Below are 63,444 nucleotides of genomic sequence, written 5' to 3'. Positions count from 1 at the left end.
ATCGATTGGTAAGAAAACAGTTTGTATAAACTGTATATCTCGATTTCTTATCTGTGACCTAAGGTCAGGTCAATTTTGCGATCTCTCCATTATAAGTCAATGGGAGAAAATTGAAATGCGCCTCTTTTGGACAAATGTCGTTCTAAGCCCTAAGCCCCCCTTTCATGTTTACCTATGAACCGATGTTTGAGAGGGCTTAGAACGACATTTGCCTCTTTTGGACAAATGTCGTTCTAAGCCCTCTCAAGCATCGGTTCATAGGTAAACATGACTCAGTGAATCGGTAAATTGCACCTGTGACCCCTGTGTGTGCCCCTGAGGTCATCTCAGGTCATGAAAGGTCTTCAGCAGTTTTTTTAACTATACCTTTTGACAGAGAGGTGCTAGAGGGGTGAAAACACGTCAGATGTGCTCGGCTCGACAACACGGGTCGACTGATTGATATGCAACATGACCCTTTCCGGCTAGGCAATGACCTTGACCTGAGGTCAAATTTTTTAATGACCTTTCAAGATCAAATTATAGTTCATTTGACGCGTCTTGACGAGGTAAACACGATGCTGGCAAAAGAAATGTCGTGGCTCTGCTGAGTCAAGTTATTACTCAACAACATTTTTCGTGAGAAAGAGCTATTTTAGGGTTTCTGCCCTCTGGAGGCTACTCGTTGATCTGAGGTCAAATCTGAGGACACGTTGGCGAAAGAGCGTTCGATAGCTCTATCGAATGCGGTTTTCGGCGGCGCTGTAGCTCTATTGGTTCCCGATTTAGCCATCAGGTGTTTCAAAATTGTTGAAATCGACAAAATTTGACCTTCGATGACCTCTGGTGACCTGACCTTTGACCTGACCTTAAAAATGACCGAGGTGTTTTCTTCCTAATTTCTGACGCTCTTTCGATTACCGCGTGTCGCTATGTAGCACAAGAGCCGAGTTAGACGGGGGGTGGTGGCGTGAAAATGCCCCCCCCCCCCCCCAGGCACTCGGCGGAAAGTTCAGACCACCAGCACGGCGCGGGTTAAGATTTAGAACATCTTAATTGCTGCTGAGGACGCTTCGTCGTAAGCCCGAGTCATTCTAAGAGTAGAAACGGTGGTTTTGCTTATTTCAAACTACGTGATATGGATTGCGTGATAAGCGATTCAGGACGCACCTGTGACCTGACGAATGACGGTTACCGTCAAACTGCTGGGTTGGTCCCGCGGTGACGGAAGACACCAATGTAAGCCGATCACTAACGCATATCAACATAAGGCACTGACACTACCGCTACCACATCCACTCGGCCCGCCAACTTCTGCACCACTGTCGCCGCCTCAGCACTGCCCGACGACCGTCCCTATTCTGCCGCTCCACCACGACTGTTCGACCCGCCGACCGCCGCCGAACTAACTGTCCGAGCGCCCGGCTGGGATAGAATTGGTCTCCCACCCGGCACTGACGCTGCAACTCGAGGGTCGGTCGGAACAGCCTGTTCCATGACTGGTAGTTTTACTTTTGTCGAGCGAGGCGAGGAGAATTTATTTTTGATTTGGATTGAATATATCCTTCTGCTGATGTGTACGTTTCAGAAATGCCTACATATTTGATAAGATGCACGCAGTATCACATGGAGAGAAGAATAAAGTCATCAAAGTAGCACTTGTGGTAGGCTAAAACAATTATTCTGACGATTTTAGTCTTTTCTGCCTCATTCCGCGAATGTCCTTTCACGAATACCTACCAGATGGAATTAAAATTGATGCTTTGAATGTGAAGGGTATGTGCCGAGGTGGCTTATCGATTGTTGTGAACAGTGACAATTGAACTATAACGTGCATAAACAACGAATTTACTACAGCATTCATTAGGCACTGTTCGGTAAGTGGCCAACTTTCAACGAGACGATAAAGCAAGGGATATAAAAAGTGTGTGATAAGAAATCAACGGTGTGCCTATTAGGTACGTTTTAACCCTCGCCCGCACATGCCATTTTCCCATCCTAGAATGCACATGGGGGGGGGGGGTTGCCACCCCCCGCGCCATTTCGTTCCTGTTGGAGATAGAGCTTAGCGGTAAAGACCAAAAAGATTCTTTGGGAAGAGACGAATCCAATGATACCCAGTTTTACCTTCTCAGGTCAGTCATTGACCTTCCAGGTCAGGTCAAACTAAAAAATGTTGCTGTTTTGGGTCACCGTTGGACATCAAGTGCGCTGCTTATCAAATACCGATGACGATGCTGTTTTCTGGTGCCAAGCCAGCTAGAACCTCTTTTTCACACTACCCGACCAGAATTTTGCTGCTGAGGTCATTTCAGGTCAAGTTAGGTCAAGGTCAATTATATGTGTTTGTATGTCTGTGTGTGTCTGTGTGTATACTGATGTGTGCACCGATTGTTTTTGGGTCCATATTACATGAAATCATGATCTGAGAAGCTTTTACCAAAAATGCAGTCAAAAAACTTCACAAAAAGTAAATTCAGCTTGCCTAAAACGCAATTATCTTAGATGACCTAGGTTGACCTTGACCCTGACCTTGACCCCTGTACATCGTCGAACAACATGTTCCATGATAGGTGGGAGGTAAGACTGGCAAAAAAGGCCGAAATCAGGGTGTCAAAAGCTCACAAGGCCCATGGCAGGCGCAAGATGTTGAGAATTGGCCATTTGGGTCATGACATGACCTGAAAAACAAGGTCATATCTCCGAAACCAAAATCACAGAAACTTGAAATTTTCAGTGGACCTCAAGAAAGGATAGAGGAGCAGCTATTCGAAAAATCAGCCTTCTAGCTCTAAAAATGTTGAGTGCAGAGCAGAAAGACTACCTGGGGGGGGGGGGGGGTGGCAACCACCCCCCCCCCATGTGCGGGCGAGGGTTAATGAAAGGTGCACGATGTGCAGTTTTAAGTTTTTCTTGTTTGTAGCAAGCTCCAAAGTTTAGCATGCATGTAACTATTAAAAAGCTTTTATAAATATGTTGCCATTATGAGCTTCCAAAAATATTGCAGCGATGGCTTGAAAGAAGGCATTCGTGTCGTGACAGAATAAATCCTAATCAACATTAAGATGCACGTAAATAAGAGCTTCTGATTACTTTCGCACTAGGTATGCAGCATATGTTCCATGGGCTAGCAAACATTATTTCACATCGGGACAATCATGTATGGTCGATAAATTCGACGGGACCGGTAAGCAGTAGACAGCTGCGGTAGTCGTATCGTTTCGCCGGTCGCCGGTCAGGTCGCACAGCTCCCCAGACCGTCCCGCCCCCGTCCACTGCACCGGCCGGAGCAGAGCAGCCACCGCTCACACCCAGCTCATTATGCGGCCAGAATTCCGCTCATGCACGGTGGCCCGTCTCTGACAAAGCCGCCCCGCCGCGGCTGCCTCCACCGCCGGGGAGGGCTGCAGCCGGCGTCCGGGCCGCCGAATCACCGCCGTCATTAGTCAATGCATTATGATAATTTTCCATTCCCCTCCCATCGTGCGCCCCTCCATCTTATCAATTGCATGCCATCTCATTACTGGCGCGGACCGCCAATAATCGCAGGCGGGTGGATGCGAAATGCGCCTCTATGCGCTCCGCCGACTCACTGCGTCTGGGAGAAACTCGCCTGCTTTAGGGCGTTATGCTTAACAATGCGATCTCATTACGTATGCAAATGAAGTATGAATCAACAATGCAGAATTAAGCGCTGAGTCACAAAGAATTTAATTAAGGGGGACGGGTGGGTGCAGAGTGTACGGGGAGAGGAGCGGTCCGAACGGCCGACACGGGCCCTCTCGCCTGATTATGGACAGCTCACGCCGCCGTCTATCCCCCTCGCTCATCGCTAGACCGTCGGCCCAGCGCGCTGCATCCCCGCAGATATTGAACGGTTCGTCCCCTGCTGCGGCAGCCTCCCTCCCTGTTCGGCCCCTCTCGGCGGAGCGGCTGGACGGACCGGTTCTTTGTGCTGTCGATCGGCCAATGCAGCGGTCAGTTCGACGTGCTCCCCGTATTTTTCCGACCATCCGTTCGGCTCGGTATCATCCATCCGTTTGCAAGTGTTAGACAAAACTGGATACATCGGGCGAAATTCGTCTCCCAGTCAATGCCGGAAACCTGGCCGGTTGCACCGGGCGATACCGGGATTTACTTGTAACGGTTATATACAACCAAGGTCTTATGTTCTTATCTACTTAACTAGCCAAGTTTTCATCCGAAGGAGCACCGAGGCATATTTTTACTCCATAATTTCCATCTGTACCCCCCCACCCTGCCAGTCCACTGGATAGCTACTTCGGCCACTCTGTCCTCATCCAAGCACACGATTTTGTCCGTGCTGGCGGTCACCGTATACCATACCTTTACCTACCAGCAATCGGTGGAGAACAAGCCCGAAAGAGGTAGGTAGGTACGCTCCTCCAGAAATAGACTATTTTAGCCCACGACGGACCGGAGTATTTGAACACCCGCCTGCGGTTTTTCGCAAATATCTTCAAAACGGCGGCGCGGAGCGCCGCCGTTTTTGCACACCTGCAGTGCTCAGGCATCTTTTGTGCACATGTTGTGAAAATTTCAGACCCAGGGCTCTCAAGGTCGGGTCACCAGGTCGCCTCAAGTGACCTCACCTCCGAAAAAGTTTCAATCCTCGTCAATCGTCATAGCTACAACGACTGAATGATCGCCTTGAACCTTTCAGCGATTAATAAGGGTTACATTATGTACAAAATGTTTATCGCGGAATTTCTATATCAGTGACATAAGGTCAGGTCAATTTTGCGACCTCTCCATTAGGTTATATATAAGTCAATGGGAGAAAATTGAAATGCGCCTCTTTTGGATGGTGGTGTTCAAAACCCTCTCAAACATCGGTTCATGGGTAAGCACCACACCCTGAATCGGAAAAATGTATCTGTGAACCCTCTGTGTGCCCCTGAGGTCATGTCAGGTCATGAACGGTCGGCAACAGCTTTTAGGCAATAACTTTTGATAGAGACGTGCTAGAGCGATGAAAACACGTCAGATGTATTCAGCTCGACGATACGGATCGATTGATATGCAACATGGCCCTTTCCGGTCAGGTCATGACCTTGGCCTGAGGTCAAAATTTTAAAATGACCTTTCAATGTCAACGAATAGCTTATTCGACGCGTCTCGATGAGAGGAACACGATGCTGGCAAAAGTAATGTCGTGGTTTGCTTAGATCAATAATTATTACCGAAAAAAACATTTTTTTCGTGAAAACGGCTATTTTTATAGATTTTGCCCTCTGGAGGCTAAACCGTTGACCTCAGCCCTCAGGTCAAATCTGAGAACGTTATTCAGAAAGGTCTGTAAACGGGCTTTCAAATGCGCTTTTCTGTGGCGCTGCAGCTCTATTGGTTCCCGAGTTAGCCGTTGGCAGTTTCCAAAACTATTGAAATGGACCACCTTTGACCTCCTATGACCTCTGGCGACCTGACCTTTGACCTGACCCAAAAAATGACTGAAGTGCTTCCGACCTTAATTTTGACGCTCTTTCGAATGCCGCTGACTGCGTGTCGCTACGTGGTCCAGGAGCCGAGTTAGTCGAAGGGGGGGGGGGGCGTTCAGACACCCCCGGCCCGGCGGGGAAGTCGCGGCGCGGGTTAGTTTTTCACCTAGCAATTTTTGTAAGGACTGACGGAATCTCAACGTTTTGATTTTTGACCGTACCTACTTGATGTCATCAATACGTCACTATGGTCATCAGGATTTTCGTCAATAATTAGGTATCGATTAGATTGAGCTTGGTAAGCGACCTGGAATCAAAAAGATCCTGAATCGAATGCCATCCTTTGAACAGCCGGTCCCGTAGCTCAGTTGGCAGAGCGTTGGCCTCCGCGTGGTGAGAGCACCTGTTCCCGGTTATAACAGTCAAATAACAGTCTGGGTTCGAAGCGCGACGGGCGCTTGCCATTTATGGCCTCCTGACAGGTATGGTGCGGTTGGTGGCAAGCCGTCCCCAGGCGAAGTCAGTGAGGGGACCGGCCGTGCGCGGCTATGTGTGCAGTGCGCACGTTAAACTTTGGACTCTAAATTCTGCCATAGAACTGGTTTGCGCGATCGGAGGGTTGAGGGCAGGGTTACCGCAACAAGCTTCGCTTAGCGTTGGCCCTGTCTTTGTGAATCCTTCCTATCATAATTATGATAGGTTCTCATGATAGGTTATCATAATTATGATTCCTATCATAATTATGATGATTATGATAGATTCCTATCATAATTAAGGTTCGGATTAAATTTATAAAAAAATAGTTCGTGACCTGAGAGGCCGTGAGCTGACCTTGACCTGAAGGCAACAACTTTAGTTAACCTTTTCCAGATAAAAATAGGTACATCATCGACGTGACTAATCATGACTCACACGATGCTGCCGACATCACGGATCTGCGACTATAGTTGGCGGAACTGTTCAGTGCATGGGCGTAACCACCGCGCTGGAACGCTGGAAATTCCAGCCCATTTTTGGGATGCTGAAATGCCGCCCCTGGTAGAGGAAGTCTGCAATTGGGGGGTTTAGTTTAGGGACTTCAAGACGAAACAAAAGAAACGGCACTGCTCGGTCCACTATACGCCTGACCTCAACGTGCCGTTCCTCACTAAAATACCTAACCTCTATACATGCCGCCCCTCCCAGATGCCCTGCCGCCCCTTCGCACCGACTCTCCTTCAATTTCCTCGGAGATCTCTGTGACGCCCCTTACAGAACCCCACCGTCCTCAATGTGCCGCCCTTCCGCATAATGCTCTATCGCCGTCTGTGCCACCCTCCCCAGATGACTTGCCGCCCCTTCCCAGAGTACCTCGGCGCTCTCTATGTGCTGCCCTCGCCACAACTTCCCGCCGCCCTCAATAAGCCGCCCCTCCCCACAATGCTCTATCTAGCAGTCGGCGCCGCCCTCCCAAGGCACCTTGCTGCACCGCTTCGTGGCGCCCCTCCCCAGACACCTTTCTGCTCTTACACGCCTCCCTTTCCCAGAACGTTTTATGATCCGTCCCTCCCTATATAACGCTGTATTATTTCGCGTACGTACCTATCTATTATCCAGGGGCGTAGACAGGGGGGGGGGGGGGCACTGGACCATGCCCAGCACCATTTGCGATTGAAGGCGCCGAAGGCGCCCTCCAATCGCGAATATGTTTACAGGGAAAATGCGGTTGGAGGGCGCCCTCCGGCGCCCTCAACCGCTTTGTAGGCTGTAGCGCTCTAGTCGTAGTGGTAGTCGCCAATTTAAGCCTGTTGATCGCAGCCGTCCTACCTACTGGCGCCCTCATTTTGATCGGAATACCCCTACCTATTGGCCTACCTGACCTTCCGGTGACCTTGACACCCACTCTTATGCATGGAAGCACCATCATATCCCATGTCTGAACGCATGAAACCACGAAAGACCGCAAACGCGCGGCTTATGCGAGCCGACATACGCCGAATCGCAATTCCTGCCAAACATGGTGTCGAAAAGTGGGTCAAAGGTCATTAGGGTCAGGGTCATGAAATTTTCAGGGCAGGTGTAAACTTCATTAACGCGAGGGTACTGAAAGTTTCGTCGCGATCGGCCGCTTTTTACGCGAGTTATCCGCGAAAAACCGAGGGGTGGTCCGTTCGACCCCCCCCCCCCGATGCGGGCGAGGTTAATACACAAACACAACGGCCCTCAAACACTCACCTCTGGCTCCCAAAATATGAGTGCCGCCCTTCCCTTCGCATTTGATGCCGCCCCCGGAGGGAGTTATTTCCAGCCCATTTTTTAAGGAGTGATTACGCCCCTGGTTCAGTGCATAGGTATAGTTGGCGGAACTGTTCAGTGCATAGGTATACCTATGCCCTAAATACCTACCTATAGGTAGGTATTTAGGGCCTTGGGTAGCCCCAGGGTAGGTATACCTAAGTTTTAGGTTATAGTGAACCGTACATTTAGGACTGCGGAGTCGGAGTCAGAGTCGGTCGGAGTCGACAGTTCTGACAGGATTCAGAGTCTAACTTGGAGTCGATCTTGAAAGCCGGAGTCGAAGTCGGAATCGGGAGTAGAAGTCATCAAAAATACCTCGACTCCGCAGACCTGCCGGGGCTGCGAAGCTGGACTCGGAGTCGGTCGGAGTCGACAGCTTTGTCCAGGGTCGGAGTCGGATACCTGCGGAGCTGATTTTTGGAGCCCGATGCTGGATTACAATTTACAAGTTGGAGACGGATTCATCGAAAATCCATCGACTCCGCAGCTATGCATAAATAGACTGCGTACATAAATGCTGTTCGTTTTTCATTGTTTGTATTTTCACTCGGGTATTAAAATTACTAATTGAAACTGAGACAAATACTGCGCAATTGTTTCATTTTTAATATTTTATGTCCTATGCACTGAACTTGAACTCTATAATGGTCCTATGTAAACAAAACTAGCACGTGTGTGTTTTTTGTATGTATTGATATGAGAATTTCAAGATAATTGTGTTTGGAAAGGCAAACCTGTAAAGATGATTTATTCAAACATTGGTGCTCCCAGGGTGCTCCCTTATCAAATATAAAATGGCAGCTCTAAGGTGTGCAATGTGTTGAACTTTTTTAATTATTATTTTATTATTAAATTATTGCATGTCTTATCCTGATATCGGTGCCTAGTCGTAAAGCATTCAATAATGGGGCCCTGACCTTCCAACACATCATCCCTCCGACCATCTATACCATCACAGAAAAGTGGAGCTATTACAATTAATGAAAGACACTAATTATACCTTCATTAATCATTTATGCCACCATCTTGCATCAAAGAAGCGTCAAACCAAGCATGCAATTGCTAGGTATCATTAAACCATTTAGCCTTAGCCCTTATGTCATTTGTCTTCCTTGTTTTGTAGTGGATAAAAGCGGATCTCGTAAGTCAGCACCAGCGTGTTTTCGTCCGCTGCGCGAGAGGTGGCGAGAGGTCACGCTAGACCCGGAAGGACCATATTGGCCAAAGTTTTGCCATCACCGTGTTCCTGCGATGCATCAAAACTTCCAATCAAAATTATCACTGGTTAAAGGGAATAGTTCACTTAAATGAAATTAATTTTTTGGTTGTATGATTTTTTATGCTCAAAATGATCAGCAAAGAAAATAAAACCTTTTTATAAAAAAATCAGTTTTTTAGATAGGAAGAACAATTCAGTTTTAAAAGAGGCAAATGACCCCTGCAAGGCACACATTCCTCAGCAAGGCACCTTTTTCGGGACGAGAAATGGAGTATCTTTGCCTAGGCTGATCGTTTGGCTGTAAAAGCTCCTGATTTGTGCTTGTCTCAGCTCAAGGTACGGAACTGCTATTCCAGTTCAAAACCCCATGTTAAAAGTGAACTAATTCATTTAAGTGAATTGGGCGCGTGCAAGACCGGGCGGTGTGTCCATGGTGACCTTTGGGCTCTCAGAACTGTCGTTTCCGATGAACTTTGACCCCACAGACTTGATTCAAAGTCATCGAAACATACATACGCACTTTACTCAGCTTATGGACCTGCTTGGAAGACTAATTAACATGCGAAAATCTTGCTCCGAAGTCGGAAGACAAAGCCCGTCCTCTGAAATGTGCATCACCACGGGCAGACCTTTGTTTATTATTTCAGTGACAACCGCCTGACGCAGCCACGTGCCTGGGTCGTTTTTCATGCACAATGTCTCCCTCGGAACTCGACCAATGAGTGGGGTCCGTCGGTCTGAAAAAAATGCCAGCCACACTGTGTCAGCTCTGACACTGATGTATCCCAGAGGTCGGACGGACCATCAAGGCCGCGCCTCTGTGTATACACGGCGCGGTCTCGTCTGGGTCAGTCCGGCGCGACCGGCGGTCTCCGACCTCACGAGCCGCTCCCTCCGTCGTCCGGCAGCGGGACGGTAGAGGAGGACGGTGGTGAGGAGGGGAGCGGCACCGATAGCCAGCCCTGATGCTGGTGGTGCGGGTGGTACCGGTCGGACGGTCCCGGCTGGTCAGTGCCGCGGTCCGGCGGCGGCCGATGTCGGCGCTGACCGGGTTCGCTCCCACCGCCTCCATCCTGACTACACCGGCACGCTGCAACAGCCAGCTCGCCGCCGACGCACACAGAAGACGGCACAAAAATGTAATCACCGGTGAGTGTGTGCGGAAAACGTCATGCCGTTTTTGGGTCGGGTGTTGTGCAATTCACCGCTTTACCGTGCTATATTTTGGTAAACTTATCTTTGCACATCATTACTCATGCGTCACATTTTTTTCAAATAATTTGTGCTTACGATCGTACGTTTGGAAAGGGCAACTGATATGATCCGTCACATCAGGACAAGTTTGGACGCGGACGTTGCAATTATTAACTCATTACGATCGTTCTAACTGTTATGACGGCCGTCTGTGCGCTGGCCAGGCCCGGACGCCGTCGCGCTGCGTCTCCACAGAGGGCACCTGGTGGTTCAGCACCCCCGCTGGCCGGTGGACGACGCCTTCTTCTCGCTGGCCTGGCTGCGGGACCACTGTCGATGTCGACACTGCTACGACGACTCCACATTCCAGAGAAAGGTCAGAGAAACGTAGGCCTACCTAATAATAGGTACGAAACCTGTCCTAACTCTTATTTGAGATTATTCAATGTATGTATGTATGGTGTATAAAAGGAACAATTTAAATGACAAGTTCGTGCGTAAAGGATAAGTGCATAAACGACGATGCGTGTGTTTGCTGACATTCCGGATTTTTGTGCTTTCGGTGGCATTTTTGCGAACGGTATTGTCCTGCTATGCTGTAAATGGAGAGCGCTTTTGCGTTTATGAAGACTAAATTACGAGTATCATTGCGGAAAACGAGATTTTAATGAAGAACCAGTCACATTGATAGGTATAAAAAAGTAATTCGTAGCATTGTGATAAAAAGAAGCGTGTTTGTTTCATGACATAAATGCGCAATTCACACAGTTGTGGTAAATTTGTTGAATGTGGATCGTGCCATGCTTTTTACCTTCGTTTTGCGTTTGTTTTACCAATTAAATGTTTCCAGACTGATGTGCGTCAGCTCTCATCCGTGGGCAATCCTCTGCAGTTCAACGTGAACTCGACGGGAACCGTGCTGGAGATCATATGTGAGTGATTTTTCTCAAACTGCCCTTACATGCTACTGTTTTCTTACGTCATCGGACGATGCAGCTTCAATTTACCCCTGCAATCCACATGCTGTTGTACATTTTTTTTTTTTGCGATTCCTTGGTTCTAGCATTTTTTATATGCTTCGTATTCGTCACTTCTCTGGTACTCAAAGCTTAATCAGGATGCCTCAAAAATTGAAAAGTAACGTAGCCTGAACAACTCTTATATGCTTGGATGTTTTTATGCAATTACACCACAATGACTTCAATCGTGTCGGAAAAATTTGTCTTGCGGTAACGCTTTTTAATGTGGACGATGCGTTTTGTGATCGGCTTAGCGGCTTTTTTTACTTTATCTGACCAGTGAGGCCTGTTCACAGGGCACGACGGCCACCAGTCCGAGTACAGTATGCGGTGGCTCTGGGAGAACAGCTATGTGGGCGCCAGGCACAGAGAGCAGCGCCAGAGCCGGCTCTGGCAGAGGTCAGTTGCGGTACGGGGCGGGGGCACCCAAGACACAAACATTTTCATGAATTTCGCCAGTCAACGTGCCAGAACGGGCTGTAGGAGACTGTGTCAAAATGGCTGTGCCATTTTAAGTTGGTCAGCACTTGGAATGAGCCAATACAGTTTCCCGGTAATATTTAGACGTCAACGAGAACTGAAAAGCCTAGTTTAAGGGCCGTAACTATCCCTGGTGACTGAGATCACTGGGGCAGTTTGTATCCAGTGACGTTGAGGTCACTGCGAGGTACGATCCATCCCTTACGTGTAAAATAAACTAAAAGTCATGTCAATTATGCCTTTCGAGTTGATTGTGATATGTCAGACTAATTTTGTTTGCCTGGCTGTGTGAGCTGACATGACCTGACCTCTATTTCCCGATGCCAGGTGCCTCTGGGACGGCCGACGGACCTCGGCGGAGGACCTGACCTCCGTGGTGTACGACTCCTTTATGAGCACCGAGGAGGGCGTCCGTAGGCTGATGAAGGGTTTCCTGACGCACGGCGCTGCTGTCGTCACTGGGGTGAGTTGAGTCTGCCGCCGCCGTCCACGGCTGCTCGAACGATGGTGATGTTTGTTTGTCGTTACACTGCCAGGTGACGGAAGCTAACCAGTTTCTGAGTGGCTTGATGGACAAGACGTCCGGGGAATCACTATTGTTATGTGGGCTTAATACAGGGCCTCGTCTAAGGAATTTTCACTGGGGGGGGGGGGGGGGGGGGCCAGAGCCTGAAGGAGCCAAACCTAGGGTACCCCTAAATCCTGTTTTCTCACCGGATTTAGACCACTTGTTTTTCATCACAGCCCTCAGGGCATATTTTAACAAATTTGTACTGCGTCCCAAAGTTGAGCAGAGGGCACGTGCTACGACTAAGGGCACAGGGCAAGGAACAGAGTAGGGCACTGAGGAGGGCAGAAAGTTGGGCACGGCAATTTGCAGGGCATGGCGATGGCACAGGATATTTTAGAGGGAAGGCCGGGTACAGATCAGGGCAGACAGCAGGGCACAGGTCAGGGAACCGGACAGGGCAGGGACGCAGTGGGTCAAATCAGCAGGGACTACGTCCCAAGGCGAGGGGGCTGCGTCCCAAAATGGGACGCAGTAAGTGACTTAGAATATGCCCTGCAGCCCTGACACCATGATTTTTTTTTTAACTAAAGGAAAAAATAATAGGGCATCCGACCCATGGTGTTGAGCGTTTTTGAGTGGCAGTGCCTTGTCTAAGGAATTTACATGCCGAGCCTTATGTCGGGGGCCCACACGCATAGACTGAGCGCTTGACTCTGCCGAGTTCTGAGGGCTAATACCAGCTTCTGGACCCACGCCGGCCTCTATGATAGCCCACACTGACTTTATATAATCCATACCAGGCTTTAAGGATCAAGCTGAGTGGAGACAGTATTTTCCCACTAGGGCCCCCTCAGACGAGTGTAATGCGTACGTATCAACTTGGAGACTGATGGCTTCTCAGTTGGATTCTCCGTAAGTCGTAATCGCCGTGGATCTCCGACACAACCTTAACCCGCGCCCCAGTGGCGGTCTCAGCCAACTTCGCCCTAGTGAGGGGGGGGGGGCATATGTTACCACCCACCTCTAACTCAAAAACTAAGAGGACTAGAAAGACGCGGTAAAAAGCAGTCGATAGCTCTCAATGCGTACGTTTGAAAGTATTTCAGTCATTTTTCATCTTGGAGCAATATTGGGGTCACTGGAGGTCATCAAAGGTCAAAATTTGCCAAATGTCATTATATTTTTCAGAAAACATGCTTATATCTCAGGAACTATGATAGCTAGAAAAACGCATGGAAAGCAATCGATAGCTTTTGAACTCTTTTTTCGATAAGGTCATTATCAAAATTGACCTCAGGTCAACGGTTTAGCCTCCAGAGGGCAAAAACTCCAAAAATAGCTGTTTTTTTCGCAAAGTGTTTTTCGACAATAACTTTTGAGTAGAAAAAGCCACGACATTTCTATTGCCAGAATCGTGTTCCTCTTGACGAGACGCGTCGAGTGAACTATAATTTGACCTTGAAAGATCAACTTGAAAATTTGACCTCAGGTCAAGGTCATGACCTGACCGGAAAAGGTCGTGTTGCATATCATTCGATGCGTCTCAACAAGACAAACACAATGAAGCCATCCCCAGCGTTCTATCTCTTTCCAATCGCGAGTTATTGGCAAAAATCTGTTTGTAGCCTCAAATGACCTCGGATGACCTTTGTAGAGGCTATCAGCAAAAATGACACCTTGGTCATCACGGGTGGTCCAAATCATTGTGATTCTGAAATATTTGGACTGTTCCCATGCGTACACACGTATCTGGAGGCATTTTCATTTTTCTCCATTGACTTATAATGGTAAGGTCACGCCACTGACCTGACCTTAGGTCACGGATATAAAAAATCCGAGATATACAAATTGTAGGCGCCCATAACATCATGCAATCCACCAAGTTTAAAACCTTTCTGACAAACACTGCAGGCTGGACATGATTGCAAACTTTTTTTTAGGCCTGGTCAGTTAACTTGACCTGGTGACCTGACCTGACATGACCTGGAGTCAAAAATTTCACACATTGTCCAAAATTGATGTACGAAAAGCTATTCCAAGCGGCGCGGCGCTACGCGCCGCGGTTTTTCATTTATACGCAAAAAACGCGACAGGGTGGTAACATATGCCCCCCCCCCCCACTGGGGCGAAGGTTAAGGTTGTCAGAGGCTATAAACTAAACAAAAAATGAAGATTTCCCCGCCGTGTAGTAGTGCAATTTGAGGCCCTTTGGGACCCTACAGGCTGGCATTTGGCTGGCATTTGCCCACCGGGACTCCACGCCGACTTCTATAGATAATCCAGCTTTCAGTTCCCGTCCCCACAGACAGACCACCAATCTGCGCCTACGTACGACCACCACGGGATCCTGCTTCATTACGACTAGGAGCTACTCTAGCCGCACACCGGTGACCGTCCAGCCAGAAGCTGGACGCCGCATAGTGAGGACGACGATAGGCAAAAACAAGAGATTGACGCCCCGAGGACAGAAACAACAGATTGATACGTAAAGGAGAAATTTTTGAATTTTTGTCGGTCGAGCGTTGGACTCCGCGTGGTGAGGGCACGCGTCCCGGTTATAACAGTCCGGGTTCGAAGCGCGACAGAGTCGCTTGATGTTTATGAGCCTCCTGGCGAGTATGGTTGCGGTTGGTGGCAGGCCGTAACCAGTCGAAGTCAGTGAGGGGACCGGCCGTGCGCGGCTATGTACATACGTAAAACTTTGGGCTCTAAATTCTGCCATAGATCAGGAATTGCGCGATCGGAGGGTAGAGGGCAGGGCCAACGCAACAAGATCTGCTTACCGGGGGCTCTGTACTTGTGAATCCTTCCATTCAAGAGGTTCGGACTAAATTTATAAAAAAGAATATCCGAGACACGGAGTTGGGCGCCTGAAAAGACGAAATGTAACGTATTGCTGAGCGAAAAAAAAATGGTTAAGGTCAGGAAAACAAAATAAACACTTGATAACAGGCCTAAGTAATCGGCTAGGTATCAATGTGCTCACATTGCATCCATGTTTCGTTTACACATTTGCTTTTATGTGCACTGACGCCTCGACCTAAAAATTTGTTTGCCTTTTGGCTATTGCCGGCCCCCCAGTAGTGACTTTTTGCCCTGACTGGGGGGGGGGGGGGCAGGCCGATGACTGCAGGGGTTTAGCCCCCCAGTTAACATGTTAGACGAGGCCTTGGCTTAATATGACTAAAAGGCGTCGGCGCGCTTCGAAGTCACAGCAAACCATCAAAAATGGCTAGTTCGAGGCAGGAAATGAGTACACGATCTGTCCCACGTTGTAGGCTGATAGTAGATTTGCCTAAGGAATCCGTTCCGATCCGACTATTCGAACTGATTGAATATTTTGCGATGTTTTATCTAATAGCTCGAATGGAATGGGGAGCTCCCTGCCCTCGGTTCGGGTCTTCCCCGGATCTGTAACCGGTGCTGCCCTCTGACGCGTCCGTCTCTCTCCTCCCCTGCCGCAGGTGGCGCCCACACCCGCAGCGACCCAGGCCGTGGTGGAGCGGGTGGGCGTCGTACAGCACACCATGTTCGGCGGTGTGTGGGAGTTTACAGCCAACGGACGACACGCGGATACTGCCTACGGCCGGGACGAGCTGCTGCCGCACACGGACGGCACCTACTACAGCGAGCCGCCCGGGTAGGCACGGTAGGCACACCTCACACGGACGGCACCTACTGCAGCGAGCCGCAAGGGTAGGCACGGTAGGCACACCTCACACGGACGGCACCTACTGCAGCGAGCCGCAAGGGTAGGCACGGTAGGCACACCTCGCACGGACGGCACCTACTACAGCGAGCCGCCTGGGTAGGCATGGTAGGCAGGGTACACAATGTTTCGAGGCATACTTACGCAAATTAGTGGACTTAATTACGTACGAGTATGATGCTCTGAAAACGATCCGTTAAACTGAAGGTCATGTTCTTGAAGTGGCAACGAAAAAGGAGGACATTCGCCGTTCTCTTCCCCTAGTTGGCTTTAAGCGAGCTGCAGCGAAGGAAGAATGCATTAATAAAAAGTACCGTGGACCTTCCTTAACTTATTTAAGTTTTTCAACAGCCTATATCGGTCCTCTATGTAGGCTGCTTCCAATGTTATTAGCTATAGCCCTATCATGACTGCCGTTTCTTGCCTCTCATTCCCACCGTCTGTCCGCACCGGCAGTGTGCAGGTGTTCCACTGCCTGGCGCATGACGGTCACGGCGGCGAGACCACGCTGGTGGACGGGTTCGCGGCGCTGCACGCCCTCCACCAGGCCGACCCGGCCGCCTACGAGCTGCTGTCGCGCGTGCCGTGTGCCGGTGAGTACCGCGACCCTTCCCGGCGGCTGCACATGGTCGGCGACGGGCCCGTGATCGCCCACCGCGCCGGCGCGGAGCCTACGCCCGAGAGCCTGCTGCGGCTGCGCTTCAACCCGTACGACCGAGCGGCGGCGCGGCGCGGCGAGCCCGCGGAGGTGGAGGCCTTCTACGGTGCGTACGGCCGGCTTACGGAGCTGCTCTGGGACGCGCGGCGCCGACTGCGACTCAAACTGAGACCTGGCACCGTCATTCTGATCGACAACTGGCGCGTGCTGCATGGCCGCGCCGCGTTCACCGGGCGGCGGCATATGTGTGGTGCCTACATGGCACGCAGCGATGTCCTCAGTCGCGCCAGGTCTGTGGGGCTACTAATCTAGATGCCACGCCTTGTCTATCGAACAGCAAAACCGCCAGTCTTCCGTACAAGGACTACGTATCTACTGTTAACGCCAGACCCCTTGAGACCCTAATTTTTCGCGATTACTTTTAAATGCGTGAAGGAATTTCAACCAAGCTCAGGACATGGCCGTTTCAAGACAGGCCGAAACTTTTACAATTTAGATATTTTATCGCCATTTCAATATTTCAGGCACTTGTCATTGACTCGTAATGTTAAATTTCGAGCAAGATTTTCATCCGGTGTGTAGAGGCTATCACCAGTCAGTCTGTGATACGTTATGACGTCACAGCTAAGCCCCGCCTCTGTGGTCTTGGCCTGCGGCGGTTTCGGGCCGGCGCGCGGTCACTCTCGCTGTGGCGGGGAGCGGGGACGGGCGACGGGCGAGCGGTGCCGAAAGCCGGCGGAGTTGTGCGTAGCGTCTTGGCTGACAGTGCCCAGAGAGCGACATGATGACTAAGGAGTCATAAATGCTCAATGCGCATTGCTTCTACAATGCGCATTGAGCATCCACCACTCAGTGCGCATCCACCACTCATGTTCGCTGATATATATATTTTTTATAAGCTGCAAATGACGGGCAGATGGCATATAACTGACATAAGGTTAGGAAATATTCATCTGTATTTAAAGCCTATGGCGTTGCAGATAATGCGATAATGGGATGGTGGATGTCACCAAGTATTTGTACATCGCTATGCAACCATCGAACAACGCAATAATAAGTTAATTGCCTGAGCTTCACATCATACGGCTCGCTCGTATTTCAAACAGATACCCTACATCGAAAATCGTATTTGTTAGGAATCGTTAACGTTTGTTCGAAGCACGACTGAGTAGTAGGTTGAGGAGTGATGGTCCTCTTGGTCCTATATACAAGAGTCAACAAGAGCCTAACATTTACTTGACCGTCTGCTGCAATTGACTCATAGCACGTGAAGCGTCAGCGAAATTCATAGTCCTTCACAGATGGCAGGGGTGTCGTTTGTACAGAGGTCGCTGATGGGCACGGGTCAATGCCGCAGTCGTGGGCGGAGCCTAATGTCATATGACGTAGAAAGCCTCTATCCAGGATGGAAAAACAGTTAACATTACGAGTCAATTACAAGTGCCTGAAATATTGAAATGGCGATAAAATATCTAAATTGTAAAAGTTTCGGCCTGTCTTGAAACGGCCATGTCCTGAGCTTGGTTGAAATTCCTCCACGCATTTAAAAATAATCGCGAAAAATTAGGGTCTCAAGGGGTCTGGCGTTAACAGTAGACGCCATTAGTCTCCCGAACAGCAAAACTGCCAGTCTTCCGTACAAGGACTACTTATCTAGACGCCATTAGTCTCCCGAACAGTTAAACGGCCAGTCTTCCGTACAAGGACGACTTATCTAGACTCCATGACTAGTCTCTCGTGAAGCTTCAAAGCGCCAGTATTCGCACAACTGCAAAACGACAATCCCTCTCGCTGTCAAAGAACCAGCTTCCAGCTTCAGACCACGAGGTTTTTATAACTATGTAGTTTACGGATGATTTGTACGTTTTATGTGAGCATATTAATGATTCCATCTCTTAACTTATGGACAAGTCAATATGACTGTTGATGGTGACTTATATGTTTTGTTGTTGTTGTTGCTAATCCAATCTAGATGAAATGAGCACTGATCATATACTATTTATATTAAGGTGCTCTGACGGTGGTTAACTAATGAGGCCTTTTCAGGGACTTTCTGAGTTGGTTACGCTGTATGTTTGTTGTTAATGTGGATGGAATATCACATCACAGTACGTGTTTTATGCCTTGTGTGTGATATGTATGCACAATGTGCCATGTTCAATGTATACTGTACAGGGCTCATCTCACCACGTGAGGGGTATTCTTTTTTTCGACAAAATCGAGTATCAGTTGAAAGCTACGTCATCAGTCACTAGCAAATCATAACGCCTTAGTCTCCATACTAAAGATTGGAATCGTTATTATCCAGGTTTTTCATCCGGCGTGGCGGCAATTGACAAAAGTTTGTATTTCACCCAAAATAGATATTCGCTTTTGGTTGCCAGTTGCCGCACTGGGCAAATAATGTGGTTCATGATAAGCCAATCGGAGGTGTATCTTCTACATAGATCGTTTTGGTTTCCGATCGACTGGTAACGAAGCCTTTGAGCTACTGTCGGTTTTGTCGATAAAATAATACCTACCGCGCAGGGAGACGAGGGCTGTATAATGTACAGATCTCGCGGGTTTTAGCGGTAGGTTTTGCACCTATAAAATTTAGTGTATTTCAGGCTATATCTTCGTCGTCTTAAGCTTTAAGTGTTGAAGATGCGATCGACTTGTTGGTTCACAAGCCGGCCCCATGATCGTGTAAAATGGCTTCATCGTAGATCGATTAGTTTCTGAGATATAACCGGAATTGTAAAAGTGCAAAACCTTCCGCTTAATCTCGCGAGAGCTGTACATACCACCCCACCTGGTTTTCTAATGGAGCGCGCATATCGTTTATCCATGTCCTGTTACTATCATTGTGGGTTGGACCAGCGGGATTATTCTGAATTGAGTGGAAAGTCACCGCCAACTCTTGTTGCAAATGGGTTATCATGCATTGCCACATCTTACGATTGTCACTAATACATTAAAGGAACCAATTCCGTCTATCATTCTGGCCCCTCCCCATCTCCACCCCCCCCCCCCCCCCGCCCATACGCCGTAGGCTCAGCTGCGTTCGCGCACATATAGGTCAAATGGATTTAGCTAGACGCTGACGTTCATACAGCATCCAGGTCCCATTATGGATCGGCGCGTTTGTACGGCTTCAGTCATCACAGCAGAGTCCAATGCGCACATGTGGCGCACACACGAAAAAAAAAACGTCTGTTTCACCGCTGCTAGGGGAACTTTGCGGCCGAAGTTTGTCAAATAGTTTGACAGACTCGCCATCAATGCTACGATTCCTGGCATCAGAGGCATCAGAGGTGTGCTTGAAAGATAGTGAGGCTCGGATCTTGCAAGCTCATGTCCCCAACGGGCAACGACCCTTGAGAGAGCTTTGCATTGCCAGGTGCCGTAATAACTGATCGGCCCCGCTACCCTGTCATCATCTGTTCTAGTTTCCTTCGTGGAGACTAATACAAATACAGGTTGATTGAGGATGCATTTGATCAGGTGGTCTCGTGCTCGTCGGGCGGACGGCTTACGACGGACGCGATGTAAGTAGTTACCGAGCGACCTGAACCGGGCCTGAACGTGACCGACACTGGCTCCGTGGGCCCTCGCAGCACCCGCGTGGGCTGCTCGAATTCAAATGAGGCATGCCAGCAAATTGAACTCATTTTGTAGCTATCGAGAAGATGAAAATTCGGGCCGTGGACCCAGGCCTGGCTCGGTTTAGGTCTAACGGCTTTTTGTCGGTCACCAGTTGAAACCGGGTGTGGCAAGCCGACGGAACAACAAAAGTCATCTAAGGCGGCGCAACAAGACACCACTTGGCTCACCACATGATTAAAGCAGTCGTTCTGTTGAACGATATTCAGACCGACGGTACAGTAGGCTTCGACACATCTCATGGTCTGCAGCAACTAGATATAAAAGGATTCACACTGTAGCCCTCCCTCGGTCCCAGCCCGACCTCTCCAGCCGCGCGCGAACGCTCGTTCAAAAAGGCAGCTTTAGACAACCCACACTAGTCTCCCGATTATTGCGGTCCGGCTCCCTACAACCTCACTTCATACACGAGAGGTTTGCTGGACGGTTAGCCCGCTGAGGACCACCAGCCCGCCGTTCTAGGTCCTCAGAACTGCGTGCCGTGTCGCGCCGACTGCCGCTCCTCGGGTCTGACACGGGCGGCGCCGGCCGGGTCCGGCGACTCGGCCTGACCGGGCACAAACCGTTCCAGCGAGTCGGTGCCGGGCGGCGGCGGGTGCACCGGGTAGCCGTGAGGACAGGTGACGTCCCGCGCCGCGTACAGGCCCTCCGGCCGTGAACAGGTACGCGGCGGCGGCGGCGGCTTCTGGCGGGTCCTCCGGTCGGTGCGCTGCAGCGACATGCTGCGCGCCGCCTCGACCGGCTGTCCGCCGCCGGTGCCCGGCACGCCGGCGATGCTGCGCCGGTAGCCTGCCGTCTCGGGCCGCCGCGTCGACCGCAGCGCCGTCGGCACGTCGTCGCGGTCTTCCACCGGGTCCGTCTCGAAGCGCACCGTGGGGAACTCTGCCGGCTCGACGCGCGGCTCCGGAGCCAGCGCGGCCGGCCGGGGGACAAAGTGGAGACTGGACGAGCTGCGGCCGCCGACGGAGGAGCTGCAGCTCAGTTGCAGGGAGCGCGCGCTGCCCACGGACGCCGAGTCGGGCTCGCGGCCGGCGGCCGAGCGGTCCGCCTCCTCCGGGTCGTCCGGCAGGTCCACCTGGCACGTGGAATCGGTCCTGTACACGACGCGACACCCGCTGCCCGTCGACAGGCCGGACACCGAGCCGCGCAGCGCCGGCACCGTCTCGCTGTAGATGCCGCTCGAGTCGCTGGCCGGACCGGCGGCGGGACGCGTCTTGAGAATGCCGCGCGGAGGTCGGTCGGACGGTGTGGTCGGGCCAGACGCCTCAGTCGGTGTCCTCGGCATCACGCGCTGCAGCAGCCCCTGGGCCAACGACTTCTCCGGCAAGGTGATGCCCTTTTTCTTGGTTTGAACTTTGTTGGCGGATTTGCTATTCTGCTTCGCAGATGAGGGTCGCAGTTGATGCGATGAACCGTGGAGACTTCCGGACCCTGAGCGCGGCAGGCTGGCTGAAGCGACACTGTTCCTCGAGCGCACACTGCCGCTCCTGGAGCCGGCTGACGCGGCGGGCCGCTCCCTGCCGAGCGTGCTGCTTCTGCTGCTGTTGCGGCTGACGGCGGCCTTGGAGGGCTGCTCCCTATCGCGCACTGTCCCGCGGTCCAGGGAGCGCTCCTTGGCCAGCGGCGCGGGGGCCCGATCGGCGCGCTCACCGTTCCTCCAGCCGGCCTCGGGCGGCTCCCTGGCACCACCCTCCGCCGCCCGGCGCGTGGACACACTCCCCTCGCTGGCCCGACGCGCGCTGGGAACACCCCCGTTACCCTCTACGGGCATCTCGAGCAGGTCGTCCCCACTGGCCGAGCGCGCCAGCAGTCTCGGTCGGAGCACACTCTCCCGGCTGCCGCGCACACTGACCGACCGTGAGCCGGCCTCCGAGAGACTGCTCTGACGCTGCAGGCGCCGTTCGCGCACTTTGAGACGCTGCTTCTGATAATACACACCACCCAAGATCAACAAGTTCAACAGTACAAAACACACCCCTACGACGATCACTATGCTGAGCATGCCGGTGGCGGCGGTCGGCGCCGTCTCCTGCACGTCGCCGCCGGAGCCGCCGTGTCGGCTGTCGCCCGGAGCGGCCGCCGGCGGAGGTGACAGCGTGTGCGGGTACTGGCGCGGCGGCGGTGTGCTCGGTGCCAGCGGCGGCGGTGGCAGCAGAGGCCCGCCCGGCGCCGGCGGAGGCACCATCGGCATCAGGTTGTCATAGTCCTCCGGCATCGGGCCCTCGAACGCGCCCGGTGAGGAGGCTAGGTGGCCCAGCACGACCCGGTTCCAAAAGTCCAGTTCGACGTGCCGGTACTGGGAGCTCTCTCGCGGCCGTGTCCCTGGAAACCGTATATAGTTCAGTAAAATTTCGAGCAATATGTGCACCGTCAACTCGGATAATGTGGTTAACTGTGCTGGGTTCATAGTGTTTCACAAATATCCGGGCTCATCAGCTTCTCACTCGTACTGAATGGACATTGGACAGCCCACAGTATATATATGGACAGCCTGTCTTAATAAAATACTAATAGCCTCGTTAAATGAGGGCCGTTTTTCTGCGTATACGGCTAGCCCCGGAAGTTGAGCCGCTCCTGTACTTACCCAGCTCCAGATAGCGCTGGTTGAGTTTGTCGTATTGCCGCCAGATCAGATCGTAGAACGGCGAGTCGCCGCTCGGCTCCGAAATGAAGCCCTCCTGCTTCCTGGCTCCATTGGGGTCCCTGGCAACAGTCGGCTACAAGTCAGACATCTAAATGCACACAGCCAGTCAACAGCATGGAAACAAGACACATGTACCTAACTCTTCTCCCTACGCCGCTGGCCTAGTGAAATACCATCCGCCGGCAATAACAGCGTGCTTATTGGCGAGAAAAGTCATAGCGACATCGACCTCACACGTCACTGACCTCCCAACGGGCTAATGAAAAATGAGAAGCTTGTTCCGAGCTCAGGGCTCCGGGTCTCCTAGCCCAATTTAAGACTTATCACTACACGCGCTAACTTTCCTTCAAAGCTTCATTAACGTGTCAACTGATACGATCACCTGCGTGCCTCGACGAAGCCCCGTTACGGGAGCAGGCCGTGCCGTACCCCGTTTTGACGAAGCTGCTCCAGGCGGTCATCATGTACTCGGAGAGCGCCTTCTCGGCCCGGGTGAAGAACAAGTTGGACTGCGGCGCCAGCGGGACACCGAACACGTAGGGTAGTTCATCGCCGGGCACGCTGCCAAACTGTGGGCAGGAGTGGAGGGGAGGGGGCCGTCTCAGCGCTCTGTCCCGCACAGCACTGTCAACTGGGTCATACTCATGACTCAGGTACTGTGTTGCCTCAACCGCTCAACAGAAGGAATACAATTTGAACATGACAAAACTGCCTAATGTCCATGTAATTCGACACAAAATAATGACATTTTGCTGCCGCATTTTATCACCACCGTCGCATATATCATAGGTCAAAAGCCTAAAATCTAAAAGCAAAAGCCTGAAAGTAAAATAAGAGACAAACATGTTTGATCCGAGACGTACTTTACCTGAAGTTGACCTCTACTGTTAACGCCAGACCCCTTGAGACCCTAATTTTTCGCGATTACTTTTAAATCGCTCTGCTGTGCGGTGAACTGGATGCGACGGGGGCACTGGTGGATGAATAATGGCCTTGACTCCGCGCTGAGTTGCTAAAAGGGGGAGGAGTGTTGCTGCCGTTGCGGCATTGGGTAATGCATTGTCCGATATTGTCATTGCTTCGACACTCGGCACCAGTATTACTGCTGGCGCCACCTATCACGTTATGGACAGTGCCACTTACCTACCGTATGTTACAATGATTGACGACTGGTTATTTTCACCTCGTATGGCTTAGGATCTGCGTGTATGATAAAACGGTGGGTCTTTAAACAATGACACTACCGATTCCTTCCATATCATTAACGAATAACATGGACTCGCTACTAACACGACTAACTGTTCTATATCCTTTTACCCTAACCTATCGGTAGTGTCACATTGTTCGTTATCAATACGGGCGAATTATGTTTATTTTGACCTATTTGCGAGTTAGCTCATTTATTGTTATCTGCACTAAATGCATCGAAAGGAATGGATTGATAATAATAAACTACCGGTTGAACCCGGACAAGGGAAATGCGTGAAGGAATTTCAACCAAGCTCAGGACATGGCCGTTTCAAGACAGGCCGAAACTTTTACAATTTAGATATTTTATCGCCATTTCAATATTTCAGGCACTTGCCATTGACTCGTAATGTTAACTGTTTTTCCATCCTGGATAGAGGCTTTCTACGTCATATGACATTAGGCTCCGCCCACGACTGCGGCATTGACCCGTGCCCATCAGCGACCTCTGTACAAACGACACCCCTGCCATCTGTGAAGGACTATGAATTTCGCTGACGCTTCACGTGCTATGAGTCAATTGCAGCAGACGGTCAAGTAAATGTTAGGCTCTTGTTGACTCTTGTATATAGGACCAAGAGGACCATCACTCCTCAACCTACTACTCAGTCGTGCTTCGAACAAACGTTAACGATTCCTAACAAATACGATTTTCGATGTAGGGTATCTGTTTGAAATACGAGCGAGCCGTATGATGTGAAGCTCAGGCAGTTAACTTATTATTGCGTTGTTCGATGGTTGCATAGCGATGTACAAATCGGCAGCTACTTGGTGACATCCGACATCCCATTATCGCATTATCTGCAACGCCATAGGCTTTAAATACAGGTGAATATTTCCTAACCTTATGTCAGTTATATGCCATCTGCCCGTCATATGCAGATTATCTATATATAAAAAAATATCAGCGAACATATCAGCATTGTAGAAGCAATGCGCATTGAGCATTTATGACTCCTTAGTCATCATGTCGCTCTCTGGGCACTGTCAGCCAAGACGCTACGCACAACTCCGCCGGCTTTCGGCACCGCTCGACCGTCGCCCGTCCCCGCTCCCCGCCACAGCGAGAGTGACCGCGCGCCGGCCCGAAACCGCCGCAGGCCAAGACCACAGAGGCGGGGCTTAGCTGTGACGTCATAACGTATCACAGACTGACTGGTGATAGCCTCTACACACCGGATGAAAATCTTGCTCGAAATTTAACATTACGAGTCAATGTCAAGTGCCTGAAATATTGAAATGGCGATAAAATATCTAAATTGTAAAAGTTTCGGCCTGTCTTAAAACGGCTATGTCCTGAGCTTGGTTGAAATTCTTTCACGCATTTAAAAGTAATCGCGAAAAATTAGGGTCTCAAGGGGTCTGGCGTTAACAGTAGTCATCCCTCACCTGACGGTCGCCTCCGGCGTCTGTCACGTGGCTGAAGACATACATGTAGGACCGGCTGGTGGACTGGGCGTGCAGGTCGGCCAGCCGAACCAGCGGCGCCACCACCATGGCATCGCTGAGCAGCTGCAGCGTCTGTCCGATACCAGAGCCCGTTAGCAAGACATTCGCGAAATTCGCTCCTCTCGTGATGTCTGTAGCAGTTCAGAGTGGCTGAGCTGTGCCTATGACATGAAATGTATCGATTCAATTGAGCAGACAGTACCATTCCATGTACTGAACTCTGACACACAATCCACACTGATTCCATGCTCGAGTTACATTCCCCGCACTCATTTCATACGCGAGTTACAGTCCCCCGGCGCTCATCCCATACGCGAGTGACGCGAGTCCCGAGTGCAACCGCTGTTTACCTTGTCGCGGTAGCGGATGACGTTCATCTGGGCGTCCATGTAGCGATTGGTAGCCATATCCAGTAGCTGCCGCGTGTAGCGCCGGTAGCCAGCTCTGCAGCGCACAGACGCGTTGGGATCGTCAGAGGACACGGTTTTTAATTAGTTTCATGGCACATGGCCGCGTCGTATAAAGGCATTGCGCGCTGCTTGGCGAAAATACACGCATCATTGTATTGTAGTCTGCCTCAAAATTAATGCATTTAATGTGATGAAATGAAGCGGAAATCTAATCGAACCGTTGCGCTGCGACGCATCTCACTGAAATAAATAAACAAAATGAAATAATGAAATGCATGGTTCATGGATGAGTTCGTGTGATCAGGCAGTGGCGGCTCCCGTTTCGACCCGGGCGCGGCGCTCACCTGAACAAGGAGCTGATGAGCCGGTCGCGCTCCTCTCGACTGAGACCAGTGCGCAGCTGGCGCTCACTCAACAGTCCCAGGTCTCCCTGAGTGGTCACCCCGAACAGCAGCTCGAAGCGGCTGAGACTGTGGGCCAGGTCAGCGGCATCCCGCGGCCAGCGCGGCACCACGATGTGGTCCTCGGACGGGCTCAGGCTGGGCGCGTAACGCGGCCACTGGCAGGTATAGCGATTTTTGTTAGTATCTCTCATATATTATCCATCGCCAGCCAAGTGCTAGCGAGCCTGCATCCATCATCCCCGTCAATCATCGCGACATGTGACGTTTACAAACCTTCAATGATAATCACACAGCTGTTTGCTAGCTCATTTATAGGTCATTTGAAACGTGGTGTCACTTGATCAATGAGGGTCAGATTTCGACCCATTTGACAATTTTTTTAGTTAGAACGGCGCGGAATGGCAATTTAAAGCTCTCTTCAATAAAAAGGAACACCACATTTGAAATCACGCCACATTTGTCACCACATTTATACCAAGATCAGCAGTGGATTTAGGTTAAGCTCATATTCAATTTAATTTCCATTTCCATGTTCGCTCAATTACTTGCCGGAAAGTCGACATTGACCAGCTGCCGGACGGGTTTGGAGCGGAGACACTCGAGCAGCTGGTGGTCGCTCTGCATGGAGCAGTTGAGCGCCCTGGCCACCGAGACCGTGACGTTGATGGGGTCGGCTGTCATCGCCCACGGGCTGAGTGACGAGCCGGACATCAGGATCACCCGCTGGAATAACACTGCAGGGCAGGGGGAAACCGGAATTAGAGACGACCCGTACACCTAAACAGTACGGCAGCACCGGAGATACACGAGATAATGGGCGACCCGGACGTCAGGACTCAGGAATAATCACTCTGGAACAGCACTGCAGCGCAGTCCATGACTCCATGCAGTCTCATGTCGCACATGAAGCAAACGAATTATAGCAGCGCAACGTAGCAACAGAGAGAGCATATTGAGCCGTATCGAGCCATGAGGGCTTCTGTGCATCAAAACTTTAACGTTGCGCACTGAGCAACAAAACATACATTTGACTGTCTTCCATTTCTCACAGGAATTCAGCTGCCTGGAATGTTAGGCTGTGCCGCATCACACTGCTGGGTGACACATTCTGTTCCTGTTAGCCTACGTTCACCATAGACACGCTTACTGGGACAGGGTCGGCACAGATTAGAATGCCTGTGAGCCGTGAGGAGTGACTTCATTATAGTCAACTGTATGCATGCGATGCTGTGATTTTAGAGTCTTAGGAAGAGACTTCAACGATAGTGTTAAAACCAGCACCAACTTATGCCTTTTCGATATCGAGGACAACAATCAGTGGCTGCCACCCCTTACCGTCTGGGTTGGAGTTGAGCGGTGACACGGCCAGCAGGCTGGAGCAGACGGCGCCCGTGCCGTGACCCATGACCGTCACGTTCGTCGGGTCGCCGCCGAACTGTTCGATGTTGTCCTGCAGCCACGACAGCGCCGCACGCTGGTCGTACAGAGCGAAATTGGCGAATGTCGAACCGCTGGTGACGGTGGGCTTCAGAAAACCTGCGTTGGAAAAAAGGAAGCTCATAAGTAGTAAGTAGGCTGTAAGTAGGCTGTCGGGGACATCGGAGCTGCCGGGAACACACCGTGGCATACTTCAACTTTATCAATGAAGCTGTGCTTTCGCTAGCCCTTCAAGAATAAGATTTTACCCTTTTACCGGTTTTACCCATTTTCGGCATCAGCGCCGCGCGCTTACCGAGCACCCCGAGCCGGTAGTTGACGGTGACGACGATGACGCCGCCGAAGCTGGCCAGCACGGTGCCGTCGAGGCGGCGCGCCTGGTCGCCGGCCGACTCGCCGTGGATGTAGACCAGCACGGGCAGCTTGTGACGCTGGTGGTACCGGTGCCGCTGGGCGTCTGTGAAAGACACCAGTGCTACAGTCAGCACCTGACAGTATACCGTCAGAGACTGGAGACTTCGCAATAGACGGTGAGTGTCTGCTGGTGACAGTTTGTCTGTCTATCTGTCTGAATGTCTGTCGGTTTGTTTGTTTGTCTGTTTGTTTGTTTGTTTGTTTGTTTGTTTGTTTGTTTGTTCCTTTGTTTTTGGATTATGCCCTGTTGTTTTAGTTATGACATCATTTCAGGGCCGTAGGATATTAGAAGTTTGGGGGATGGGGCATTGATCTGGGAGCCGGGCGGCTATACATATGGTGCGCCGCAGAGACCGAGGCCGTCCCAAGGGACAGGCCATGCCCAGTCTCGCCAACGGTCATCCCACCGCACGTGAGTCGGCTCCTGTAGGAGCCGCTCACGCGTGCAGTGATGTTCTATGTTCAGTCCAGAACCGAATGTTTGGGATGTTGTTGGGAAGGATTTTATGCCTCCTGAGGATAGATACGAGGGCCAGGATAGCAGCGCAACAGTCAAAACATACATTTTTTTGTCATTCTTTATTATTGCATTTTGTATTTTATATTGATATACCGATCAGTGTTGGTGCATTCGGCTCAGTTTTCCTGATTCCAGGCAATGCTGATGCCAATATGCGATAAGCGTTAGTGTGGAATACGAGCAGATTTATTGGTATTTACGCCTAATTAGTGGCAGCAGGCTGGCGCTACCCTATCCCATTAACAACACTTGATATGATTGTAGTAAGTGGAGCTGAGCGGCAACTAACCGTCTCAGGAGGCCAAAATGGTATTAACAACGGGATCAGGCTATCCTCTACAGAACCTTGAGGTTCATAGAGTACGAGTGACCCTTGACCCTTTACTTTTCGGTCTGACAGCGAGCGGCTCATTGTCTGCGGACCTACTCTTGAGCACGCCCATTTCTAAATTTTCCCGACAGATACCAGGAACTTCGCGATTGAACAGTGGAGACTGGATAATGCGCATCAAGCTCTATGGAGTTAAGCTATAGGCTTCGTCATCACTGCAGTTGATATAGGGTGTTCCACTATCTATCCGCTTGCAGAGGAGTATAGGGAGGGTGGATGTGAACGCACTTCTCTGACTTCCGAACGAACGAAAGGGACAGGGTCATTGGCAAGCAAACTCCTTCAATCAAGATGATAAGTCAGGTGGCAGGTCAGGTTATACAATAATTAGCTTCAATATTCGTAGAATCCAAGCTCAGACAGCGAATAGTTTTTCGACGAAATTCTGCCAAAGCGTGCCTGTAGCTATTAGTTGAAGTGCCTTGTTTGATGTCAGTTGGACAAAGGTCAATATCGGGTCAGGCTAGGTCACAATAGGTTATCACAAATCCTGCTGATTGGAATATGGTGACACGAGTTATTGGTCAATGGTCGTCTGTTTACTAATATGACGCATTGATAACAATTATAAGTATGATTGGACAAAAGCAAGGACAAGTACAGGTCTAGGTCGGGTCAAAGCCAGGCCAAATCGGGTCAACTTCCAAATTTGAATGTTAGGGATCAAATTTTTTCATACGCTCTGAATACGTTTTGCGTGACAAATTTCACGGTGCTATATTATTTTTCCTGTATACTGGGCATGTGCGAAGCATCGAGACAACTTGCTGGCCAATGTTGAAATGCTAAATATGTTGAGCACCGCTTGTGTTGATGAATCATAGGCCTGCGAGCACTAATAGCATTTGACTAATTCACCCTACAATGACTGGATGAGAAGTCCCATGTGGCATTGCTGACTGATCGCGGTGACTGGCATTTGTTCACCCTCCCCGCCGGAAGTGACATCCGCTCTCCGGGAAGGAACAGCACAAAACCGCAATCCACGTGGCAACTCTTAGCTCAACGTCGACTCCATTGGCGGCTCACAAACCCAGTTGGAGCGCGGCCAGTTGGCAGATGTCAAACGGACGAGCTCGCGGCTCAGCGCGCCCTGCCTGGCGCGAGCTGTCCGCCGCTGCCGGCTGCCTGTGCGCCGACTGAATGACGGGACGGATGGGACGGGAGCCGAGCGTAGCCCCGAGCCCGCCGACCGGAGGTCCTATTTAGCGGTCCGCTCTGCCCTAATTAACACTCGTTTTTGTGTGAGGGATGCCATGCTCTGAGCCAAGTCCCAGAACTATTTTCCTGAACAGTCGCAAAAGTCGGGACGATAAGTAAATATCAACAAAGCCAGCAGTTGTGCAACTCAGGGCGTGGTGTTTTGCATGACTCCTGATGTTTTGTTACGCCATCGAGCATCGAATTTTCCTGTAGCGTTATGTAACTTTGACCGACGACTTGTTGATGGAAATGGCTGCTGGCACAAAGAAAAAACATGCTCAATACGGAAAGCTGCTCAACGTGCTACCTAATGAACGATAATATAGGTAACGTCTCGTGTCATCAATTACACATCTCAAACACTTTCATATTATCTGCAGAAGCTGATAGCGTGGCAGTGAAATGAGAGAATTCGGTGATGAATCAAACGTAACAAACAGGGAAAGTTAAGCATGAAACAAGATTAAAAGTGGAAACAGAAAAAGCGTGTTTAATGAAGCAAGCGTCGATCAGCGGAGCCGGGTACCTATTACTTCCTATACAATAAATCTACATAGGGTAGGGTGGGGTAATTTGAACATATAGGGCAATTTGAACATAGTGTGAATAACACAAAATTACGGAAAATCCATAAGTGGGATGACAATAAGACCAATGAGAGAAATTATCGTAACTAAAAGGGCTATCATATGAACGAGGTTTAAAGTTTCAGGGAATGAAGATGTTGACGCACAGTGTAAAAAAATCAATTTCGCAAGGATAAACGCCTAACAACACGTCATTGCAACTTCATTGCAGCGCAAAATTTTGCATTGCTAGCGCCTAATACGCAACGGATTTTGTTGTACAATGACCTAGTCAGTGCCTTCAATCCAAGAAATTTGCTTTTGAACCCTGTTTTTAAAAATGGCAAAATAACTTTTAGCGTGGGGTAATTTGAACATAGTGTGAGAATTTCAATGAAGACAGGGATAGCTCCGAAAAAAAACAACGCTCCCAGTTTTTTTTTTGGCCAATATTTTCGACCCAAAGCAGTAGCAGATAAGTGGTGCCAGTTAAAAAAGAAATACGTCTAATATCCGTCTAATATCCGGCATTTTCGTTGATTTTCCGTCCAAAAAATGTTAAAGTCAACTATTTGTCCAAATATGTCCGAAAATTATGCAGCTATCAACACTCAAAACCGTCATTTATATTGCTTATCATGTAATTTTAACAGCCGAAAAGTGTTCATTATATTGAGAGCTTAACAAGCTTTCCATTCGCCAATCAATGCTACGCACGATTACTTAATAAAAATGCTTAAGTGTGGCAGGCCATCGTCCAACGTTGTCCAGACTACTATACCTTTGTGCAATCAATTCCGAATTGGACATTGTAAAGAATCGGAACTCCGAATGTCCAGGTTCCGATTGGCACCACTATAACACAGGGGTGTCGTTTTCCGAAAATGATTGGTAGTGCACCCAAAGGCGGCGGCTGGCCATATATGACGGGGCTTACAAGGTAGGGTACCCCCAAATCTGCCTTTCTCATCGGATTTCGGCCACTTATTTTTCGCCCTGGTCATTGACAAGACTAACCGAAATCTAAAAAAAAACACAAAAAAAAAACTTTGGAAATCTGGGTCCACACCGGACGCCATGCACAAAACGTGCAGTTATATAGGCAATAGTGTCGGAGGAATGCACGCCATTCTGAAAGAGGCCCACATCGACTTAAAAGGACGGCTGTGCTGAAAGGGGACAGGAACAGCTTTGAGGGCCCAAGCCGACTAAAAAAGACGGCTGCGGGGCCAGGAACGGTTTTGAAGACCCACGCCAATTGAAGGGTTCGACAACTAACGAGGACTGGAAACACAACGATAGTTAGAAAGACCTGCTTGCCAAAATAAAAGGATGACAGTACGAGGGGCGTTCAGAAAGCTACGGGCCCGACCATGAAGGAGCAGAGAGATACAGCATCGACTCATAAGACCAAAAAGTTCATTTATTCAAATAAACACCGTTAAGACAAACACATTTCGCGCAGCGCTTCGCGAGAGCCCTCAAGGCCTCCATAACCAAGTGGGTTTTGGACCCATCCTGCACGTCCAAGACGGCTGATTTCGTCTCCCTGCTGTAAGCGAGGTTGCCGCTGCTAATTTTCTTATGTTGGGGAAGAGGTGGCAACCACTAACCAGAGTGTGCAAGGTTCGGAGAGAAAAAAGTGGATGCGACAACAACTCGAAGCTCATCGCTTCACTGTTCGTCATCCCGCCCATGTACGCAGGTGCGTGGTCGCGGATCAGGTGCACACTTTACGTCAGCTTCCCTATAGCCTCTCCTCGATGTTTATCGAATGGACGCACATCATCAATTGTGTGCCCCTGTTTTGGAAAGTTGACGAGCGGAGGGGGGTCGCATCGACCCCTCCCCCGGCCAGGCCGTGTTATGAAAAATGCCCAGGGCGAGGGTTAACGCTTGGTGCCTTTTCTGCACTAACTACTATGAAACGAATCACTGCTCTCTTCTGGGCGTCGCCCATCCTATCCGAAATGGCGAACTATGCTACGAATAGAAGCCCGAATCAATCACAGAAGAGACTTAATTAATGGCCACTTACTTAATTTGCGTAAGTGGACATCCCAATAACACATCATTTAACACACCGCCTTGCAGGCCAAAATTCCAACTCCTTCATTGTTCGGCCCGAAACTTTTTGAACGCCCCTCGTAGTTACGAGCTTCAGTTTTCGGGGTCTGATGCGGTAATGACCTGGCGTTGAACCCTGGGGAATCAGGCTGCATCACCCACTCAAATCAATATACCTATGGCGATGGCCTATTCTGGAGCACCGCGGCACCTTCCGACGAAGTCGGTGTAGGGCCTCCAGCGGCTGGTGTGGAGACGGATCGGGGTCTATTAGGGGCGGTCGCGTGGTATGCGGGACTCAGAGGCAGTTATGGACCTCTATAACCAATTGCGTTTTCGAGCCTCTTAAAATCCATTAAGGACCGGAGTCCTAGACACGTGAAACCTCATTGTCAGCTACATGCACCTACTGTGGCTAGAACCTTATTTATGTACTTGCATATGTGCTTATTTAATATTTGCTTATCTGTTTATTTTGATTTTTTATCAACTGATAAGTGACAAAAGATTGGTAGGGCTCAGCGAACATTGGTAGGGCCCAAATAAACATTGGTAAGGCTCGGGCCCTACCAGGCCTAAACAAAACGACGCCCCTGACTATTGTGAAACTTGGTAGGTAGGTAGGTAGGTAGGTACCACATAACTTGAAATTACTTGACGTAATGACATGATGTGGAAAGTGAAAATGATACCTAGGTATTGATGGAAATTTATGGACTTAGGTACGCTACAAGAAGATTGAATTGGTCAACCAATTCAAATTCAATCTACTTGTGGAGTAAGTCTATAGATTTTCATCAATAGTTACCACTTACCATTGAAGTTACTTGCTATCATGCTGATTTTATACATAAGAACCTCATTCATTTTATTTGTATGACATGTTTGAATGCAATTTTCTCAATAAGTGAAGAAAAATGTTGGTAGTGCTCAACAACACATTGGTAGTGCTCAGCTGAACATTGGTAGTGCTCGGGCACTCCCAGGCCTAACGACGCCCCTGCTATAACAGATGAAGTAAGGTTTGGTAGAGTTTTTATCGAACGGAGATGATAGACGTTCTGTTAATTGAAGAGAGGCGAATTCTGTCAACTGACCGGTGTGCAGCGTGCAGATATTGATACTCTGCAACTCTTATTTTTGTTGTTGTGTTGATTTTTCAAATGATGGTATGTTTAGAATTGCTCTGCCTATTCGTTTATGGGTCAAACAACATCGGTGCTGGCGAGACTATCGTTTTTATGGCAGGTAAAGGCAGTATGTTCAAATTACCCCACGGTGGGGCAATTTGAACACACCGTGACTTGGTGGAGAAGTGATGCTATGCTATTCAAGGTATGCTCGGCTCGTCCAAAAATGAGTTTTGCATAGTGAAAGCAAGTGACACATGCACTACTGAAACAGTTTTTCTTCATCCAGGGTTGAGCTGGAATTTGGTACAACGGAGAAGACGTAAAAATATGTTCAAATTACCCCACACTACCCTATACTGCTAATAGGTATGTAGCGCCATCGGAGAATGTCATGACATGGGAAGGTGGCAGACCGTCAAAAGATGGCCTTTGTTGAAACCGTTTGGGGAGACAGCAATTAGGTAAGTGCTGAGTTGGTACCGAATGTAAGCGTACCCTGCTGGAATGGCGCCTGTTGGATGTTTGGGGCCCTCGGAGTGGTAGGACTGAAACGGTAAGGGGAGGCGTGGTCTTTGAATGCTGGGAAGTCGAAAAGGGCTGCGAAGGAGAGGTGCACGACGTGCGTTATGCTGGATCCTGGTGAGTCGGGAGATTAATAGGTATAGGGTAAAAAGTGTGACAGGCTTATGATATGTAAATACCGAGTATTGCCTCGGTGTGACAGGTCCCTGACATACGCGTAGGCGCGTGATAACTTGACGAAATAAGGAATATACAAATCTGATAGCGAACATGCCGCTCCCCATCGACAAGAATGCGCGTGGGTACATACCTACCTATATCAGCACGTAATGCATACTTATACGAAATAAGGAATGTTAATGTAGAAAATCGGAGCGCGAACACTCACAAGAATCGAACCGTAGTTACCTTCCCAATTCGGATGTCTCAGATCAACTATTGATCTCGGGTTGATGAGACTGAAAATAAGCTCAACTTTTCCGTCGACAACTTCAGCGAAAGAGGGAAGAATAGGCCCCAACCATTTTTTTTTTTGTGTCAAGGCGGGTCGAATCCAACATGCACTTCTCGTTCGGAAATAGTAAATGTTTTGTGTTGACATTATTTGATTTCGAATGACCTCGTGTGACCTTGAATGACCTTGACATACAGCGGGTCTTGCATGACGCAGGCATTCGCGGGAAATGGTCACTTACCTACTTTTGATCAATTTCGCCTCATACTTTGTTAACCCTCGCCGGGACAGGCCATTTTGCGTCCTTCGACGGCACAAGGGGGGGGGGGGGAAGACCCCCTCGCGTTTGTGTAGGTCGTCACGAGAATAAGCCAACGGTACCCAATTTTAAGGTCATAGGTCAAATGGTGACCCCTGAGGTCAGGTCAATGACCCAAAAGTCGGGAAAATCGGGACCTGTTAGAACGTCGTAAAGTGTGGCTGATATGGGGTTTTCAGGGTGCTCATCACGAATATCATGCTGGTTTTGACCACAGATGTTGTCTTCATGCATTTAGGCCGGGTCAGGTCAGGTCAGGTCAACCAGTAGGGTCCTGCCGGCTATTCGTAGGTAGTAGGTGTCAACGGCCTCTGACAGCTTCGTAACATGTAACGAAAGCACCAGAACTAGGTACTTCATAAATGTTCAAATGGTTGCTTAATTCGAATTCAGCTCCAAAAACTAGCCTTAAAACATGTAAAACTGGAAAAAGTGGACCGATGTCATCAAGGGTCAATGACCTGACCTGACCTTCACGTAACCTTGTCACCCATCCTTATTCATGGGAGCAGCATCATATCACATGTTCGAACTCTTGAGGCCACGAAAAGACTGCAAACGCGCGGCTAATGCGAGCCGACATACGCCGAATCGCGATTCCGGCCAAACACGGTCTCGAAAAGTAGGTCACAGGTCAAAGGTCATTTGGGACAGGGTCATAAAAGTTACAGGGTAGGTAGGTGTAAAATTGATTAACGTGAGGGTACTGAATGTTTCGTCACAATTGGCCGCTTTTTACGCCAGTTTTTTTTTTGTCCCTCTGCCGGCGAGGGACTCTCAGGGCTGCTAAGATGATTGTTACCTCATATTTTAATTGACCACATCCTGAGTTGAATAAACGCATACCCGGAGATCGGAGTTCCCGAAGAAGCAGACGGATTTAAAATTCGTCTATTTTGTAAACCATGAAAATTCAAAATCGCACCAAACTATGGTATATTCAAGGTTATTTGTGGGATGATACTACTCATGACTGTGTTGCAGGCTCGGAGCCGACCGCACAGCCCATTGTCCATGAGACTTCCAAAACGCTACAGACAGAAGACGGGCGTGAGTCACTGGTGCCACCTCCGCGCGGCACATGTCCGGTCAATGCCCCGAACCGCGCACTATCCTGATTGTTCAGCTCGCTGATGGTTTTCCTTTTCATCCAGTACACCTAAATCTCGAGATGTCCCCAGATAACAAATCTAGGGGCGTTGAGGTCCGCATAATACAGGTACCATGCGCTCATATTCAGCCGAGAGACTGCAGCCGCGTCTCCCCGAAGCGCGTCGAACCCAGTTACAGGTTGCGACGGTCGTTTGAACGGCTGCTCCACCCGGCCGCATACACAGGCTCTGTCGCAGCCGGACACTAACTCCCATTTTCCTCTTTAGAGCCGTCCAAAACCTGAACAGCATTGCTATGTACCGCTGGGCGTTCGGTGTCTCGCTCCAGCCCACCTTATTCTCAAAGCAAAAATGATCTCAAAGCATGAAATGAAAAAATGATCCAAATCTCGTGTCCTCTCAGGTGTTCTCCGGGTTCGATATCGATCATTTCTTGCCTTGCACATGTTTGCGACGCTTCCGTTTATTAAACATGGCTATACTCTTCCAGCTCAAAACTGCGGTTATTGGTGGCGCTTTCTACGAGTTGAAACATCTCCAAATTTATTGCCAGCATATTTCGCCTTGAACTACAAATATAGTAACTTGTTTGTTTCTACGCTTTTTTGCATGGCTTCGTAAGTAAAATTAGCATCAAACAACATCGCACTGGCTTTCAGTTGATGAAACAATTTCCTCGATGATATAATTCAAAGACATTTTAGAAAAAAGTAAAAACGTCCGTTTTTCGGGAACTCCCGGTACAAATCGACAAAAGTGCAAATTCGGGTCTAGGCATTCGAACACGACTCTATCAACCGATAACCAGCAGTACCTATCAACCGATAACAATGTCCCGAAACTGGGATGAATCTGAGCTTGAACCTAAAAGCGTCGCGTCGATTTTTTCAACATCTAATGCTACTGAGGCCAAACGAGGTCACTTATTCGCTAGAAGTTTGCTCGAAAAGCCACTTATACAGAAAAACCACTTATGTTTATCAACTGATGTGCTATCGATTGCAATTATTCCTAGTTCGTGCATTCAAGAGTTGCTATGCAAGTGTATTTTCTTTCGACATGGTCTGCCATTTGCCAATGACCTTATAGACCATCGCATGGCATTTAGAGGTAAAATTCAAAGCGACGGAATTTATTTACGTAGGGCAATGGCATGGTGCAGGTCGTACAGGGTCATTTTCAGCGCTTAAGCTCTACTGGGCGAGAAAAAATGCACCGATTTGGGACCGTGACCTTTATTCACCTCTTGCAGGTCAAACGGCTAGATGACTTGAATAACACTGAACAACAAAATTTGACTTTTGTCATAGTACAGAAAGCAGAGTACCCATTTCTGTGGTAATTTGTGACGCTGAACACGAATCTGGCATCAGAAATGGCGTATCAGGCTAGGTTTTTGAGATCCAGTATGTCTGTGTATCTGCTCTGAATGGCTATTTTCAACATTTCACTCTTCTTTTATATGACATTGCCGGTGACTTCGAAGGAAAAAGTTCTGTGTCTGGGGTAATTTAGGGTGCAAAATACGAATCTGGCACTAGAAATGGGGTATCGTGTTAGGTTTTGGCATTACAGTATGTTTGCGTCCTTTTCTTAGGTGCATGTACTCAGCTTGTTATTCTGTCTTTATATTACATGGCTAGTGATCCAATTTACTTTCGGAAAATCTTGGAGACGTCAGTGACGAGCATGGGGAGAGGTTCCATCAGGACATCGCCGTGATGGAGAGCAGATATCAGGGCAAGTCTGGTCCCAATATGATGGGTGATTACTGCTGGACACTGCAGAGAGAGGAACGTCAGCAGGGGAGGAGACAAACCAAGAATCAGAAGCGATTCTAACAAGAAGAGTTGCTGAGCGAAAGGAAGATGCCAAAGTGTTTGAAATGACCAAAAATCTTGCCTGTGTGGTCGAGAGGTAGCACAGATGGATGACCACACCGTTGGTTGATTGCACTTTGCCGTGATTGTACAATATGTGATTACCTACATTGCGCTGTGATGTGTGATATACATTTCTGTTCCAACAAATTCAATAGTTTTGTGCTCATCTGTGTTGCCTGGCTGTGGTAAATATGGATTAAAAAGATATATAATCTAGATCTAAGGATATCTACAATAGGCCAACAACAATGCATAAAAAGTGAGAATTTAAGGCATCAGTATGTGCCAGACAAAAAACTGAGCCCGATGGGGCAAAACGGTGACCAGATTTGGAATCAGCGGCCTCGAATTAGGTAGAAACGAATGCTCACCTCTCTGTACATTTTTGGCTGTTGATCAGTGTAATTTACGAAAGTACACACTTTCTACCCCAAGGGCTCCATGGTTTGCGAGTTTCGAGTCGATCCGAGGTAGGTAGCTGAATCTGGATTAAATATTTGCTGTGTTAACGGATATCAAATATCGATTGACTGACTTCTGAGATAATATTGCGAAGCATAGCTCTTGCAACCCGACCATCCATCGGCGATTATTGCCGACTAGACCATTGGTGTCGTTTTTATGCGATGCCCTTGAAGGCGCAACGGATGGGCATGGCGACGGGTGGTTGCCAAATTACCGATAATTCAATAAACACATACCTACTAAAGCGCATTTAATATTGTTTACAAATTACAAAATAGCATTGATAGATTTGGAAGACAGACACAAGGGACACGCCAGCTACATACGAGTATATATAATTACCTGTAAGGAAAGGAGCACAATTTCATCAACTTCAAATGTTATAAAAGGGACAAAGAAAATGAGTGCGCCTAATTCGAAGTTTTTGTTCAACAGCATTAAAAGGCCGACCATTGTTGTCTTACCCTTATCTCCAGCTAGTTCCTCTTGTCAACCATGGTATTTGAGATGAGTAGAAGTACGTCAGTGAACACCACACCTACAGCTAATGAAATTCTTCTTTGATAATGTTGAGCATTATGGATAAATGTTAGGCTTCAATGTGTTGAAACTTTTATTTGAGGATGTGGTCAACACAAATGCGTAGTTGAATCACATAGCTAGAATATCACACATTCAGCTCCCTGGAGAGCCGATGTTGTAGGCATTTTATGCCAAACATTTATGCTGGCGACTGTCCTCCATAAACTTGTGTCTCCAACGCGTGCCGGCCCAACTTCGGTCGCTGGTGCAGCCTACTTCGGCCTCCGTCGCTGACGCACCCTGACGCGGCCTTATACCTTCAGCCACCGGCGCAGTCTACGTTCGGTCACTAGAGCGGTCTACTTTCGGTTACTGGCGTGACCTACCTTCGGTCACCGGCGCGTAGATATTGAGGTAGAGGCAGTCCTCGCTCTGCGGCGGCGCCGGCCCTGCCTGGCGGCGGCTGCCGGCCGCCGGCTCGCGCTGCGGACACCCGGCCGGCAGGCGAGTGGCGTTCAGCACCTCCGACTTGCGGATCGGCGTCTTGGGCGGCATGAAGCGGAGGTAGTCGACCGGCGGCGAGGCGTACGGCACGCCCAGGAACTGCATAACGCGCGGCAGGCGGACGTCGACCACCGGCGAGAGTAGGCCGCGCAGGGGGCCCACGCTGGTCTCCACCAGCTGGTCGCGCGCGAGGCCAGCGGCGGCCGCCACCACCAGCACCAGCAGGCCGGCCGTCCGCATGGCCGTCACATGGCTCAGCCTCAGCACCTCTCCTGGATCGCCCAGCGCAGCACCTCGTCTGCTCGCAGGGAGCTGGGACCGGCGGCGGACGGGTGCCGGCCGGTCCTGGACGCTGCCGGCCGGCGGAGCACGGGCCGCCGCGGCCAGCACACTCCGGCACGTGCCGCGCGCTCAGCGGAGCCACACATGCGCCGGCGAAACACGGCCGCACGTGGTGAACACTGGGGACGCGTCGCCGGCCGCCGCCCTCCCGAGACTCGTGGCTAAAATTAGCGCCCCTTGGCAGGCGCGCCGGCGGCCGGCAGCCACCGGACGAGCCGGACCGGGAGACGGGCGCCCCTGCGGCGGCGACCGGGCGCTCACCGGGATCTGTGGAGAGCGGCCGGGATGACCGCAGTCACCGGCCTCCGGCGATCACAGCTCAGAGGTTCCAACAGCTGCTGCTCAGCGGACAGCAACAAATACTACATCTAATGCAACACGCTAGCATTTGTTATTATTAAATGAATAGCGTGATATCTTATACCAAAAGAAAACAACACGCACCATCAACCGACAAACCGAGGTGCCGTTTCTAGCGAGGAATGCTAAGAGACACCAGTGGCACGGTGTAAAGATCAGCTATCTAGACACTTGGCCATCGCGCCATGTCGAGAGGTGGCCGACATTTTTGAACGGGCCAACATACTTGTCAGCTTGACATCGTTCTTCACGCATTTCGCATTTAAGGGAAATTTCGACGGAATTCGATGTGTTTTGGATGCTGACGAATCGACGAAACCAGAGCTCGCGCTAAACTGAGCTCGCTGCGCACCGGCGGCCCGTGACCTCTATCGACCGATCGGAAATTCCGGGATGTCGAGGGAATTTAGATGGCAATGTTTCGCGTACTCACACATCCGTACACGGCCCGACCGACGGATACACGGTTCCAGCGGATGCACGCTATGGGGAGAAGAGCAAAGGGTAGAGGGAGGAGAGTGGGGTAACATAGAGACGAGAGACCAGATAAAGAGAGAGAGAGAGAGAGAGAGAGAGAGAGAGAGAGAGAGAGAGAGAGAGAGAGAGAGAGAGAGAGAGAGAGAGAGAGAGAGAGAGAGAGAGAGAGAGAGAGAGCGAGAGCGAGAGAGAGAGAGAGAGAGAGAGAGGGGGGAGGGAAGAAGAGGTACAGCGGAGGGGAGGGGAAGAAATTGGAGGGAGAGAGAGCGAGAGCGAGAGAGAGAGAGAGAGAGGGGGGAGGGAAGAAGAGGTACAGCGGAGGGGAGGGGAAGAAATTGGAGGGAGAGTTCGGCACGCCGGTCGTTATTTGCCAGAGGCAGAGTGTGATGAATGCTCATTGCTCATACAGGTTAGCTGATTTTGAACACATGCATAGTGCGAAAGGCATGCGGGGTCATTGCCACTGCACTCTGTCACTCGGCCCGAGAGAACAAGCACGTTTAGGCTAGTAAAAACACGCCAGTGCGGGCAGGACGAGGCCTCACCAGCACAGTGCATTCTAAACTGATTAAAGGAACCTAAAACGGAAAACGGCGGTGTAATTTTGTTCACTCAATAGTCGATCTTTTCAATTTGGGTCCATTTTACGGGCAGGCAGACGCCGCTGCTCGCCGTAAGCCCGGCTGGAACCATTTCCGGCGCTCGGCGCCGCAGCTCGTCTGATGGAGTTCTGCAGGGACCGAGCTTTGAACCACTGGTCTGATCACCGCTAACTCTGGACCGCTGGTCTGATGGAATCATCCAGTACCAAGATCTGGACTTCTGGTCTGATGGAATTTTCCAGGGGCCTAGCCCTGGACTGCTGGTCTGATGAAATTATCTAACGACCGTGCTCTGGACCGCTGATGTGGCATTATCTTTGGAGCTTTGACCATTATTGGTCTGATCACCGTGAGATTCGGACCGCTGGTCTGATAAAATTATCCAAGGAGCAAGCTTCGGACCACTGGTCTGATGGAGTTATCCAGGGACCAAACTTTGGATCCTAGTCTTATGGAACTATCAAGGGACCGAGCCTTGGATCGCTTGTCTGATAGCGCGCTCAAATGGGCAGATCTTTTGGCAATTTTCATCCCGTAATAGTGCAGAGTACCCCGGTCCCTCTGAAGCTCTACCTGTGCCGTGTATTCATTACTAAACTTAAATTTTACAGTAAGTGCGCCATATGGCACGACCGTGGACCATGGCTCAATTCACTCTTCAGCCTCTACAGACGCTAAGTTCCATTCTTAATGCCTTGGAAGTCGTAAGAGCGGTCAGTATGAGTCATGAGAACAAGTGACCTTTATGTCAAGTCACGATTTATAGCACTCAGTGCTGATATCATTTAGGACAGCCTGCAGCGCAATTAGCATTACCGTTCACTGTTCAGCACCCAACGATAGAAGACAACCCAGCCTTAGCCTGGCACCGACCGCTGCGGCCTCTGAGTCGCCCATGCACCCAGTGGCGCCGCCGGACGGCCGAGCGGCGGAGGCGGGTCCACCGATGGAGGGCGCAGGGTCTCGGGAGGTGGCCACAGATGCGCCAGACAAACAGACGTCCCCCGGGACCTGTGGAGCAGCGGCGACCCCCGCTCCGCACCCTCCGCTCGAGCCGATCAAGACTGGAGCTGGATTAAATACTGGTGGTCAGTCGATAGGCCACATGATAGATCTGATATAGAAGATATCGATGAGGGTAGAAGGACCAAGAATATATCAATGAAGATGTTGCAACACATTTGCGATGCCTGGTTAACTAAAAGTCTTTAATAGCATCGGAACGTTATTTTTTATCCAAGCGTACAAAGACCTCGTTAAAACTGAAAGAGAATGAGATAAGGCTGATCGGCCTCGACGTAAACTGATCGGCCTCGACAGTCGTGAAGCTTGTGTTGTAAGTGTAGGTATGCAGAGCAGGTCCAATTTGATGCTGTTAACTTTAAGACCACTGGAACGGAAACAGTTGTGAAGTGAGACTAAAGTGAGCCACCGAGCTTACAAAGTACAAACTAGCTCTGCTTGAGACAACTTTTAGTCTGAAACTGATGGTGTCGTCACCGTCAGCATATAATTGAATGACAAGCAAATTTAAAGAAGCAAATAAAGATCACTGAAGACAAGTGGTGATGAACAAAGTTTCAATAGGGAACCGTTTAGCAAAGAGCTCCTCCGATTTCGAGAGAATGCTGTAATGCATAAAGACAAACAAATTGGCGTCCTGCATTTGCATTTCGCCTGCCTTTCGGCTTTCTGGGCTTTTCGCCTTATGCGGCAAGTTGCGCAGCGCTGACGCCAGTCTGGCTACCCTGGGGAGATCCGCCCGCGATATCGTGACAGCGCGGTAGCACGCACCGCTCCAGTGGCGGTGGCGCCCGGTATTTGTCAGAGCTCAGAGCCGCGAACGCTGGCAGAATGCGGCGAGGGCGGTCGCTCGCAGGTCACGGATGGTGGCGGACGGCTGGGTGCGGCCGAGGGGTTCGAATGTTCAAGCTAACGAGGCGTGGCAGCCAAGAATGCAAGAACCGACAAAGCCACTCGCGCGTTCTGATATGGCGTCAGAGCGCAGAGGGGTTCACATCGTTCACATGACTCAATTCGCAGGTTCAGATGCAAATCAACTATGTCATTGTTTTGCAGAATTAGAACGCTGGTGAAAACAGCCCTTTAATAGTATTAATTATCATAGTGAAATGTCAAAGGTCATACAGATAAAACTGAGTCGACACAGTGTCATGGGTTCGGGGATTTCGTCTGACGTGAATCACCACTGGCCAAAGCTAGCATATTAATTTTCTTTGACTGGATTCCCGGCGCGACCCAGTCCAGTGACGCCGCCCCATACATACTGTGGGAGTCGACTTCCGGTCATTGCACTTCAGAGACTGGACGTTCATGGTGCGCTGGCGAAGATCTTGAGTGCACTCTATCTCCATAGTTAGCTGCCAATGAGTCCCTCTGTCGGTGTCATAGAGTACAGGTCACTAAAGGTCGCCCACACGCAGGCTGCACCGCGGAGGCGGTCATCACCATAATTGAGCACACCGCTGGGAGCCATGGGTGAACCGTCCCATTCCAGGTCACCGGGGGCCTAGACAAGCTCAAGGCGCTAGATAGGTCAGAGCTTGGGGCATTCTGGTCAATGGCAGATTGTTTGTTCTGCAAAGGGCGGAAGACGGGGTAAGAGCCATCAGGCGGCGCCCACATCGGGCGCCACATCGGAGAGGACGAAGTGATTTTACATTCCTATAGGAATGTAAAATCACTTAAGCATTAGCTGGGTGCGAAAGCTCGTTATGTTGTTACTCAAAACATGGTCCGAGTTGGCCACCACGAGAGAGGGCTGTGCGCAGATAAGAACCATTTGGTGGTCTGATGGAGTCATAAACACTGCCCCCGACCGCGCAGGAATGGGTCCACGGCCAGGTGGGACGCGGCCCATCGGGCCAGACACCAAGACCGGGTCACACTGAGCGACAGTGTGGGAGAATTCGTCCCATTGGCAGATTTTGGAGATTCGCTCAGCAATAAATATAGGCTTTTTGTTCAACTATACGGCGAAAAGCATGTCGTTTACTGGAAAAATATAACATACCTAGCTATGTTATGGACTTTTGGGGCGTGTAAGTGATGCATGCCCATTGCAAAAAGGGAGAGTGGAAGAGCGATCAAGTGCATTGGGAAATCAACGTTGAAAAACATTAGCGATCTTCACTCTTATGCTTCAACTTTTACTTCTTTTGTTTGGAGTTTTAAACTCAAATAATCATTAACATAACTGAACACTGTAATTCGAAGATTTCATTTTCTTTCTTCAAAATTTCAGCATCAACTCTATGTAGAGAGTCCGTTTGTAGGGGCGCGGTGACGCTGGTTATCGGCGGTGTTCGGTGTCCGTATCCGTCGGCTGACGGGTCTGCAGCGCCGGCGGCGGGCCCGGCTGCCCAGCGGCGGCCGTCTCCGGGAGAGCTCATCTCGGTCCACGGACGCGCCGGGCCGCCAGCGCTGCGCGGCTGCAGCGCCGGGATCGGCGCAGCAGCGCCGTATCGACCCACCGGCAGCCAGTGGCCAGCGGCGCGCCGACCGGCCGCCATGTGACCGCGCCGACCTGCCGACATCACCATGGAGCGGCCGCCGCTGCTGGCCATGGTGCCGCTGCTGCTGGCGCTGCTGGCCGCCAGTGGGGCCGCCGAGCGCGGCCGCGCGCCGCAGGGCAAGCCGTCGCGCGTGATCCGCACCCGGCGCGGCAGTGTGCAGGGCGTCGAGGTGCACAACGGGCCGCGGCTGCCGCCCGTCGAGGCGTACCTGGGCCTGCCGTACGCGGCGCCGCCCACGCGCTTCATGCCGCCCACGTCGCCGCCGAGCTGGTCGGGGGTGCGCGACGGCCGCTACTTCCGTCCCGTGTGCCCGCAGCAGCTGCCCGACCTCAGCAACCGGACGGCGGCGCTGCTCACCATGCCGGCAGAGCGCTACGAGCGGCTGCTGCGGCTCCGACAGTTCCTCACCGACGAGAGCGAGGACTGCCTCTTCCTCAACATCTACACACCGGCTACCGGTAGGTGGTCAGATGTGACTCACATGAAATGTGTCGATCGCTGAGAGGTGAGATTGTTCGTACGGCTTGTGCAAAATGGCGACGGGATGTATGAGTTCTGGGAAATGTTTGCCCTCTGACTGTGTAGGCACTTACGAGTGTCAGTTTATACTTTGTGCTGCCTTTTGTTTGTAGAATGAAACTTGCGTGGCACTTCATCTCAATTACGTCTATTATAAGTCCAATATCGCGGGAAATTGACTGCGCCGCTCCAAGATAAAGGAGCCTCCGACTAATAGGCAAAACTGCAGCTTCTCGAAGTTGCGAGCTACAGTTGGAAACAGGGACGGAGCGCACTTGATGATGATTGAGGCTCAAGGAAGTCGTAACAATAAAGTTATATGGCTCTCGTACGAAGCACACTTAATAAAACGACTGTTTTGCATCAACAAAATATAAGACAAAAAACGGAGAACTTAAAGTGAACACATCAAATGACTCTCGAATGGCAAGGAATATGTCACCTGCATATTTAACTAGAATGATACGAAATAATATGATTATGCATTATGCAAAATATAAAGCAGTGTCGTTGCTCGGCAAGCATATGCATTCGAAATGATGCCAAGCTCTTCTTCGTTCCATTATCTTCCAAGTTCCACCAACCTCAGTGATTTCCATTTTCAAAGCGTCACATATGCGACGCCGTTCAAAATGATGAGCGGAGCCCCTCTGACTCTTGGAAGCCGCGAATCCAGCGGGGCGGTCTCTGCAGCACAGACTCACATTATCTGCTGCGACATTCCCGATCCCTGACCGAAACTACCATCACCATTTCCTGAGCAGAGCGCCAACTTTTGATTGCATGGCCGGGGAAATTCATTAAGCCACCTTGGCCGTGCCCTATTTTCTGAGGCGATCGGCCACGGCTGAATGCACCGCCGACCACAACTGAGACGACGGTGACGTGCTCAGCGGCTGCTGAAGACGGGATTTGACGGGGCGAGCCGCTGATATAACGGAGGGGCGTGGCGGAGGGATTTGGACCGAGGGATGTGACGGAGTATGCGGGGAGGGATGTGGCGGGAGATGTGACGGAGGATGTGGGGAGGGATGTGGGGAGGGATGGGATGGTCTTGGGGATGGTGAGATCTAACCCTCGCCCGCACATGCCATTTTCCCATCCTAGAACGCACATGGGGGGGGGGGGGTGGTTGCCACCCCCCCCGCGCCATTTCGTTCCTGTTGGAGATAGAGCTTAGCAGTAAAGACCAAAAAGATTCTTTGGGAAGAGACGAATCCAATGATACCCAGTTTTACCTTCTCAGGTCAGTCATTGACCTTCCAGGTCAGGTCAAACTAAAAAATGTTGCTGTTTTGGGTCATTGTTGGATATCAAGTGCGCTGCTTATCAAATACCGATGACGCTGCTGTTTTCTGGTGCCAAGCCAGCTAGAACCTCTTTGTCACACTATCCGACCAGAATTTTGCTGCTGAGGTCATTTCAGGTCAAGTTAGGTCAAGGTCAATTATATGTGTTTGTATGTGTGTGTGTGTCTGTGTGTATACTGATGTGTGCACCGATTGTTTTTGGGTCCATATCACATGAAATCATGATCTGAGAAGCTTTTACCAAAAATGCAGTCAAAAAAACTTCACAAAAAGTAAATTCAGCTTGCCTAAAACGCAATTATCTTAGATGACCTAGGTTGACCTTGACGCTGACCTTGACCCCTGTACATCGTCGAACAACATGTTCCATGATAGGTGGGAGGTAAGACTGGCAAAAAAGGCCGAAATCAGGGTGTCAAAAGCTCACAAGGCCCATGGCAAACGCAAGATGTTGAGAATTGGCCATTTGGGTCATGACATGACCTGAAAAACAAGGTCATATCTCCGAAACCAAAAATCACAGAAACTTGAAATTTTCAGTGGACATCAAGAAAGGATAGACGAGCAGCTATACCAAAAATCAGCTTTCTAGCTCTAAAAATGTTGAGTGCAGAGCAGAAAGACTGCCTGGGGGGGGTGGCAACCACCCCCCCCCCATGTGCGGGCGAGGGCTAATGGAGGGATGTGACGCACTACTACGTAAGATTATGATGGAGGGATGTAACGCAGGGATGTGGTGGAGGAAGGTGACGTGCTACGTAGGGATGTGACGAAGGGAGGTGACGTGCTACGGAGGGATGTGACGAAGGGAGGTGACGTGCTACGGAGGGATGTGACGAAGGGAGGTGACGTGCTACGGAGGGATGTGACGAAGGGAGGTGACGTGCTACGGAGGGATGTGACGAAGGGAGGTGACGTGCTACGGAGGGATGTGACGAAGGGAGGTGACGTGCTACGGAGGGATGTGACGAAGGGAGGTGACGTGCTACGGAGGGATGTGACGAAGGGAGGTGACGTGCTACGGAGGGATGTGACGAAGGGAGGTGACGTGCTACGGAGGGATGTGACGAAGGGAGGTGACGTGCTACGGAGGGATGTGACGAAGGGAGGTGACGTGCTACGGAGGGATGTGACGAAGGGAGGTGACGTGCTACGGAGGGATGTGACGAAGGGAGGTGACGTGCTACGGAGGGATGTGACGAAGGGAGGTGACGTGCTACGGAGGGATGTGACGAAGGGAGGTGACGTGCTACGGAGGGATGTGACGAAGGGAGGTGACGTGCTACGGAGGGATGTGACGAAGGGAGGTGACGTGCTACGGAGGGATGTGACGAAGGGAGGTGACGTGCTACGTAGGGATGTGACGAAGGGAGGTGACGTGCTACGGAGGGATGTGACGAAGGGAGGTGACGTGCTACGGAGGGATGTGACGAAGGGAGGTGACGTGCTACGGAGGGATGTGACGAAGGGAGGTGACGTGCTACGGAGGGATGTGACGAAGGGAGGTGACGTGCTACGGAGGGATGTGACGAAGGGAGGTGACGTGCTACGGAGGGATGTGACGAAGGGAGGTGACGTGCTACGGAGGGATGTGACGAAGGGAGGTGACGTGCTACGGAGGGATGTGACGAAGGGAGGTGACGTGCTACGGAGGGATGTGACGAAGGGAGGTGACGTGCTACGGAGGGATGTGACGAAGGGAGGTGACGTGCTACGGAGGGATGTAACGAAGGAGGTGACGTGCTTCGTAGGGATGTGACGAAGGGAGATGACGTGCTACGGAGGGATGTGACGAAGGGAGGTGACGTGCTACGGAGGGATGTAACGAAGGAGGTGACGTGCTTCGTAGGGATGTGACGAAGGGAGGTGAAGAAGGGGATGTGGGCAGGGGTGTGACGGATGGATTACAACGGAGGGATGTGACGGAGGAATATGACGGAGGAATGTGACGAAAGGATGTGACGGGGGATGTGGGAGGGATGTCATGGAGGGATGGGATGAAGGAATGCGACGGAGGATATGAGGGAGGGATGCGTGAAGGGATATGACGGAGGGATGCGTGAAGGGATATGACGGAGGGATGTGTGAAGGGATATGACGGAGGGATGCGCAAGGCCTGCAGGGATGTCACAAAGACAGTGGTGACAGGAATATAACGGAGAGCATGCTGGATAGATAATTCAAAGGGATGGGTTGGATAAATGTAACGGACGGAGCTGACTGTTGGATGTGGCGACGAATTATTACGAAGTGCTGAAACGCCTGGCCTGTGGCCAGTTTATAACTGGTGGGATGTGTGATCAGCGACTCACGACGTTGAAGAAAATATGATTGGTGGATGTGACGGGGTATGACAGAACACCGCAAGCGTTCCCTTCTCAAGAGTTGCAGATAGCTGAAGTGAACACAATAACTGTTGCCAGGCCATCACTTGCTTCCTCATCTGTTCATATATTCGAGTTCACTTCACATGCCGTGGGAAAATGAAATAAACTGAACGGTGTTGGTAATATTGCAAATTTCCTCCTTCGGGACCAGGAGGTAAACGACTGATGATACAATAATGGCGCCCAATAACTCAGACCCTGCAGTTGGACTGTTCCAATGGGCTAAACTAAACATCCACTGGCACGCGACTCGCCGGGACGCTAGATCAGCCCGCTGCCCAACCGTAACCCGTAAGGAACCCAACCGTAGCCCAGCAGTAACCCATGAGAAACCCATCCGTAACCCGACCGTAACCGCTGGGAGAAGGCTGACTCTCTAGTACGCAACGCCCGAATCGCTCCTAGAACTCTCATATGACCAATTTTGTGAAAGAAAAGCGAACTTTACTTATCTAGGTATTGCCACCGGTAACTCGCGCCAAGACAGGTCTGGCAAAATGGGACAGGTATAGAGGGAAACAGGTCTAAAAAACAATGCGTAACAAACAATACATCATTGGCCATGATGACTAACGAGCTATAAAGAGCTACGAGCAGATTTGTAAATTGTAACTAATTTAAACTTCAGTAAAAATGCATTATATGAACCCTGGCTAGATGACTGAAAAAAAATGCATTTGATGTCTTGACCAATCTAAATGTCTAAATGATAATCAAGTATTTTATTTAAAGAAGATATTCACTATCCGTTGCCAAAACTCGCTCAACATTTTGTCACATGCTGCGAACTACCCCCTTCCAGCAGTGAGGGCGAGGTGAAGACATCTTTCCGCTCGATGTGTTCCGCGCGGACAACGGCCACGGCGCTCTGGCGAGGAGAGACCAGTGTTATTTGTGACAACAACTCTGTCTGGGGCCCGGGGGGCACACGGGATCACAGCCGGCATATGGTCATGTGCCACTGAGCTAATAGTACAATAATAATACGTAAGGATGTGCGTACCATCCACGTATGCATTGGTCTGCCGATTCTCAAATGGCTTGTTTTATTGTTTCTGAACGCTTAGAGAACGAGAGTGGTGTTGAAGGAATTCGGCATCACGCTTTACTAGTCAAATACCGCTTATGTAGCAAAGATAATAATTGTGAGTGAATACAGCACATGATATAGCCATGATCGATAATTTACCTTACAAGCAGCCACTCTCCTTTTGTCAGTTGCGCGGGCCATGGTGGTGTCTTGATCGTCGAGGCACGAGTGGCCGTTTTTACGCTCCTTCATCATAACACGGCCTCCGGTCTAAATAGCTGCAAGCGTTTAGTTCACTGATCATTATAGCTCGTATACTAAGAACTACAACGTCGCGTGAAAAGAAACGTTGTCGTTAGGAGTTTTTTTTTTGGGGGGTGGGGGGATTTTGCTAATATGTCCTGAATCTGATATGTAAGCTGATCCAGATAAGAAATTTGGCCCCAAGACCACCAACCACACAAGCAAAATGTGAGGGAGGCAACTACACTTGTTGCGAATATCGATTATCACACCCTCAGCTCAACTTATATGCGATTCGTTCAGCCAGAAAACCAATAAGATCACCTCACTGCTGAGGCCCCCGGTAGCCCAGGTGGTGGGATAAATATCTCATGACTGCAGGGCACTCGGGATCGAGCCACTACGTCGCTCGATAATGGCTCCTGACGGGATTATCTGCGGTGAGAGGAAGCGATCGCGTCGACCAGGTGAAATCAGTGAGCGGAGCGACGGCGCTGTCCCTACGTGGGCACCCTTGGGATGGAAAGAACACTTTTAACTTTGCCTTTTAACCTTGATTTTCCAACCGGGCTGAGGTCGTATCTTGTAAGTACAACAAACACTGCTCAGGGCGGGTTCTGAACTCGGAAGACCATCCACAAAAGATGTAAGGACTGCCTCGAATAATTTATAAATAAAATATGAAAAATACACCCGAGACGTTTGTTCGCGTCGGCGACGTCCTTCCGGACATCAGCTGAGTATTGATCCCAAACAGTGGGCAGCCCTCTGCGAATGCATCTGGTCTTTGTGAGGGGGTGGGGAGGGGGAGCGGGCGTGGGGGCGGTGCGCCACGGCGTCGGATCGATCGTACCGCTCGGCCGCGCCGGCCAGATTGTCACCCAACTGGCCAGTCCTCCCGGGAGGAGCGGAGAGAGGGCTTGGGAGAGTGAGGAGGTATAGAGAGAGAGAGAGAGAGAGAGAGAGAGAGAGAGAGGGGAGAGAAATGAAAGAGAGGGGATGTGACGGAGGGTGAGGTTGAGAAAGAGAAGGGTGGGTAGGGCTGATTGGAGAGAGAGAGAGAGAGAGAGAGAGAGAGAGAGAGAGAGAGAGAGAGGGAGAGAGAGAGAGAGAGAGAGAGAGAGAGAGAGAGGGAGGGAGGGAGGGAGGGACCAACAGATTGGCTATAAACCGTAGGGTCGCAGCCACCAGCGGAATAACTCCTAACTCGAGGCGCGAATTTCCGAAGTCCGTAGCACAAGTGGTGGCCTGTAGCTGCCCGCCAATCAAGAATAACAGCTTGTGTGACGTGACACATTGCACAGTGGAGATTAAACAAGACAATTTCGCGCTGGGTTGTATTGCATTTCCGTATAGGATCTCGAAAACTTTCAAATTTGTGACGATTGGATTCAAGACATTATAAGTTTAGTTTCACTTTATGATCTTATATTTCATGTAGCATGTTGAATAGCTACCAACTTTGTCGGCAGGTGCTATACCTAAATATGTAAGGTGTGTAGAAAGGAGAAAAAAGTAACATTTTCCATAACCTGCAAATGACAAAGGCTGACAGAATAGTAGCGGCGCAGTTGTTGGAAATGTCGAGTTACATTACTCACCTGGATCCATGGGTTTGATTTACAGTGGGCGCCATGCCTCGTCTATTTCCACGACCCCGACTATGTCTGCTCTGCTTCTCTGCTCTTTGGGGAATTAAAGTCCTCGATGCTTCAATGAGGTGGCCGCAGTTTACATAAATCTTTGGTGGAAATAGAACAACTCTACATATTGCATACCTAACCGTCTTTTGTCATAATGGGCAAATAAATTAACGCATAGATTCCTACAAAATGTGCCGTTCATTTGGAGCGGTCCCAATCTTACGCGATAAAATCAGAAATAATGCACGCATGCCTTGAACACTACATCATATAAAAAACCATTATAAAAAAAATGTAGCACAGCTGGCTAGTTCACCCACGTTCGTTGCAAGAGGTCTTTGAATCAAAGGTGAACTTTGGTAGCCTTTTCTGGACCGGCTGCTACTCAGGAGATGACAATTAATGGCGAACGTTCGCTCGGTCGCTGGGATTAACGCTGTACCAGACGGCGCTCCGGCTGTGGGAACAAGGGCCTGATTCGCCTTTAAATAGATCCTTCGGTGTGGTGGCATGTCCCGGAGGAACGGTCTCACTTTACGTCTCGGAGCAGCTACTCGGCCCGGGCGGGTCCGAGAAATCGGGATAACCGTATCGGCGCGGCGTGCGTAATGCGCAATGGACCATGGCACAGCACTGCCAATCCGTGTCACCGCGGGTGTAATGCAGTCATGGCTCTACTTTATATACGCTTACCGCTGTCACCCGGCTCGGTCGGTCCCATTTTTAAAGAGTAACCGCAATGCCTGACCCATAAAATGCTTCTCTTACTACCAAATCGTTCTTCACAGTAGTGTATTCGATGAACTGACATCGTCACGATGTTCAACTGGATTTTCCATTTGTCATGGTGTAGTCACGGAATATATAACTAGTCTACGACATGGAATGGACAGATCGCGATTTAACCACGTTAAACGTGTAACTCGAAAGTAACCAAGGAGGCGCCCGTATTATAAACGCACACAGTGCTCTCGCGCTAGAAAATCAAATATTTTTCGCAAAACCACGAACAAAACTCGACAACCTAAACATGGCCTTGACCTAAACAAAATTCGACATTCTTGTGCAGCAGTGATTCAAGGATAGAGTCGACGGCTTATTTAGTACTGGTAACGGTGATTTACCGTTAATCTTCTCATTCATTTGATTTTTTTTTTTGTACTTTTTTATTGTGATAGGAGTATGAATGAGTTTGCGGATTGGCGTTTTTTATCGCGAATTTGTGAGCTTAAAAAGTGATGTGGCCCAGCGCGGTTCACTGCGGCTACTGCCAAAAGGCGATATCAAAATCGCAACTGTCTAGACACCGGAGAAGGCCAAGATTACTTTACCGAGAAGGCTGCATCCGTGGCTGCCTACGACCCGACCCGGCCCGGCCGGCCCCGCAAAAGCGAAGCGCAACCGGCTGATGGTATCCTTCGCCAGTGGAGCTGCTGCTTCTGGCTGCAGGCACATTGGCCATTGCCGGGTAAGTTTGTATCGCCTTATTATTTAAAAAAAGTTTTTTATAGCAATAAGTTATTTATTTATGTATTAGTTAGTTATTAATACAATTATTCTACCCTTTGCGCTATTGTGACCGCCGACCGCCCGTCCAGTCACACGGACAGAAACATGCTTCTGATCTCTCTGTTCCACGATTTAAAAAAAAAGTTCGAATTGAATGAATTGAATGAATTTGAATCAAATTCCAATTGAATTGAATAAATTTGAATCAAATTTGAATTCGAATTTAAAACAAATTCCTGAATTGAATGAATTCAGGAAGCGTTTTTTTATTTTAGCTGGAATCGATTTTGTTAGACGAGGTGAAGAAAAACGGACAGCGTTGTCGAAGTGCTATTTATTGTTTCTGAACTTAACAGAGGGTTGAATAGTGGAGCTCGGCTCAGGTGGAAATTGGTACATGACACTCGCTGCTCGTTACCCCTCATGCAGACACGCGCTTTGCCTTTGTCAGGTTCGGTCTAGGCACACCAGCCTGCCCCGACACCGACGAGTGACGGCGATTTTCCCGTCGCCCCTGAGGGGCCAGCCAGACCCGTCGATGCGGCGACCGCGGTACCAGCTGACGCTGTCGAGCAAGATCGCGCGCATTTCACTGGTAGGTAAAGGATAGGGCCGAAGCATGCCCTGCAGTTTGAAAGCCGTTAGATTCGGAACCACGAATGGCAGCTCTTTCAACAGCTCTATATCTGGAGCCATTTTCCTCACTGCTGGCGGCGATTCTCGATCTCTAAAGCTTTGCGGTACAGCATAACTTCAGGCGCTCGCTCTTCCTGCCATCTAGCGGTAGAAAATGTCGCGGCAGTAGAATCGCCATTCCGTTCCTCTCTGTGGACTATCATGTCAGCACATTCGTCGGTGTTTTTTTCAACCGCTTATTCTGAACAGTAAACGAAGGCACACTCCGGAGGACTGATTGGTGTTTCGGCTCTCCCTCCAGGTACTGCATCGCAGTGTCGCCACCATGCACGGAGGACGCCAGAGGACGGCCCGTCAGTCTTTACGGCCCGTGCGCTGGGCCGGCACGGGCCACACGCTCGGTAAAGTAGCTGGCCTGCGCACGCAGCTCGACATCATCTGTGGTGTCATCCCAGCCTTTCTTCACGGCCCGCGCGCTGGGCCGGCGCGGGTCACACGCTCTGTGAAGTAGCTGGCCTGCGCACGCAGCTCGACATCATCTGTGGTGTCATCCCAGCCTTTCGTCAGATCATTCACTCGTTGCTTCAGCCATGCCGCCGCCGGCCGCAGTCATCCGGCCACGGGGGAGATAAGTGATAGGCTGACCACACCACAAGAACAGTGCTCTCCGTGCAAATATCACGACCGGAAGTGCGCGAGCTACTGACTGGGAGACGGCGCTCGCGCTGACGCTGTTTCCTCGACGTTTATGCAGCTCCTGGCGAGGTGACCGGTCTTGCTGCAGGTCTAATAACGCCGTGCCCGGACCGCCGTGGACCGTGGCGACCCGCTGGTCTGACCGACCGGCCGGTGTCTTGGCGTCTCACACCCGCTGCTGCCGAGAACACATTCGTCACTCAGCACTGACCGCGCCATGATGCTGGCCAGATCTGCAGGCCTTTTGCGCGCGTGTCGGCCCGAATTGTGCTGCTAACGGCGTCTGGTAGCCTGGCGATGAAAGCACTGGCGATAAAAGCACCTACCCGAATGCAAGCCGAGTGCAGCAAAAGATGCTCCTCCAGTGTGGAAACCGAGCGTCGTGCGCGCTCCAAATTTTAATACAACCAATCTTTGCAGGCCTTTGACTTTGAAAATTTCACCGGCGCAGTTCGCACAGTTTCGAAACAATAACCCGCCAACAGGGACAGACTCAAATACATCCATACATAGTTTTACAGTTTTATAATAGTAATTTAAGTTATTAGAGTGAAAAGAAATAACTTCATGCTCATTAATATCGAAATTAAAAATGTTAATCCAGAATATATTGTTATGAATGAGATAAAACTCATGGCGTCCTTCAGCACGGAAGTGCCAAAACCACAGCAGCACACCTAAAATTGCCAGATAGCCAAAAACTCAGCAGTTACAGGAAAAGTTCGTTTTGTCCATTCCATGTCGTAGACTATATATTCCGTGGTGTAGTCGAGACTTGGTGTGAATACAAACATTGAAAACATCAATTCATGAACGGAAAAATCGTAACTCAATGGCCGTAGCCATAGCTGACGGGAGCATAGCCGTAGCTGTGGCTGGCGTATCCGTAGCTGCGGGGAGCGTATCCGTATCCGTGGCTACGGGCAGCGTATCCGTGACCGTAGCTGGCGTAGCCCAGAGAACGGCGGTGACGGTGTCCGGCGTAGCCATGGCTCAGGCCGTGTCCGTAGCTGCTGTATCCGTAAGAACGGGGAGCGTATCCGTAGCTAGGGGCAGCGTATCCGTATCCAGCGTGTCCGTAGGCCAGAGAACGGCGATGGCGGTATCCGGAGTATCCGTGGCTCAAACCGTGTCCGTATCCACGGTGGTATCCACCGTATCCACCGTATCCGTATCCAGGGTGGGAGGCAGAGACGCACGCCACCAGGGCAGCCAGCATCAGCAGCTGAAAATGCAAACAAGCATGATGACTGAACAAATATAGTGCCCAGAAGCAATTGGCACATATTGAAACTGCCTATAGCTTTACCTAAATAAAGAATGAAGCGGGTATTTTGTCATTAGCAATAGTTTAGCCAGGCGACGGCATGCTTACCGCAAGCTTGGCGTTCATCTCTGCGGTTGGTTGTTGCTCCGTCTGCTGGGAGAGTAGACCAGTGAGTGTGTGTCGGCTGTGCGCCTGCTGCACCTTTTATACGGGACAGGGGCGTCGGCTCTGACCTTGCCCGGTGCTGCGAGGCCTTGACTTTGGGGCTGCACCTTCCCGGCGATAGGAACCACATTCACAGCGACGGGAATATCTTGTGAGGACAAAAGCTGCCCATTCGTAAAAGACTATGAAGACCTTGTTGCTGCATCCACGTTTTCGGAGTCGTCCGACTCCGCATCAGTGCACTGCCCTTTCCCGTAATTAACCCTCGCCCGATGGGGGTCTGAGGCAACCTCACCATGGTGGTGGGAGGGGAAGGGGGTATCACACGATGTCTCCAAATCTGGGATAGCTAGCTAAAAAGACGTTAAAACAGTCATCATTCAATCTTTCAGAATTTCTCAATTTATTTTTCGATGGTCATCGTTTCGGTCACTGGAAGTCCCCGCAAAGCTATGACCAATTTACCCCTGATTTTGACAATTTTATTTTCAAAAAATAACAAGATGTGTACTGCGTAATTCGTGGGCTAAAAGGTCGTCGAAAATTGCATTTGACAGTTATTCAAAACTTTTTTTGCCGGCATCTTCTAAGATTTGACCTCAGGTCAACGGTTTCACCCACAAAGGGCAAAGACCACGAAAATAGACAGGCTTTGCTGAACAAGTTTTTTAACAATTTTGGCTATAACTTTGAATCAGCGATGTTATGACATCCATTTTGCTACCGTGATGCCCATCGACACGCGTCAGATGAATTAAGATACTGATGTGGAAAGGTCAAATTCAAATTTTTCCTCTGTCAAGGTCATGTCCTGACCAGTAAAAGTCGTGTTGCATGTCAATCGATCCATATTGATGACCTGAACACATTCCACCTAATTTCATTGCCCTTCTTGTGTCCCAAGAGTAACTGCGAAAAATGCTGACCTTACATGACCTTTTGAGTAACCGGTGGCCATCAGCTGCAGTGACTGCACCCTGCCTATTGCACATGCGTATAATGTTTTTTTGTGTGTAAATATCTTGAAGTTTTGACGTGTTTGTTTAGGCATTTGTGCTTTTCTCTATTACCTCATAATACTAAGGTCACAACTTTGATATGACCCCAGGTTGCAGATATAAAATATCCTAGAATATCCGAAAAATACAAATTGTTGGTATTGATATACCCTCATGCAAGTCCCCGAGATTCAAAGCTACCTATAGAAGATCAGGTTTAGTGAATAATAGCCGTTTTCACGACGGGCTATCCGGCGAATACACCTGATTGGCCAAATCTGCACCTAATTTCTTTTACAGCAAATATCTTCATTTTATGAATATATTTCAGTGTTTTAATCGATGATGCTCTCTGATAATATGACAAAGCAGGCGTATAAGCAATTAGTGCAACCCTAGCTGATAGGTGCTAAGAGACACACTGAACCTGATTTGACCAAATCTGCACCTGATCTGTACCAGATGTGCACCAAATGTGTACCAGATGGCCGTCGTGAAAACCGTGAAAACGGCTAATATGAACTCAATTCTTAGAGGCATGATTACTCAACTTGCCCTGGTGACCTGTAGTTGTATGTGACCTGGGGTCAAAAATTTTACGCACGATACAAATTTGATGAGCCAAAAGCTATAACGAATTTCACGGCGACTCTACAACTTGTTTAAACTGATATCCTGTCTCACGTAATTCACCGAGTTTCAAACTATCATAGGAGATAAGCTGAGAGTGTAAACACAGTTAAAACCTTTCGTTACTCTAATATCGTTATGAAATCGCAACTCGTTAATCTCTAGTCGTTAAATCGTTATCAAGAGAATAAAACACATTAATTGTCCCGTAATGGGGCAAGTGATGTCTTCTCAACCTGTCTACTTATATCAGCAGGAGATAAGCTGTAAGAATGACATGATCACAGTTTCTAGACGCATGACTATATAAATTGATCTGGTTCCCTAGCCTTAGGTGACCTGCAATCAATTTTTTGCAGACTAATTCACAAATTTTACTACTGATGTACGATAAAATATACCAAGTTTCGCGGCGCTGCACGCCGCGGGCTTCTTTAAACGCGTAAAAAAACTGGACAGTGTGGCCCAAAACGCCCACTTCCGCAGTCTCTTTGCACCAGTGTGAAGGTTAATCGATAAGGTAGTCATCACCGCTACAATAAGAGTCGAGAATCAATTCACCCATCTGCCCATTTTATGGGCCCAGTCTGTACATGGCTTCTTGAATGCCGCTTCACTTGTCGAATCAATTTCTGAATGTTTCAGTATCCGAATGGAGCAGCCCTTCCCGATATGTTGGTTAGAATAGCCGGGTCTTGTTACGTAACGGACCTATGACGTCATAAAACGTACATCCTCAGGCCAGAAACAGCGGAATGTAGGGCAATAGCCGTTTTCACGACGGACTATCCGGCTAATGCACCTAATTTGACTAAATCTGCGCAGTCTGCACAGAGAATACACAGACTACAGAGAGCACACAGAAGTCCTTAAAACGCCACCCTTTTTCCGAGACTAACGGACTATCTATGGATGCGATGATAATAAAGTCAAATTGGCCTAGTTTTTGCGTTCTCCTACTTTGAGGTGGTAACGCTGACCGAAGTTGCTAGTGGTGCCATGGCAATTCCTTGAAAGCCGGTGAATTGATTCCTATTCATTCGCTTTTTCACTTCTGTTTTGCTGAAGTAAGTTAACACCAAGCCTCTCACCAACTCGCACAATAACTTATATACAGGCGTATGTTCTGAAATTTATTCAAGACGTTCGGGATGTTAGGTGACAGTTAAGTTCGACTTTTGCAGAATGTCATTCTGTATCTTCGGAATACCAATGAACAACGATTCATAAACACAAAGAACAGGCGGCCAATTACAAGTTTAATGGCCGTAGCCATAGCTGACGGGAGCATAGCCGTAGCTGTGGCTGGAGTATCCGTAGCTGCGGGGAGCGTATCCGTATCCGTGGCTACGGGCAGCGTATCCGTGACCGTAGCTGGCGTAGCCCAGAGAACGGCGGTGACGGTGTCCGGCGTAGCCATGGCTCAGACCGTGTCCGTAGCTGCTGTATCCGTAAGAACGGGGAGCGTATCCGTAGCTAGGGGCAGCGTATCCGTATCCAGCGTGTCCGTAGGCCAGAGAACGGCGATGACGGTATCCGGAGTATCCGTGGCTCAGACCGTGTCCGTATCCACCGTATCCACGGTGGTATCCACTGTATCCACCGTATCCGTATCCAGGGTGGGATGCAGAGACGCACGCCACCAGGGCAGCCAGCATCAGCAGCTGAAAATGAAAAAAAGTTTACTTATGTGGCTAACTAACATGGAAAATTGCATGAGCTCATGAACAGTAGTAACAGAATCTATATGAATGACCGTCCCCAGAGCTGATATATAAATGCCGTAGTGGTGCGGCTGGCGTTCCGTAAGGTAAATCTAAGTCATGATATTTCTCGCTTGTTGAATTAATATACTTACGAGTAGATATGTACATCAATTGCATTTTAAGATGAAACTTTATCATTGATGTAAAGTGTGCCAAGAAATTACCATGCGCAGTAGCAAAGCTCTGGAAGTGAATGTAGCTGTGCAAATTGTACAGTAAGCTTACCGCAAGCTTGGCGTTCATCTCTGCGGTTGGTTGTTGCTCTGTCTGCTGGGAGAGTAGACCAGTGAGTGTGTGCCGACTGTGCGCCTGCTGCACCTTTTATACGGGACAGGGGCGTTGGCTCTGACCTTGCCCAATGCCGTGAGAGCCTTGACTCGCCTTTCCGACGACTGATTTCCTGCGGTCGCTACAACACATTGAACGTCTGGTTAAACTGAGACTTGCGCAAAACTTGTGTGACTTGACAATGTTTTTAAAAGGAATATTTAGCTAGTTAGGCCTGAGCCAAATCATTCACAATTTATCCCGGCATCGGTAAAAAAAGAGAAGAAAAAACTTTAAGAGCCCACAAGGAGACGTTATTTTTACTGATCATACTTTTTTGAATATGTTTTAATTTGAAAACTTTTAACCCTCGCCCGTATTGGTGTTTTCCAGCCGCGAACGTATAAGGACCCCCCTTGCCGTTTCGCCCCTGATCGAGCTAGAGCTTCGCGGAAAAAACGAGCGTGCTGCCCGTGACGAGAGGAAGCCGATGATACCCAATTTTTAAGGTCCTAGGTCATCGGTTGACCTTCCAGGTCAGGTCAATGACCCAAAAGTCAGGAAAATCGGGACCTGTTAGAAAGTCGTAAAGCATGGCTGCTATGGGGTTTTTCGGGGTGCTGATCACGAATATCATGTTAGTTTTGATCAGAGATGATGTCTTCATGCATTTAGGCCAGGTCGAGTCAGGTCAGGTCAGGTCAACCAGTAAGGGTATTCGTAGTAGATGGCAACCGCCTCTGACAGCTTCGTAACATGTTACGAAGGTGCCAAAACTACTTCGTAAATGTTCATATGGCTGCTTAATTCGAATTCAGCTCCAAAAACTGGCCTAGAAACATATAAAACTCGAAAAAGTGAACCGAGGTCATCAAAGGTCAATGACCTGACCTGACCTTCCGGTGACCTTGACACCCACCCTAATGCATGGGAGCAACATCATATCCCATGTTTGAATGCTTAAAACCACGAAAAGACTGCAAACGCGCGGCTAATGCGAGCCGACATACGCCGAATCGCGATTCCGGCCAAACATGGTTTCGAAAAGTAGGTCACAGGTCAAAGGTCATTAGGGTCAGGGTCATGAAATTTCAGGGTAGGTGTAAAATTAATTAACGCGAGGGTACTGAAAGTTCCGTCGCGATCAGCCGCTTTTTACGCGAGTTATTCGCAAAAAAGCGAGGAGGGGGGGGGGCGGTCGACCCCCCCCCCCTATACGGGCGAGGGTTTTAACTTAAACTTTAAATTAGTATTTGATCATGGTTTCGTAAATATCTACCAGCGCTTCCTTTTTTCTGCCGCATCACTGAGTCAAATTCTTCTTTCTAAAAAAAACAACATCCGTAAAAGCTTTCAGAATTTCAAAATGCCACCAAAAAGATAATTCAAAATGTTTCCTAATTGCATTTGGTATGCCCAGGTGACTAATACAGCCGTTTCTATATTCTAAACGTTTGGTGCGTTATAAGGTTGGAGTCATGAAAACGTTTTATTTTCACTGACAGCGTCATTTCTTAGATATTTCACGCTTCGGTACCTCACGTCCCTCGAAAATGCGCTAGCTGCTTGCTATTTTTACTTCCTCAAAATTGGTCCGAGCCACAGCAATCGCTCTAACTGACCACGGCTCTGGAGCGCATCAATACAAACTCTAGTGACCCCGACTCACTTAGCAACATATCCGGTCTTCTGGAGGTAATCGTCCTGACCCCGAGGTCTAAGGTTGTACGGCGTCACATTCATATCGTACTCTAGCCGTGGCCTGGAGTTCTACGGGCGCTATCCTGCCCAGTATATCAATATGAGAAATTGGATTTGGCCAGCTTCCAGCTGAGTAAAGAGCGAATCTAACTTCGAAGTTCATCTGAAAATTCCTCATATTGTAAATTTGGCGGCCGAAGTCCAGTGGCGAGCCCATCCATTCACAATGTCTCATCAGCACTGCGGTGATGCATTTTGATAAAGCTGCAGGGGCGGCTGTTCCGTAGGAACGAGACGCTGCAGCGTGTTCCTTTATATACGGCGCTGCTCGTGTCTGAGGGTACGGCGCTGCGAAACGGGCGGCTTCGTGCCACCCTGCCCTGGACGACGGCAGGCAGGCCAGAGACGCTCCTCCATGCTGACACCGGAGCTATGTAGAATGTGTAGGTACCGTGTAATTACGTACTACAAAACGCCTCTTTGAGCGGATGCGTTTACCCCAAATTTGTAAAACAGATGAAAGTGTCAAGTATACTGACTAAATTTGTGACGATGTTTTTAAACTATTGCAAAAACTCTACCAACATTTTTTTCCAGATATGTTTCACTGAATTAGGTACGTTTCATGGCATCACTTAGTTGACTGGGGCATAATTGAGAACTGAGTTTTTGATGATAGCATGCTCGTACTACGCTTAAAAGCTCCAATGTTTATGAATGAATTCCCTTTACCAACCGACTCGCCACTTAATGAGGGTTTAAAAATGGATGAACGCCAGCTGCAAGGCTGCTTCTCGGCAGCGGCGACTGACTTGGTAGTAATTCGACTAATGGCACCTGTTGCTGCGACTTATATGTACATATTTGGGTGATCCCATGTGGAGAATCTTGATCGATCTTACATGAATCAGTTAACGTCAAACTTCGCACCGAACCTGCCTAGTGCCCATGGTTAGTGACCTGTCTATCTCGCACATTTAAGAGGTTCCACGTATTTTTTTGCACTCTCTTGATCATCCCCTCCCCATATACCTGCCCGTTCCCACATACCTCCTCCCCTCAGAGACACAGTGACCCGTCTTTTCACTTTTCTTTTCTTTCTTTTCTTTTTTTTCTTTTCTTTTCTTTTCTTTCTTTTTTCACCTGTATTTTTGTGTCTAATAAACCCACCTAACCGATACGTCCCCTTGTGTTCCAGGAGAGATGCGCGCGCCCGCTATCCAGTCATGGTGTATGTGCACGGCGAGTCGTTCTCGTACGGCTCCCGTAACGCGTGGACGGCTCCGTACTGGCCAGCTTCGGAGCCGTGGTGGTGGTCACCCTCAACTACCGGCTCGGGGTGCTCGGTAGGTGAACCTCACCCAACGCGTGAACCGGTAGCAGATGACCCCAGATGACCCGAGTGCGATACGTTAATGTTGACTAATATCTATAATGAGTCTGCGTCATTTTAATCCGTTTGCTGGAATGTGAGTAGGTTACTTTCGTTTCATTACCGACTGCCGTGAATAACTCGGTTGTGAATACTGAACAGAAACGATTA

At 49.7% G+C, this 63,444-nt stretch overlaps 3 protein-coding genes and 2 long non-coding RNA genes across 5 annotated transcripts; 3 read left to right on the top strand and 2 right to left on the bottom strand.

Annotated features, from left to right (window-relative positions):
* The first annotated feature begins 9,382 nt into the window (after positions 1–9,382).
* On the top strand, positions 9,383–16,870 carry LOC122364187 (trimethyllysine dioxygenase, mitochondrial-like). The gene is made up of 7 exons (XM_043334324.1): positions 9,383–10,083; positions 10,353–10,504; positions 10,979–11,060; positions 11,444–11,546; positions 11,955–12,090; positions 15,603–15,778; positions 16,304–16,870. Exons 1-7 carry the CDS (start codon positions 9,900–9,902, stop codon positions 16,815–16,817), a joined length of 1,347 nt encoding a protein of 448 aa, XP_043190259.1. The 5' UTR covers positions 9,383–9,899; the 3' UTR covers positions 16,818–16,870.
* A 582-nt stretch (positions 16,871–17,452) lies between these two features.
* On the bottom strand, positions 17,453–40,280 carry LOC122364210 (neuroligin-4, X-linked-like). Its single transcript, XM_043334378.1, has 10 exons — positions 39,700–40,280; positions 28,038–28,199; positions 27,641–27,841; positions 26,855–27,039; positions 26,246–26,460; positions 25,842–25,935; positions 25,432–25,563; positions 23,224–23,363; positions 22,735–22,853; positions 17,453–22,472 (listed from the first exon to the last, which is right to left on the bottom strand). Exons 1-10 carry the CDS (start codon positions 40,055–40,057, stop codon positions 20,617–20,619), a joined length of 3,462 nt encoding a protein of 1,153 aa, XP_043190313.1. The 5' UTR covers positions 40,058–40,280; the 3' UTR covers positions 17,453–20,616.
* Positions 40,281–45,074: 4,794 nt separating this feature from the next.
* Positions 45,075–63,247, top strand: LOC122364204 (neuroligin 4-like; the record flags this gene model as incomplete). Its single annotated transcript, XM_043334361.1, is given in 3 exon segments — positions 45,075–45,596; positions 63,100–63,170; positions 63,173–63,247. Coding segments are annotated over 3 exon segments (583 nt in total), but the record flags the coding sequence as incomplete, so codon positions are not given.
* On the top strand, positions 53,124–55,527 carry LOC122364202. The gene is made up of 3 exons (XR_006253510.1): positions 53,124–53,734; positions 54,227–54,370; positions 54,713–55,527. It is a non-coding gene; the product is annotated as an uncharacterized LOC122364202 (long non-coding RNA).
* LOC122364203 lies at positions 59,288–60,311 on the bottom strand. Its single transcript, XR_006253511.1, has 2 exons — positions 60,159–60,311; positions 59,288–59,831 (listed from the first exon to the last, which is right to left on the bottom strand). It is a non-coding gene; the product is annotated as an uncharacterized LOC122364203 (long non-coding RNA).
* Positions 63,248–63,444: the final 197 nt, after the last annotated feature.

The sequence above is a fragment of the Amphibalanus amphitrite genome, unplaced genomic scaffold, assembly GCF_019059575.1.
Source record: "Amphibalanus amphitrite isolate SeventyFive unplaced genomic scaffold, NRLGWU_Aamphi_draft 000661F_arrow, whole genome shotgun sequence".
NCBI lineage: Eukaryota > Metazoa > Arthropoda > Thecostraca > Balanomorpha > Balanidae > Amphibalanus > Amphibalanus amphitrite.
Note: the sequence above shows the minus strand (reverse complement) of the source record. Positions and strands in the feature narration are given on the sequence as shown.

Excerpts from the sequence above, each read along its gene's own strand:
- LOC122364210 (XM_043334378.1), bottom strand. The coding sequence starts at position 40,057 with ATGCGGACGGCCGGCCTGCTGGTGCTGGTGGTGGCGGCCGCCGCTGGC. Across the intron at positions 27,040-27,640 it reads GCTCAACTCCAACCCAGACG|TGTTATTCCAGCGGGTGATC; the intron begins GTAAGGGGTGGC and ends CCTGCCCTGCAG. Across the intron at positions 23,364-25,431 it reads ACGCCGGAGGCGACCGTCAG|TTTGGCAGCGTGCCCGGCGA; the intron begins GTGAGGGATGAC and ends TCCTGCCCACAG.
- LOC122364187 (XM_043334324.1), top strand. The coding sequence starts at position 9,900 with ATGCTGGTGGTGCGGGTGGTACCGGTCGGACGGTCCCGGCTGGTCAGT. Across the intron at positions 11,547-11,954 it reads CAGAGCCGGCTCTGGCAGAG|GTGCCTCTGGGACGGCCGAC; the intron begins GTCAGTTGCGGT and ends TCCCGATGCCAG. Across the intron at positions 12,091-15,602 it reads GCGCTGCTGTCGTCACTGGG|GTGGCGCCCACACCCGCAGC; the intron begins GTGAGTTGAGTC and ends CCCCTGCCGCAG.